Raw genomic sequence first — 72,089 nt, 5'->3', positions numbered from 1 at the left:
AAGATAGGATAGCTTCATCAGAAAACTGAAACAAGACTTATCTGCAGAGTTTGACATGAAAGATCTTGGACTTATGCACTATTGTCTTGGAATTGAGTTCAAGAGAGATTCAGATAGCACATTCACGAGTCAGCTCAAGTATGTTGACAGTCTCTAGAAGAAGTTTCATATGGGAGATTGCAAGATTGCAGCCACTCCCATGGAACAAAGTTTGAAAATTACTAGAGATTCAGAAAAGCCTACAATCAATGACAGATACTACAGGCAGCTCATCGGATCTCTTATATATCTGACAATCACACGGCCAGATATTTGCTATGCAGTAAGCTCACTAGCACAGTTTTAGGCAAATCCGAAACAGTCTCACTGGAATGCAGCCAAAAGAGTCTTGAGATACATCAGAGGTACAAGAAAGTTTGGGATAGAATACAGAGGAACACAACAAGACAAAGCGCCCACAGACGCACACACAGACCCATTTACTGAACTTAAAAACAAACTTACGAGCGTGTCTATTTGCGCGTCTATTTGCACATCTAGAGACCCACGTCTAACAGTGTGTCTATATCGCAGATAGACGTGCGTATAGACACGCATCTAGACACCTAAATAGACACTCTGCTAAAAAATTTTAAAAACAGACAGATGCATCGTTAAATGCATGTATAGACGCATTTATAAATGGTCTTATAGATGCTTTTATAGACACACAAATAGATGCTCCCCGAATAGACAGATGCGTATATAGATGCATTTATAGACACACTAATAGACACGCTGCATAATATTTTTTTTTTAATTTACAAATGCTGTGTATGTTGTGTATGCTATATAGTTATAGGAATCCCATTTCCACATTGTGTAATTCAATTCTTACAGCCAACCACATTTTAATTACAATTCCAAATAAAACATTACAACTCCAAAACACAATAAAATTGAAAGCTCAAAAAGTGCTTGTATGTACATATAGCATGAAGCTAAGCCACGTCATGTGGCTTCAAGTACAAAAAATAAGAGGAGTGTATATACAAGAGGCAGAAGCCAAGCCAGTGGCTTTAGGTACAAAACAGAGTAGCTAGCACTACTTCTACAACTAATCTATGTTCTCCACGTCCTCGCTCCCTTCAATGCTCCCTTCTGCGCTCCCTTCTGTGCTCCCTTCTCTGCCTCCTTCCTCGTCTTCTTGTGCAGGGACCTGTAAACAAGGGACAACATATATCAATGTATGAAAAATCAAATCTTTACTTATAATATTGACATTATTTAATTACTTTCAAATACCTCGGGGGCCACTCCAGTAGCCTGGATATACTGCTCCTCAATAATCAACCCGTCATGATAGAAGTGCTTCCATGTATCTCCTTTGCAATGGTGGCAGTTGTAGGCTGTCTCCACAGGAGTAGTGTATCTGCCCACGATCTCAAGCTGCAAGATGACACAATTTGCAGAGGGGTTAGTACAAAGAAACAACCTCCTAATTAATTACATAAGCAATATAATTTGAGATCGATACTTACAAATTGGGCCTCCCATGATTCAACACCCCCTGCTCCAAAATGCATGCTTTCATATTGCTTCATTTGGATCCTTCGTGCCTCCACGTGCTGTAGACTGGGGTCCTCCCTCGCTGACTTCATTGCTTTCTTCCACTCACGCTTGTGAGCGGTGTGGGGCGGGCCTCTTGGTGGTTGACCTCCCTCGAGCCTGGCAAGCTCTGCTAGTGCCTGCCTCTTAAGCGAAGATCTTTTATTGCCAAGTATCGTAACAATCTTTGACTTGGCCCATTTATCTGTGAACTGACGATTGGGGGGGTTAGGATACCTAGAGCGAACAGCAGCGAGGGTCTCATCAGCCAACCTCTTTGGATGGTCTTTGTAGTGGATAAAGCAATCTTTGTAATTGTTAGCAATTACAGAGCGCATGAAGGCCATGATGTCCTTCCCCCGTGCATCCATCAAGATGCCTCCTGTCTGAGTGATGTCATAGAAGATCGTACCATCACCCGGAGGCAGTCCAAATCATCTGAATCATCATCGTCCCCACCACCACCCCTCCCAAAGCACTGTGCCATGGATCCCCCACTGCTCTCCCTGCTACTATGCCTGCTATCTGTGTCGAGCTAGTACGTTGGCCACTCATAGCTGCAGACTGCACGGGACTACATGCACCACTCGTAGCTAGAGAACTGAGTCTCAACTACACAGGAGTACGCCGACGGCTCTATAAGACAGAAGGACCTCCTGACGGCATGGGGGAAGGGGCATAAGATGGCATGGGGGAAGGGGCATAAGACGGCATGGGGGAAGGATCATAAGACGGCATGGGAGAAGGGCCTCAACTGTGTAGCTGGCTGGGTTGTGTTGACTCTGCGTGGGTAATCTCAGCTAGTGTGGGGTGGTTTGGAGTCTGTAGTGCCAACTCGTGGGGGGTGTTTAGAGTACCCGTCATGTACCCGTATAACTCCACAGGACTGGGAGGGTGCCCTAAAAGGCTATATAAGTCCCTAAAAATAGACTCCCGAAGATCAGGTGAGCCTGAAGAGCTTCCTGGCCACATGATGAACTGGGAAAAAGAAAAAAAGACGATTACTGATGAGCTGAGAAGAAAGGGGAATGGAAGAAAAGATTATTGTCGGAAAAGATTACTGTTGAAGCACGTCTATAGAGGCATTTGAGAAACACGTCTATTTTTGCGTATAACAGCGCATCTATAGATGCAACTGTCTGTGTCTGTAAACAGGCTAGATGCACCTATAGACACGCTTTGAGACGCGTCTATAGACACGCTTCGACAGACGGACTTTTCAAAAAAGTAGAAAGGGACATGCGCCCGACACAAAAACGCTCAGGGGGGTTACTCATTATATGTAACCCTATCACGTGAGTTCAACAGAAGGATGTTTTTAATATCTAAATTTAACAAAAGTTAATTTACATAAGGGAGTATTTAAAACAATTTTCAAAAAAATTTAGAGATTTGTATAGAAAAAGGGTACATTTTATTAATAAAAAATTTACAGATAAGGGATTTTTGAAATATGCCTTGAACACACGTGATATAGAGGGTTTATACATAGTGACCCCCCTGAGCAAAAACGTAACACTGATACTAAAATCATTTGTTTCTTGGATATGACAAAGGACAAATCCAAAGAGAGCAACTTCCAAAAAAGATCAATCGTAAAGAGACTTACCTTGGATAGAGGTATGGAAGCTTCTTCTCCTTCTTCAAAGTTGCTTCTCTTCCCTGTTGACCCTCTTCTCCTATAAGCCTAGAAGTAAGTGTGGGTGCCTTCCTCTTAAGTGTAAGCTTGGAAGTAAGTGTGAGAGGGAGCTCCATCCATAGAGAGGGAGCTCCATTAGAGAGAGAGAGAGCCCACTACATAGAGAAGAGGAGAGGAGTATGTGAAGATTGTGGGAGAGAAGGAAGGAGTCTCACTTGAGGCTTTCTCAAGTTAGTTTTTTCCAATGACAAATTTTTTTAAATTTTCATACATGTTTGAGCTCATAGAGAATAAAAAAATGAGAGCATACATGTATATCAAGCCTTTGAAGCTCATATATTCATGTCCAAGTTTGAGATGAGAAAAATCAAATAAGAGCATTTACATCAACTGTTTCATCTTGAGCCAAGTCTAAGGCGCCAAGCAAGTCTATCTCCAACTCTATACCGAGTTGATCTCCTATATCATCATCGTACTCGAGCATCGTACGTTCACCTAAAAGTATTTGATCATCTTCTTCAATAAAGCTTAAGTGTGGTGATTGATCTTGATGATTGTTGTCTTCTTCGTCAATATCATGATCTCCATCCTCCTCCCGTGCGTCGATGTCATTATGCGCATCTTCTTCTTGGCTCATATGGTGATCTACATCTTCTTCGCTAGATTCATCAATTGGATCCGGCATTGGTAGTGGCATCTCTATATCCACATCTCGATCTTCAAAAATTTGCTCACTTCGTGGTGCAACTTGGATCACGTACCACCATCTTGGATCAGAACGATCCGGATGAAAAACCACCTATATTGAAGATGGGTGCCAAATGTCGTCAATTATATATATCTAAATGGACTTAAAAAATGAAAGCTTCGACTAATTAAATCATTAGTATGCACCTGCTCACAGTGCTCGGGAAGAACAAAAGTATCACCTTCATCAGTCCAATGTTTGGTGGAGTCTATTGCAAAGAGACCGCTACTATCTTTTCTCATTGTCGCATGGGGACCGTTGTAAGTAGTCCTAAACCATTTTACATCAAGAATGAAAATAGTAAATTGTCTGAAATCACATCCAGATGATAACTCCCGCTCGTGCTCGTTTATTGTCTCTCCATCACGTTCGGCTTTACATAGAGCCAGTTGTAGCCAATCAAGTGACATGTGAGTAGGGAGAAGAGCCAGATCTCGTGGATATGGTTGTGATCGCCTGTACATTACTCTGAATCTCATCCTTGCATTTATTCTTTCTGCTTTGGCCACTTCATATCTCTCAATCCACTTCTGCATCTCAGGGTTATTGAGAATACAAAACTTATTGAATTTCTCCATTTGCTCTTCGCTCATCTTTCTTTCAATCCCTTTTCCTTGGGGAACCTCACCAATGATGCGATCATCATCCTTGTTATGCCAAGCTTGCGGCATATCAGGATTCGTGGATGCAAGAAACTTTGTGATATATACTGATGACTCTCGCACAAGCCATCCCTCTGCCATGCTTGCTTCCGGTCTTGCTCTTTGTCTTACAAACCCCTTTAAAGTTTTCATAAACCGCTCGAGAAAAAACATCCATCGATTATGAACGGTACCTTCTATAGCCACCTCATCAACTATGTGCACAAGCAAGTGGACTTGAGTTGTCATAATGCTTGAGGGAAAGTGCTTCTCAAGCAAGCATACGGCTTCGATGGTTTCCACCCTAGCCTTCTCGATGCTCGATATAGAGATCTCTTTTTGAGATATCCACCTATTTCACATGTCCATGCATATGTAAGATATTTGAGATATCCACCTATTTCACATGTCAATTAAGAAAATACATAATGCGATTTGATAGTAAGCATACCTCACAATACCACAGATCTTGAATATAGCATTTCTAACATCTTCTTGTAAGCACCCTTTTATTGTAATTGGGAGGATGAACTATCAAAGCAACAATGAAGTCATGTCAACAATATAACATAATAATAATTACGCTAACGCATCACTATTATCGGTGTTGAGATATCAAGCTCTACCCCCGATACATCTCCTGGATGACTATCATTTATGTCACCGCCTATGTTAGTTGTACTCGTGGTGTAGTTAGACTACCACGTATGTTTTTGGTTTGGGTTCACATATGAACCACGTATTCTAGGTTTGACATATAGGGTATTTCCCTCTTCTATTGTATGGTTGTTGTTGTGTGCAAAAGTGAAGAAAGGCTTCACCCTCCAACCTTGTGTCCTCTCTCTTTTGTGTGTTGTGAAGAAAGCTGAACTTGAGTCTCCTATATCTCTCCCTCATTCTTTACATGGTATCAGAGCCTTGTTCGAGGTAAGGAGCTCAAGAAAGCAAGCCAAGTTTGTGGTGTCCTGGTAAGAGGACCAGTGTTGCTTTCCTATTTCGAGTCTGGGAGCAAATCTTCGCAGGTAGCACAGCCAGAAGTGCAGGAGTGCACTGTTTCAGATTGAGAGGCCCTTCGCGGTGTGGCGAGAGCGCAGTATATGCTGCGGGCGAGGGGGAAGCCCTCGGTGACTTTATTTTTTTGATTTGAGGCCGTTTCGGGGCCCGTTTTGAAGGCGCAAGTTCTTCGCAGGCACTCAGAAAAAGGCCCTGTTTTTGTTGTGTGACCACCGCGCGGCTAGTCGGTGGAAAGGTGCCACAGAAATTGAATCGTATGCCTGTGTGCAGAGATATTGGGAGTTGCAGATTCATGCCTGTTGCCTGTTGATGCAAAATCGTCACTAGGAAGTGACTGTGTGGTGAAATACCACTTTCGTCAGTGTTGCAGATCTGCCCCTGTGAGGCTTTTCGCAGAAGTTTTGCTAGTTGCCCTTGTGAGGCATATGCTGTGTTTACAGGTTGCTGTTGCAATTCGTGATTTGTAAAATGTCTGAGAATCTGTCTACCATTGTCAGTGAGAAGCTTGACAAGAACAACTTCCAAGCATGGAAGTTCAGGATGACAAACTTCCTTATGGGAAAGGGAGTTTGGGATTACATCAGTGGTGAAACTACAGAACCAGTTTTGGGTGCTGCTCCTACTCCTGCTGAATTGAAGGCCTTTAAAGAATGGCATGAAAAAGCCAGAAAATGCCTGTATTGGCTGTCTGTTAGCATTTCAGATTCTATGATTGTGCATATACAGGATGTAGAGACGCCTAAGGAGGCATGGGACACATTGGTGAAGCTGTATAGCACAAATACCAAAGCACGAAAGATGCAGCTAAAGCAGGAGTTGCACAATGTGCAAAGGAAAAATCTGAATATAAATGAGTATTCCTTGAAGGTGAAAGGCCTTGCAGATTCTCTTGCCTCCATTGGAGCACCTGTTGATGATGAGGACTTAGTGTCCGTGACCTTGAATGGTCTTGGGAAAGATTATGCACAGTTTCGGACATCCATTGGAGTCCGTGAAACATTTCCTGATTTTCAGGAACTTATTGCTCTCTTGCTAAGTGAAGAGCAAAGGAATGGTGGTTCAGCCACCTCAACTTCTCAAGAGACTGCCTTCTACTCGAATACAGGTAGAGGCAGGGGTAGAGGAAGAGGCCGTTTTGGTGGCCGTGCAGGAAATCAGAACCAGCAGCAACAACAGGAAAACCAGTCCTATGGAGGGGGACGTGGTAGTTCCAGAGGCAGGGGGAGCCAAAGAGGCCATGGTTCATGGCAAAGGAACCAGCAAGTAAATAGCAACACAGAATGCTATTATTGTGGAAAGCCTGGACACAAGGAGAATACATGCTATAAAAAGCAGAATGACATCAAAAGTGGGAAGTTGCAGCAAAGCAACTATGCATCATCAAGTGGGCATGGTGACGACAGAAATGAGCACCTTTTTGTGATGCAGCATATGGTTAACTCCATGTCAGGAGATGCTGCAGCTTGCAATGATGTTTGGTATGTTGATTCGGGTGCCTCTAACCACATGACCAGTCATGGTGAGTGGTTTCATGATGTTAGAAATTTGGATAAGCCAGGTTATGTTGAAACAGGTGATGATACTGCGCACCCAATTACGCAGGTTGGTAAAGTGCCATTGGCTATGCAGGATGGCAAAACGAAGTACTTGGCAGATGTACTTCATGTTCCAAAAATCACTAAGAACCTGGTTTCAGTAGGCCAGATGGTTGAGCAAGGTCTGCAGGTTAGATTTAATCCTGAAGGATGCTTTGTTGAGGACTTGAAAAATAAGTGCCGCTTGGTTGCAAAAGGCAACAAAAATGGCAGAATGTTCACCTTGGATGTTGATATGCCTGAGGTGAAAGCAGCTATGTTTGCGCATGGGAGAGGTGTCATTGCAGATATTGAGATATGGCACAAGCGCATTGGGCACGTGAATATACAAAGGCTGAAATCTATGCAAACAAAAAACATTGTTGCAGGTTTGCCTAAATTCAGAGTTGAGGGAATGCAAAAGGTATGTGAAGCATGCCAAATGGGTAAGCAGGCCAGACATGCATTTCCCAAAAATGCTAAGGTGAGCAGAAGACCTTTGGAAGTGATCCATTCAGATGTTTGGACAACCAAAGCTGCTTCTATTGGTGGATGCCATTATTATGTGACATTTATTGATGACTACACTAGGAAGGTGTGGATTTATTTTATGAAGCACAAAAGTGAAGTGTTCAGCCATTTCAAGGCTTTTAAGGCCATGGTTGAAAAAGAGAAAGGTGTGCATATTAAAGTGCTAAGATCTGATGGAGGGGGAGAGTACTTTTCAGAAGAATTTTGTGAATATCTGAAAGAACAGGGAATTCAAAGGAAGTACTCATGCAGGTCTACCCCTCAGCAGAATGGGGTTGCAGGAAAGGAAGAACAGGCATATTGCAGAAGTAGGACGGGCGATCCTAAATGAGAAAAACATGCCTGATTATTTTTGGGTTGAAGCAGTAGCAACTGCTGTTTATATTATGAACAGAACCCCCACTGCAGCTGTCCATGGCATGACGCCTGAAGAAATGTATACAGGCCAAAAACCAGATATTTCTCACTTGAAGGTATTTGGTTGCATAGCTTATGTTCATGTTCCTGATGAGAAGAGAACAAAGCTGGATCCAAAGGCAGAAAAATGCATCTTTATTGGATATGCTCAGCACCAGAAAGGGTATCGCTGTTATAACCCTTCCACCCGCAAAATGCAAGTGAGCAGAGATGTTGTTTTTGATGAAATGAGCAGTTGGTATGCACCAACTGTTATGGTAGGAGATGCAGATGCAGGAAATGGGAATGCTGCAATAAATGCAGAGCAGCAATCTCAAGCCTTGAGTGGACCCAGAGAGTCCTCTACTAGTGGATCTAATGCATGGACAGGGAGATTGAGATCTAGTGAATCATGGCAGTCCTGATAGTGTTGTGCAGGTATCACATAAGGGAAAAGAAAAAGTGGACCATGCTCCAGTGTTTGATGTGTCTGCTGGTAGCTCTCATGTTGATGGAGAGTCAAGCGGCTCTGAAATGAGCCTTGATGAGGAACTTGGGATTCCTTCTGTTGTTACACCTGGTGCAAGGAAAAGCAGGCATGATTTAAAGACTCCTGCAACTGATCCAGTTGTACGGAGGTCCACTCGTATTAAGTATCCAGTTGACAGGCTGAGATATGATGGGTATACAGCACATCACTATGCTTATATGGTCAAGGTTCTAGAGGAGCCAGAGCCCACATGTTTTGAGGATGCAGCAGGGCATAAAAATTGGGAAGCAGCTATGGATGAAGAGATGGCTGCCTTGGATGCAAACCACACTTGGGATTTGATGCCTTTGCCTCATGATAAGAAGGCTATTGGCTGCAAGTGGGTTTACAAAGTAAAGCACAATGCTGATGGGTCTGTTAGCAGGTACAAGGCAAGATTGGTTGCCAAAGGTTTTGCGCAGACATATGGAATTGACTATGAGGAAACTTTCAGCCCAGTTGCAAGGATGGCAACCGTGAGAGCAGTAATTGCTATGGCTGCTGCAAAGGGATGGTCTTTGCATCAGATGGATGTGAAAAATGCCTTCTTGCATGGTGATTTGCAGGAAGAGGTTTATATGATGCAGCCGGAAGGTTATGAGGATAATTCACATCCCGATTTTGTATGCAGGTTGCGCAAAGCCTTGTATGGCTTAAAACAGGCGCCGAGGGCATGGTCAGACAAGATAGGGCAATATCTTGTCACTATTGGATTTCAGATTTCCAATTCAGATTTTTCACTTTATGTGAAAAGGACAAACAGAGGGATTGTGCTTATAGTCATCTATGTTGATGACTTGATTATAACAGGTGATAGTGATGCAGACATTAATGAAGTGAAGCTGCTGTTGAAGCAGAAATTTGAGATGAAGGATTTGGGAGAGCTGTGTTACTTCTTGGGCATTGAGGTTATTAGATCCCCGAGTGGGATATGGCTGTTGCAAAGGCAATACGGTTTGGGCATGCTGTCCAAATATGGAATGACAGGCTGTAAGCCTATCTCTGTTCCATTGGAGCAGAATGTGAAGCTCAATGCAGAGACAGGTGAGCTTCTTGAAGATATTACTATGTACAGGCGCATAGTAGGTAGCTTGATTTACATGACTATAACCAGACCAGATTTGAGCTATGCTGTGGGGCTAGTGAGTCAGTTTATGCAGGCACCGAGGAAGCCACATTTGGATGCGGCTAGGCGCATACTGCGGTATGTGAAGTCCACATTGCATTATGGACTGTTTTATGAAGCTGGGTGTGCATTACAGGTACATGGATACACAGATGCTGACTGGGCTGGTAGTGTCTCAGACAGGAGATCTACTAGTGGTTTTATGTTTTCCCTTGGGAGTGGTGCCATCAGTTGGAGCAGCAAGAAGCAGCCAACAGTTGCCTTGTCGAGCACAGAGGCTGAGTACAGGGGTGCAGCAATGGCTGCATGTGAGGTAGCTTGGTTACGGAAGCTACTTGCAGATATGGGACAGTCAATTCATGCAGCAGTTGTCATTCATTGTGACAACATTAGCAGCATCATGCTTGCTAATAACCCAGTTTATCATGCTAGAACGAAGCACATTGAGGTGCATTATCACTTTGTGAGAGAGAAGGTTCTAGCTGGTGAGATTGATCTTGTCTATGTCAGCACTGAGGAGCAGGTGGCTGATATTTTTACGAAGGCATTGGGTACCGAGAAGCTTCGCAGATTTAGGAGCTTGTTTGGTGTACGTGAGATGGATTTGAGCTTGAGGGGGAGTGTTGAGATATCAAGCTCTACCCCCGATACATCTCCTGGATGACTATCATTTATGTCACCGCCTATGTTAGTTGTACTCGTGGTGTAGTTAGACTACCACGTATGTTTTTGGTTTGGGTTCACATATGAACCACGTATTCTAGGTTTGACATATAGGGTATTTCCCTCTTCTATTGTATGGTTGTTGTTGTGTACAAAAGTGAAGAAAGGCTTCACCCTCCAACCTTGTGTCCTCTCTCTTTTGTGTGTTGTGAAGAAAGCTGAACTTGAGTCTCCTATCTCTCTCCCTCATTCTTTACAATCGGTACACTAATTCTACTTAGAATACCTGTAAGACCTTGTGCCAATCATGGGACTTGAGGCCACTAAGCTTATTGTCCTTTGAAAATGCTCCTTTCAAACAATGCATGTACCCTGTCGGTGTTTGAAAAGAGGCAATTTCTGCCTTGACCGTTGCCTCCTCCCTCATAGAGAGGATCCACGTTGCTTTCGGGAGGACAACTTTTCTCGAAGCATGCACTTGGGGCCACAAACGAGACATCCTATTCATAGCACGCAAGTCTTCTCGCACTCCTCTTGAGTCCTTGGAACCAACCAAGTGTGCCCAAATAGTAGCCCCCACATTCTTGAAGATATGCATGGGATCCAAGAGATGATTGATTTGTAACTGACCCCAATAAGGAAGCTCGTGAAAGATCGATAGCCTCTTCATACCAGGAGGAGGTTCCTCTCCATTCGCCCTCCAAGCTTGAATCCAATCACTTGCCTTCAAATATGATGGTGGTGGATCAAGCTGACCTCCACGTGCGAGATGGTCGAGCGGAAGGTATCGAGCATGATCTTCATAAACATTTTTCCTCATATGTTTGGAGTAGCGTGCAAGCGATTTCAGAGCCGGTCCACAAACAGGACAAGCATGGTACCCACTTGTAACAAGTCCTGCACGCGTCATGGAATGTGTTAGTACAAGACATGCATGCAAAAGAGAGTAAAAAAAGCATAATCCCTCATTGTACATGTAAAGACACAACCACGTACCTGTGCACTCTCCATATCCTGGGTAGTCATGCATGGTCCACATCAAGATACCCCTGACCAAAATATCATTGGTATGTCTAGGAGCTCTGGAAATATCAAAGACCTGCACTCCTCTCCATAATATCTGTAACTCCTCTATCAAAGGTGCCATGTACACGTCCATGTTTTTTGCCTTGTACTTTCCTGGCACAAGTAGTGCAAGCATGAGGTATCCCTTTTTTATTGTTAGCCATGGTGGGATATTGTAATTCACCATGACTATGGGCCATGTCGACCAAGATGTCGAGCATAACCCGAAAGGATTCACGGTGTCCATGGCTAGCCCAAGATGTAAGTTGCGTGGCTCCCTCACATAGTCCGGCCACTGATTATCTATGTGCTTCCAAGCTGCACAATCTGCGGGAATCCTCAATGTGTGATTAGTGGACTGATGAGATGCATGCCATGTCATCAACTCCGCTATGGATTTGCATCGAAACATGTGTTGTATTCTTACAATGATGGGAAAGTGTCTTAAGACCTTTACCGGTATCCGCTCACCCTGCAAGTCATCTCTATATCGTTGTTCCCCACACTTTGGACAACTAGCCAAATCTCCATGCTCACGACAAAAGAGAATACAATCATTACAGCAAGCATGGATGGTATCATAATCCATACCCACCGTTGTTAGCATCTTTTTCGCTTCATCTTTTGATGCGGGCATGGTATTTGGTGCAGGCAACATCTTCTGGAGTAACCTATGACAAAGACACTATCCAAATGATGATTCTCAAAACAAACAATATCCAAATAATGAGTCAAATTAATGCAAGGGCTAACCTCATTAAGGCCGAGACACTTGTATCTGACCACCCATATTGTACTTGTAGATTCAAGATTGAGAGACAAGCACGTAGTTTAGACATCCTAGCACCCTCATACAATTGTGTTGATTGCAACTCTCGCATTTTGACCTCAGACTCTGACATCACGTGTACGTGGGATGTAGTGCCCCTAAAAGTGGAATCCATCATGTCGACCATACCCTCATTGTCATCCGGGAGACTATAGTCTTGTTGAAAGTGAGAAGGTATATGTGTACCCTCATCACCCTCCTCATCCTGTTTTAAGATTTAGTGTAAATATAAGATCTTCTATTTTCTGGTATACAATAAGATTGCGAACTTAAATAGCTTTGACTTACCGATGATCCATCAACATGTGCAACACCAACGGGGGGTACTGGTTCCGGCTCCTCCCCATACATCCGCAAGTGGCGCATGATAATACGACGTTGATGTCGTACTTCTCGCTTGCAATGAGTGCAATGACAGTATAACCTCTCCGTAAGCCACTTCGTGCTCCCGGGCGTTGGCGCATCATCGGACGAGCTTCCACTCGTCCCTTCCATCTACACTTATAAAATCACAACATAAGCATGAAGAGGAGATATTGACAATTATAAAATAGCAAATTTGAGCTTCTCTAGATGCCACATCAAAAAAGTGACAGTAAGCGTCGCTATATAGCGATGCTTTCCTCTGTTCCGTCGCTATATAGCAACGTTTTTAATTAAAAACGTCACTATATAGGGACGAATAAGCGTCGCTATATAGCGACGTTGTGGGTTAAAACTCGAAACGCTAAACGCGTGGCGCTTTCTTCAAACTATTCCCTAATCTCTCAAGTAAGCAACCCAAAATCTCCTCCGACCTATTTTCAACGACCTCCCACCTATTCCAAGCAACCTCCCACTCTATTTTCCACTCCTCACCCTTCTCCTACCTCTTGTACTCCCTCTCTATCCTTTTCCCTCTTTGGTTTCTTGAAAGAAAGTTCTTCAAGAGGTGAGTTTGTTTCAACAATGTAGGTTGTTTGTTTGTTAGCTTTAGTTTTGTGATTGTTTCTTCTTGTATTGCTAAACCTGTAAACTAGTTTTCATGATTGTTTTGAAAGGATTGAAACAAAAAAAGAGATTTCAAGAAAGAAAGAAAACTCACCTCTTTTTTCTGTATTTCTCTTCCTTCTCTTTCTCCTTGTCTCCTCAATCTCCTCCTTTCCTTGTCTCCTCAATCTCCTCCCTTCAAGAAGTTGCTTTTGTAATCTCCTCCTTCCACTAACATCTTATTTGAAAAAATGGGTTGTTTTCTCTATCTTGTAGGGCCAGTCCACTACACCGAGCGGGACATACTTTTTCAGGTAAGTGCTTCCTCTTTTTTCCATTTATTATTTTTGTTATTTGCATTGGCCTGCAGCTAGCGCCTTAAGCACTAGCTGCAGTGATGGGTGTAGGAACCCTCTCTTCCCCTCCCACTCTTTCCTTCTTCCCCCTTCTCTTATTCTCCTTTTTCCCCCTTCTCTTTTTTCCCTCTTCTCTTATTCTCTCTTTCCCCCTTCTCTCTTTCCCCCTTATCTCTTTTCCCTTCTCTCTTTCCTTTCCCTCTTATTCTCTATTTCCTTTCCCTCTTATTCTCTTATGCTTATGCTTCTCTCATTCCCCCTTCTCTCTTTCCCCCTTCTCTATTTCCCCCTTCTCTCATTCGCATAAGCTCATGCTCATGCATGAGAATAAGCATGAGCTTATGCTTATGCTAATGCATAAGTATGAGCTTATGCTTAAGTTTCTGCATGAGAAGGAGCTTATGCTTATGCTAATGCATGAGCATGAGCTTATGCTTATGCATAAGCATAAGCTCATGCTTATGCTCATGCATGAGCATGAGCTTATGCATAAGCTCCTTCTCTTTTTCCACATGAGCATAAGCATGAGCTTATGCTTATGCTTATGCTTAAGCATAAGCATAAGCATAAGCTTATGCTTAAGTTTCCGCATAAGCTCATGCTTATGCGTGAGCTTATGTGAAAATAGAGAATGAGAGAAGCTTATGCTTCTCTCATTCTCTATTTCCACGTAAGCTCCTTCTCTTTTTCCACATGAGAATAAGCATGAGCTTATGCTTAAGTTTTCGCATAAGCTTATGCTTATGCATGAGCTTATGCGGAAATAGAGAATGAGAGAAGCTTATGCTTCTCTCATTCTCTATTTCCGCATAAGCTCCTTCTCTTTTTCCGCATGAGCATAAGCATGAGCTTATGCTTATGCTTATGCTTATGCATAAGAATAAGGCTTCTCTCATTCTCTATTTCCGCATAAGCTCACGCATAAGCATAAGCTTATGCAGAAACTTAAGCATAAGCTCATGCTTATGCATAAGAATAAGCATGAGCTCATGCTTATGCTCATGCATGAGCATGAGCTTATGCTTAAGTTTCTGCATAAGCTCATGCTTACGCGTGAGCTTATGCGGAAATAGAGAATGAGAGAAGCTTATGCTTCTCTCATTCTCTAGTTCCGCATAAGCTCCTTCTCTTTTTCCGCATGAGCATGAGCTTATGCTTAAGTTTCCACATAAGCTTATGCTTATGCATGAGCTTATGCGGAAATAGAGAATGAGAGAAGCTTATGCTTCTCTCATTCTCTATTTCCGCATAAGCTCCTTCTCTTTTTCCGCATAAGCTCCTTCTCTTTTTCCGCATGAGCATAAGCATGAGCTTATGCTTATGCTCATGCATGAGCATCAGCTTATGCTTAAGTTTCCGCATAAGCTCATGCTTATGCGTGAGCTTATGCGGAAATAGAGAATGAGAGAAGCTTATGCTTCTCTCATTCTCTATTTCCACATAAGCTCCTTCTCTTTTTCTGCATGAGCATAAGCATGAGCTTATGCTTATGCATAAGCATAAGCATAAGCTCATGCGTATGATGAGCTTATGCTCATGCATGAGCATGAGCTTATGCTTAAGTTTCCACATAAGCTCATGCTTATGCGTGAGCTTATGCGGAAATAGAGAATGAGAGAAGCTTATGCTTCTCTCATTCTCTATTTCCGCATAAGCTCCTTCTCTTTTTCCGCATGAGCATAAGCATGAGCTTATGCTTATGCTTATGCATAAGCATAAGCTTATGCTCATGCATGAGCATGAGCTTATGCTTAAGTTTCCGCATAAGCTTATGCTTATGCATGAGCTTATGCGGAAATAGAGAATGAGATAAGCTTATGCTTCTCTCATTCTCTACTTTTGCATAAGCTCCTTCTCTTTTTCCGCATGAGCAAGAGCTTATGCTTAAGTTTCCGCATAAGCTCATGCTTATGCATGAGCTTATGTGGAAATAGAGAATGAGAGAAGCTTATGCAGAAACTCATTCTCTATTTCCACATAAGCTCCTTCTCTTTTTCTGCACGAGCATAAGCATGAGCTTATGCTTATGCTTATGCTTAAGCATACGCATAAGCTTATGCTTATGCTCATGCATGAGCATGACCTTATGCTTAAGTTTCCCCCTTCTCTCTTTCCCCCTTCTCTATTCCCCCCTTCTCTCATTCCCCCTTCTCTCATTCCCCCTTCTCTATTTCCCCCTTCTCTCATTCGCATAAGCTCATGCTCATGCGGAAATAGAGAATGAGAGAAGCATATGCTCATGCTTATGCTTCTCTCATTCTCTATTTCCGCATAAGGTGTGCCTGACATACACCTTGAGATATCCCAACATTTTTCGCATGATCTTCTGCATGAGCTTATGCTTATGCTTATGCTTATGCATAAGCATGAGCATAAGCATATGCTTATGCTCATGCATGAGCATGAGCATAAGCTTAAGTTTCCGCATAAGCTCATGCTTATGCATGAGCTTATGCGGAAATAGAGAATGAGAGAAGCTTATGCGGAAACTCATTCTCTATTTGTGCATAAGCTCCTTCTCTTTTTCTGCATGAGCATAAGCATGAGCTTATGCTTATGCTTATGCTCATGCATGAGCATGAGCTTATGCTTAAGTTTCCGCATAAGCTCATGCTTATGCATGAGCTTATGCAGAAATAGAGAATGAGAGAAGCTTATGTGGAAACTCATTCTCTATTTCCGCATAAGCTCCTTCTCTATTTCCGACGCCTATGCTTAAGCATAAGCATAAGCATAAGCTCATGCTTATGCTCATGCATGAGCATGAGCTTATGCTTAAGTTTCTGCATAAGCTCATGCTTATGCATGAGCTTATGCGGAAATAGAGAATGAGAGAAGCTTATGCGGAAACTCATTCTCTATTTCTACATAAGCTCCTTCTCTATTTCCGATGCCTATGCTTAAGCATAAGCTCATGCTTATGCTCATGCATGAGCATGAGCTTATGCTTAAGTTTCCGCATAAGCTCATGCTTATGTGTGAGCTTATGCGGAAATAGAGAATGAGAGAAGCATAAGCTCATTCTCTATTTCCGCATAAGCTCATTCTCTATTTCCCACTCTATTTCCCCCTTCTCTCATCTCCCCCTTCTCTCCTTCTCTATTTTTGCATAAGCACATGCTTATGCTTATGCGGAAATAGAGAAGGAGAGAAGCATAATAGAGAATGAGAGAAGCATAAGCATAAGCTTATGCTTCTCTCCTTCTCTATCTCCGCATAAGCTCATTCTCTATTTCCGCATAAGCTTATGCTTATGCTTCTCTCATTCCCCCTCATCTCTTTCCCCTTCTCTATTTCCCCCTTCTCTCATTCTCTATTTCCTCATTCTCATTCTTTTCTTTCCTTTCCATCTTCTTTCCCTCTTTCCTTTCCCTCTTCTTTCCTTTCCCTCTTCTTTCTTCTTGCCTATGCCTATGCCTATGAGAATGCTTATGTTTGTTTTTTTGTTTTCTGTTTTCGTGTTTGTGTCTATGTTAGACATGGGATCACGTCGCTCATCCGATGAGTACGGACAGCCTTGCAGGAGGAGATCTCACGATCTATATGCTCCAGAGGACTTTGATTCCTCTTAGGAGACTACCCCGAGGACTACCCCGACTCCTCTCGGACCTAGCACTATGACTACCCCTAGTCCGACCCCTCTCCCACGTAGCACTATGACTACCCCTCAGGGAACTCCTTTGCTAGCCATGCATGGCTTTGTCAGGAGTCCTGACAAGTTTGTAGCGCAGATGAGCGATGAGGAGGCAGTGAGATTCTTCTCTCTGCTCTCTCAGAGGACCTCCACAATTCCTTCCCCTACACCGATGGGTGGACGTACTGCCCAGCCATCCCCTCACGCCCCTTCGACCGCGAGATCATCACCTGCGCATGCCTCTCGCAAGGGAAGGAAGAGTAGGACGGGCGGCTCATGTTGTGCTGACTCGGGAGATGTAGACGAGTCAGCACACTCACGCTCCTTTAGGTCTCCACTTGGTCCGGAGACACAGTATCAGTCAGGTTCCTTTCCCTCTCCTACTCCCATTGCTACTCCTCGGAAGCGCTCGCACAGCTTCCACTCCTTCAGACTCTGCTACCATCAGTCCCCCTTACTCATCAGGGGATCTCTCCTATCAAATCACATCTGCCGGAGAGATAATAGAAGATAAAAAGGGCAAAGCAGTGATGGCCGCCATGAGGAGGTTGATGAGTCATCACTTCAAGAGTGGCATAAATATCGATTGGCGGTATCAAGATGCCCAAAAGAAGCAGACAGTGATCGATGAGTTAAAACAAAGATACCCTAATCCACCAAATGTGGAGTTTAATGATGATTATATGCGAGAGCACATGGGTTTGGTCCTAAAGCATCGTAGATCAACCTTGCATACTTCCATTACAAAGGGGTTGGCTAAACCCAGCTGGGCAGACAAAGCTGATTGGAAGTACTTCAAGAAGCAACATAGGGACCATCCCGAAATGTTCGAGGGTCAGAGGAGGGCTGCGAAGAGACGGCTAGATGTCGTAGGTACTTCGCACTTTGGTGCAGGTGGATGGTATGCGTTCGAGGCAACCGTGGTAAGTCTACTTCTTCCCATTTAATGTATTGTTCTATTTGTCTTACTTACATATTACATGCACTTTAGCTAACTTCAACTCTCGTAAATTGGATCCACAGCAAGCTGCAATGGGTCGTCTTCCTACAGATGCAGAGACGCGGCACGCATTTTGGATAGGAATAAAGCCGTGGTTCATTGAGCAAGAGGCAATGGGAGTGACAGTGAATTGGGCTAAGGTGGCTGCTCGCACGGTATAAGTTTACTCCTACTTGAAATCTCACTTTTTAATTTAAGTTCCAATCTAATTTTCGATTTATATGGTTCACTCTTAGGGTCAAAGCTCAAGCGTCCCATCATCGGAGGCGAGCGATCAACAGGGCCAAGGATTAGATGCAGGTGGCGAGGACGAGGGAGAAGACGCAGGTGTCGAGGACCAAGGAATAGGCCAACAAGACGAAGATGATTCGGATTCGGATGAGTAGTGGTAGTAGCATTTTGTATATCCGCTCATTTGAGCAATTTTGTATCGCCCTTTCGACAGGGTAATTTTGTTACAAACACTGTTGTATATGTCCGACATGTATATGCATTTGTTACTCATCATTTCACAAGAACAATTTTGTATCACCCTGCAAGCAAGGGAAATTTTGTTATAAAAAACTTTCTTTTGTAATTACAAAAAAAAAAAAAGATTAGTGGGGCTAAACAGGGCCAAAAGGAAGCCCTGTTTAGCCCCACTAACCCTTTTTTTTTACTTCTATTAATCGTCGCTATATAGCGACGTTTACCAGTGTCACTATATAGCGACGATTAACAGTGTCGCTATATAGCAACGTTTGCATCGTCGCTATATAGCGACATTTGCCAGTGTCGCTATATAGCAACACTTTATAGTGACGCTCCTTTTTCGACGCTTTTAGCGACACTTATAGCGACGTTTGCGCCCGTGAAAAAAAAAATTAATGTAAAAAGCGTCGGTATTTCCATCTTAAAATGGCCTATGCCTTGTAGTGGAGGATGATTGGAATGAGTTGGATGCATTAGCAAAGTCTACTATTAGACTTCATCTTGCAGAGTCAGTTTATTTCACAGTAGTAAATGAGCAGACTATTGAAGATTTGTGGAAGAAACTGTGTGCCACTTATGAGAAGGAAACTGCCTCTAATAAAGTTTACCTCATGAAGAGGTTGTTTGAGCTACAGATGAAGGAATGGGTCTCCATTGCTTCTCACTTGAATGAATTCAATATTATTTTCAGCCACAGCTTCAGGCTTAGAAGATGAATTTTGATGCGAAGACTAAGGCAATATTTCTCTTATGTTCATTTCCATCCTCATGGGATACCTTTCGTACAGCTGTCAGTAACTCTGCACCTGGTGGAGTACTGAAATTTGATGATGTTGTGGGTAGCTTGTTGGTCGAGGAGATTAGACGGAAGTCTATGGATGGCAACAATCGGGATGCACCTTAAATGTGCAAAGGGGCAGATCACAGTTCAGGGGGAAGTCCCAAGAAAGAGGGAAGTCTCGTAGCAAATCCAAGGCACGGAACATTGAGTGTTACCATTATGGCAAGAAGGGCCATATGAAAAAGGATTGCTACAAGTTGAAAAGAGAGCAAAAGGATAAGAAAAATAATGCAAATTGGGGTGCAAATCAGAAGGAAGAGAGTCCAAGGGAGGACAAAGGAAAAGTGAAGATCGAGGAGATCAATGCAGTCACACATGATAGTGACAATGACATTCTCTTCATGTCTAGTTTATCTGCAGAGTTGCTTACCACTTCAGATGATGCATATTCCTAGTATTGGATTTTGGATTCTGGTGCTTCATTCCATGTTACTCCCCATAGGGAATGGTTCTCCACTTATGACAGTGGAAAGACAGGTTGTGTGCATCTTGGAAATGACTATGCATGTGACATAGTGGGGGTAGGTGACAAAGTTTTCTTTTGCAAATGGGTCTGAATCTATTTTGAAACATGTGAGACATGTGCCTAAGTTGACCAAGAGTCTTATTTCAATGGGTCAGCTAGATGATGCTGGTTTTCACACCACTTTTGGCTTTCAGAGTTGGAAAATTTCGAAGGGCTCTATGCTTTTGGCCAGGGATGCCAAGTGTGGGACTTTGTATCCCTTACATGTATCAGGGGTATTTGATCATGTTGTTGCAATAATTGAGCAGCCAAGCACTTCTTTATGGCATTGCCGGTTGGCCATATGAGCCAAAATGGGATGAAACTCTTATGCCATTTGGGTTATGTACCGCATTTGAGTTTCTTTGATTTTGAATTTTGTGAGCACTGTCTCTATGGGAAGCAGACTAAATCAGCCCATAAAAGAAGGGGAAAGAAAGAGTTTGAAAAGCTTGATTTGGTGCATTCAGCTATATGTGGTCCCATGCCTACATGATCATTAGGCGGGGCTGAATACTATGTAACATTCATTGATGATGCAACTAGGAAAGTGTGGGCTTATGCTATAGCTCGGAAGAGTGGTGTTCCAGGTATTTCAGAAATTGCTAGCCTTGGTTGAGAATCAGTCAGGTAGAATGCTTAAATGCCTACGGACTGACAATGGTGGAGAGTATCTCTCTAATGACTTTCAACATTTCTATGATACACGTGGGATTAAGAGGGAGCTCACATCCCCTCGTACTCCAGAGCAAAATCCAATTGCAAAAAAGATGAACCGTACCATTCAAGAAAGGTTGCAATGCATGCTTTCCAATGCAAGTCTTTCTGGTGGTTTTTGGGCTGAGGCAATGAAGACTGTAGTGCATGTGATCAATAGATTGTTGGAGGTGCAAATCTCTCATGGACAAAGGGGATAAGAAGAAGGAGAAAGGGTTGAATTATCCCACATACAAAGGTGTGTGGAAGATGAAGGGACATAAATAGTCCAAGTTGCCCCTCCTATCTTCAATTCCCCCAAGCTTGCCTTTTGTGGAGGTTGGAGGGCTGGCTAGGCAAGGGTGCCTTATGGCAGGGGTGGGGACCTGCCATACACACATGCCAGAGCCTCCGTAGTGGCCATGAAGGTTGTGCACTTCTGTGAGGTGCTAGCGGTCTTGGCGGGGGGCACGCTAGGCACATGCTCTTGGATTCTAACATGGTATCAGAGCCCGGGTCTGATCCCCGGCCACCTCTCTCCATGATCGATTGGAGGGGGGTGTTGGAGGTGCAAATCTCTCATGGACAAAGGGGATAAGAAGAAGGAGAAAGGGTTGAATTATCCCACATACAAAGGTGTGTGGAAGATGAAGGGACATAAATAGTCCAAGTTGCCCCTCCTATCTTCAATTCCCCCAAGCTTGCCTTTTGTGGAGGTTGGAGGGCTGGCTAGGCAAGGGTGCCTTATGGCAGACTTGATCATCACAGGAGATCATGAGAAGATGCTGCAACAGTTGAGGGAGTCGTTGAGTTCCGAGTTTGAGATGACAGATTTGGGGCTCATGCACTTTTGCCTCGGCATTGAGGTTTGGCAAAAACCTGGCAGGATTTTCATCTCTCAGCAGAGATATGCTCGCGAGATCTTGAAGGCATTCGATATGACCGAGTGTAAGGACGTGGTCTCTCCCATGGAGGTGAATGGTAAGCTCTCAGTGGAGGATGCATCACCACTTGTCGACATCAAGGAGTATAGGAAACTTGTGGGGAGTCTCATTTTTCTGTGCAACACTAGACCTGATATCAGCTTTGCAGTTGGTGTACTTAGTAGGTTCTCAAATCAACCTCGAGAGAACCATTGGAAAGCAGGGATGCGTGTGCTAAAGTACGTGAAAGGTACACTAGAGTATGGCATTACCTACAGAGCAGGGAAGACCTTGGCGGGTTACTGTGACTCAGATTGGGCGGGAGATTGTGATTCTAGAAAGTCAGTTTCTGGATATTGTTTCTCACTTGGTTCAGGAGTGTTCTCTTGGATTAGCAAGAAGCAACCAACAGTGGCACTATCTTCGACGGAAGCTGAGTACAAGGCAGCATGCATTGCTGCTTGTGAAGCAGTTTGGCTAAGGAGGATCCTGCAAGACATAGGAGTTCCAATCGAAGATGCGACGGTTCTGAAATGCGACAATCAGAGTTGCATGGCCATTGCAAAGAATCCTGTGTTCCATGCTCGTACAAAGCACATAGAGATCCAGTATCACTACGTACGAGAGCTCATCGAGGATGGAGTCATAGAGCTGGAGTATTGTCCCACAGAGGATAATTGCGCAGACATCTTCACGAAGGCTCTTGGGAGTGATTTATTGTTGCGGCATCTACATCGACTCGGCATTGGTCCGATCACATAGTTCATCTTCGGGTGAACATTGAGGGGGGGTGTTAGAGTTAGCTCAAATGTCCACCTCTCATGTAACCCACCAATATTCTGTGTACCCAATGTTGTAAGGCCCCCATATGAGGAGAAGCCATGATGGGTATCAGATATTGGGAGGGATCCCCAGTTTAGACACTGGAAGGGGTCTTAGAGTAGACCAGATGGTTATGAGACAGCTTAGGAGCCAAGAGTAGATACCCGTCTGCACAAAGGGGGGGTTCGGGGGGGCGATAGCCCCCCCGATAGCAGGGGGTCCGAGGGGCGCAGGCCCCCGGTGGGGGTCTGGGGGCAAAGCCCGACGGTATGACCTATGCGCGATCCTTCATCTGCCCGACGGCATGTTTTCTGAAGGGTCGGTGGTCTTCTAGGCCGACTGTCTATTAGGCCGACTGCCTATTACAAGGCCGACCGTCAACCACTTTCACTATATAAGTGGCCACCCCCTATCATCAGATCACCAGTTCTTCACGCTCATAGTCCTCCGTCCAGCATCTGTCTAGATCACCATCGAAGCTCTGTCTGTAGAGCGCACGGGTGGACAGCCAACCATCAGTTGTATCAGCAGTTTGGTTTTGTATTCTCTCCAGCTTTCCATCGTGTACTTGCGTTTTGTTGTTATCTTCCGCTGCATACTATTTTCTTACATGGTATCAGAGCCCGGGTCTGATCCCCGGCCACCTCTCTCCATGATCGATTGGAGGGGGTTGTTGGAGGTGCAAATCTCTCATGGACAAAGGGGATAAGAAGAAGGAGAAAGGGTTGAATTATCCCACATACAAAGGTGTGTGGAAGATGAAGGGACATAAATAGTCCAAGTTGCCCCTCCTATCTTCAATTCCCCCAAGCTTGCCTTTTGTGGAGGTTGGAGGGCTGGCTAGGCAAGGGTGCCTTATGGCAGGGGTGGGGACCTGCCATACACACATGCCAGAGCCTCCGTAGTGGCCATGAAGGTTGTGCACTTCTGTGAGGTGCTAGCGGTCTTGGCGGGGGGCACGCTAGGCACATGCTCTTGGATTCTAACATAGATCACCTAGTAAGAGTTTGGATGGTGGTATTCCTAAAGAGGCATGGAGTGGCAAGAAGCCCTCTTACTCTCATTTGTGTATATTTGGGTGTAAGGCATATGCACATGTGCCAAAAGAGCTTCAAAAGAAGCTAGATCCTAAGTCTAGGAAATGCATCTTTCTGGGTTATGGTGAAAGTGGAGAGATGGGCTATCATCTCTGGGATCCAAAAGCAAAGAAGATCATACACAGCCATGATGTAGTCTTCAATGAGAAGAAGATGCATAAGGCACCCATGAGGGGTGGAAATGAGGAGAATCACTTTCCAAAATGTGAATCCACCTGCATATGTTGATAGACAGCAAGCTGTCCATGCACCAAATGTGCAAGAAATGGTACCACCAAGTACTCCCACAGGTATACAATAAAGGGTACATGATGGATCATCTATTGGTGGAAATGATGAGCCAAATGTGGCTGATATGCAGGTGGTACAGCAAGCTGAAATGCCCTTGAGAAGATCATCTAGAGTGTCTAGACTGCCTGATAGGTTTGTTCCAAGGGTAGACTATGTGATGCTTACTAATAGCGGGGAGCCTTCTTGCTACAGAGAGGCTATCTTGAGGCTATGATGTGCGAGGATCAATGCAAGTGGGAGTATGCTATGCAATCAAAGATGAGTTCACTTATGAAGAATAAGACTTGGGACTTGGTTTCTTTGCTACATGGAAATAAAGTATTGCCATGTAAATGGGTCTACAAGATGAAGGTCACAGGTGATGATGTGCCTAGGTATAAGGCCCGTTTGGTCGCTAAAGGGTTCAAGCAAGAGAAGGGTGTGGACTTTGATGAGATATTCTCTCCAGTTGTAAAGATGACCACACTTAGATGCATGCTTAGACTAGTGGCACCAGAGGATATGGAGCTTATGCAGATGGATGTCAAGACAACTTTCTTGCATGGGGATCTGCATGAGGAAATTTACATGGTGCAGCCAGAAGGCTTTGAAGAAAAGTGCAAAGAGCATTTAGTTTGCAAGCTCAATAAGAGTCTCTATGGTCTTAAGCAAGCACCTAGAGAATGGTATCAGAAGTTTGATGCTTTCATTTGGTCCCAGGGTTTTAGAAGGAGTGAAATTGATCACTAACTCTACACTAAAAGGGCTAAGGATAATAGCCTGATAATCCTGACACTATATGTGGATGATATGCTATTGAAGCAAGAATACTTATGAGCTATATGCATTAAAGGCCAAGTTCCATAAGGCCTTTGATATGAAGGATTTGGGACTTGCAGGTCATATTCTTGATATGTGCATCACGCGTGATCGGAGTAGGAAACTCCTTTGGCTTTCACAGAAGGAGTATGTTACAAAAGTATTGCAGTGTTTCAATATGGAGGGGGGGAAGGCAGTGAGTACTCCATTGCCTCCATATGTGAAACTGAGTCATACAGATAGTCCCAAATTAGATGAGGAGAGCGCCATGATGGCCAAGGTTCCTTATGCATCAGCGGTTGGGAGTCTTATGTATGCTATGATAGCTACGAGACCTGACATTTCATTTGTAAAGGGAGTTGTTAGCCGATATATGGCTAATCTAAGAAAGAGGCATTGGGAGGCAGTTAAGTGCATCATGAGGTACATGAAGGGTACCAAGGAGATGTGTATCTGCTTTGGTAGAGGAGACATGCGTGTACTTGGGTACATAGATTCAGACTTTGCAGGTCATGTGGATAGTAGGAGATCCACCACTTCTGGTTATGTGTTTACCTTTGCAGGTGGTGCAGTGTTGTGGATGTCTCATGCACAAAAGTGTGTTGCTTTATCTACCACAGAGGCTGAGTATGTTACAGCCACAGAGGGTTGCAAGGAGGCTATGTGGCTTGATCAGCTAGTGGGAGATTGGTGGATTCATACAGGTGTACCGACATTGCATAGTGATTCCATGAGTGCTATTCAGCTAGCACAAAATCCGGTCTTTCATGTAAGGACCCAACACATTGAGGTCAGGTACCATTTCATCAGGGAGGTACTTGAGGACAAGCACATAGAGCTTGTCAAGGTCCATACAGATGATAACCTTGCAGATATGCTGACGAAGAGTCTACCTAGTCAGCGGTTTAAGTATTGTCATGTATTGATGGGCATTGGATAGTATGCTCCCTAGTTGTTCTCTGTTAAAGGCACATTGTCCTTTAAGTGGGAGGTTGTGGGGGTTAAAGGTCACTGTTCCTTTACCCCGGTTATATACAATACTCAAACACATATATAAATGAATGAAAAAGAAGATTAGGGTGTTCTGCACCCACCAAAAACTTGTGTGGCTCTCTGTTTCTCTCCCTCCCTCTTCCGTTCCGCTTCCGTTGAGAGCACTCTCATCTAGGCCTTTATACTGTCAGCTCCTTCTCGATGAGCCTATGACAGATGCTACATCCCATGCCGATGGATGTTTAGCTATGCACACATCAGATGACCTCCAGCTCATGATAGTTGAGCATACAGGTTTGACAGGTTTCCATACCTTGTTAGCTTTATGGGCTTCTTATTCAGCAGAGCAACATATCATACTTGCACCTTCAACCCCAGATTTTCAGCCTTTGGATCACTCTATCTACATTCTGCATCATTTCATAGAGATTATTATTCTATTGCAGCATACCTCGCACATCAGTGTTAGTTCTTTTGGGTTGGTGACACTCTCATATGTCACAACCTACCGGATCACATCTCCATTGCTACATCGACTAGCCTCACATCCAAATGCCTCTTCTATAGAGCAGCTGCATAGTCCACAATGACTCATGACATGTTCATTCTTGACCTGTTCAGCACATAGCCATACACACAATTGTTCACGCAGTCATCTTTTGATCGACCAGTCTTTCTGCACATTTCCTTCCTCTTCCTTTCGGCCTATCTTCTGGGTTTTATTCCCAAAGGTGAAGGATGACCCACAACTTAAGAGGGGGAAATCCACATTATGTACAGGATCATAAGTTGTACTCATTATAGATGCTTCTGCTACATAGTCACTATGCTCACATATGCACATACTACTGTGATTTCCTTTCAATTTTGTTTTTTAGTTTTGAATGCTAGCATATGCACCAAACGAAAACCAAAAAAAGGTCTTGTACATGCACCCTCTACTTACCCAGTGCAATTTAAGAGGGGGTATTAAAGATAGTGTAAATCGCACTATCCACATATAGGGCATAGGGGCAGACCCTAACCCTAACCCTAAGGGGTTCACATTTATATCTTCTTGTTCATTGTCAATACACTTAGTGTACATGTAGCTATATCGTGTGCACTCCTCTCTCTCTCTCCCTCCCTCTCTCACTTCCGCTATCAATTTAGGGATGCAGACATGTCCATATATAATGCATAGCCCTCTCATGTAGAAGCTTCCACCTCTAATGCAGGTGAGGACAAAGCTTCTACCTCCCAAATGAAACATCACACAGCACCTGGTTCCATCAACATAATTTTCAAATGAGAAGGGATAGAAGCCGACGACGCTGTAGTGGTAAGTTCAATTGATATTTTGTATTTTGATGCTCTTTTGGTATAATTTTTTTGTTGGTCTTCTAATGTTTGTTGAATTATTCCAGGAGGCATTTGAGGTTGATAAATTCTCATCTTGATGGGGTAATGTTTGTAAGAAAATAATACAACGTCTGTGCTCAACAGATAACAAGATCTCGTACGCAAGAGAGAAAACAAGATAGTATGGAGAATCAAAAATTTGATTACTATAGAACTGATACAATAGATGGTGTTGCCTCCCAACCGTGCGCTCCTGTGAAAGAAGCTTCAATGGCATACTGGAAATAGTAGAAGACGGAGGCTGGATGCTAAGGAATCAGGGTTGTTGTAGCCAGTGATGAAATGGGCTTCATGGTCTTGCTCTTATATAGCCACCAGTCATAGTCGGTTAGGCTCAATTGGGTGACTGACCCAGTCTGCCCAAAACAGTCGACTGGGGTCTCGAAATAGGCCACCGACCATATGATAGAACTGGTGCGCAAAACAGAGCAACTAACCTATGGTCTCCATTCAGTCCAGAGCCATCCGAGATCATTTAAGGCTCCAAATGGGCCTCACAACCCGAGATTGGACTGCCCTGGGAAATGCTCCATCTACCCTCAGTGCGGTCAGTCAAGGGATGCCTTCCCACACTTGCATGTAGCCTAGTTGGTGGTGTGCCAACTCTATCTGAAGCCGTCCAGCCATCAAGCCACACATGGCCCCCATCTGTTGGTGTCCAAACCAAGACCTACCAGATAACCGAGCTACTCAAATGCCTTCTCCTCATATGGGGGGGCTTACAAGTAGAGTTAGCTGGTTCCCGCATAGTTACACGAGAGTGGAGAATTGATATCTAACACCCCCCCTCAATGTCCACCCGCAAGTGAACTTACCTTTTCAGCCCAATGCCGAGTCAATGAAGATGCCTCTCTAGCAAGTCTCTTCCAATAGCCTTCGTGAAGATGTCCGTAGCATTCTCTGTAGTCGGACAGTACACCAAGTCGACCTCTCCATCCATGATGAGCTCGCGTACAAAGTGATATTGAATCTCAATGTGTTTTGTGCAAGCGTGGAACACCGGATTCTTTGCAATCGCCATGCAACTCTGATTGTCACATGATAACTACATAGGCTTGTTCTGCACTGCACCCATGTCCCCCAAAATCCTCCTCAACCACACTGCCTCGCAAGAAGCAAAGCATGCAAATTTGTACTCGGCCTCGGTAGAAGAAAGAGCAACTATGGGTTGCTTCTTGCTGACCCATGACACAACTCCAGATCCAAGTGAGAAATAGTACCCTGTCACTGATCTCCTGCTATCCACGTCTCCTGCCCAATCTGAGTCACAAAATCCGGTCAAGATGTTGCCCTTGGTATAGGTGATGCCATAATCAAGTGTGCCTTTGATGTATTTCAGCACCCGCATCCCTGCCCTCCAATGGTTCTCTTGAGGCTTATTGGAAAAACTGCTAAGTACACCAGTCGCAAAAGTGATGTCCGGCCGTGTGTGCACAGGTAAATCAAGCTGCCCACAAGCCTTCTGTACTTCACTTCATCCACCAGTGGTGATGAATCCTCATTTGAGAGCTTCACATCAACCTCCATAGAGGTACCAACTGTCTTGCACTCAGCCATGCCAAATGCCTTTAGTATCTCTCCAGCATACTTCAGCTATGAAATGAAGATCTGTTTCGGCTCCTGCCAAACTTTGATCCCCAAACAAAAATGCATCAGTACGAGGTCTATCATTTCAAACTCTTTTCCTAGCAAATGCTTTGTCTACAAGATCTTCTCTTCATGGTTTCCTGTTATGACAAGGTTGTCCACATAAAGGACCACGATCATACACCTGCCTCCTTCTCTGAAGATATACAAATTTGCATCATATGGGCTCCTCTTGAACCCGTTTTGCAGAAAGTAGGAATCAATTTGCTGGTACCATGCTCGTGGGGCCTGTTTCAGCCCATAAAGTTCCTTCTTCAGTTTGCAGACTTTACCTTCTAAACCAGGGATCTCAAAACCTAGTGGTTGTTCCACGTATACCTCCTCCTTGATATCTCCATTCAGAAAGGCGGATTTCACATCCATATGAAACACGGGCCAACTTCCCTGGGCAGCTAAAGCCAAAACACTACGAATTGTGGTTAGTCGAGCTGTGGGACCAAAAGTATCTTGATAATCAAAACCATGTACTTATGCAAATCCTTTTGCCATGAGCCGAGCCTTGTACGTATCCAATGTGCCATCAAACTTGTACTTGGTCTTGTACACCCACTTAGTTCCGATTACCTTGCATTTTGGTGGACGATCCACAAGGTCCCAAGTGTTGTTCTTCATTATGGAGCCATACTCTGACTGCATAGCCTCCATCCACCTATCATTGCCATGTGCCTCTTCAAGACACTTGGGTTCATTAGCATGGATCACTTCTTTCATCAAAGCATAGTTGACCAAGTGTTCCTGTGCCCTTCTTTGCTCCTCTAATCTCTTGGGCCGGTGGTGTTTGGATGGTTCCTCCTCAATGGCTGGAGGTTCTCTGCCATCCAAAAGCTGCTTTACCCACTTCGGGAATGGCTGTTGCCATTGTGGTTTTGAAGGCTCTTCTTCATCTTCTTTGTCTTGAATCCTCCCAAGCACCATTAGGGGAGTTCAGTCTGCTATTGGTGGCGGTACTGGATGGATATACTAGTCCTGGTTGTCTGGGAAGGAAGCATCCTCCTCCAATTGATGCGGCTGTTCTGAGAAGACCACATCGCGACTTACAATTACCTTCTTGGTAATAGGGTTATAGAAATGGTAACCCTTCACCCTCGGGGGGGTCAGTCATCATATGTAACCTTGTCACGTGAGTTCAACAGAAGGATATTTTTAATATCTAAATTTTACAGAAATTAATTTACATAAGGGAGTTTTTTAAATGATTTTGGGAAAATTTTACAGATTTATACAGAAAAAGGGTACATTTTATTAATGGAAAAATTACAGATAAGGGATTTTACAAATAGGCCTTGAACGCACGTGATATTGAGGGTTTATACATAGTGACCCCCCCAAGCCTTCGCCTCTTCACTGTAGCCTAAAAAAATACACTTCCGGCTCTTCGGTTCCCATTTAGTCTTGGTAGCATCAGGGACATGCACAAAACAGTCACATCCAAAAACTCTGAAATGTGCAGCTGAAGGTTTCTTATCAGAAAAGGCTTGCAGTGGAGTCATCCCATTCACAGCTTTCGTGTAGCTACGATTCAAGATGTAAACTGTAGTGTTACATGCTTCAGCCCAGAAAGACTTTGGCAAATCTTTCCCTTTCATCATACTCCGGCCCATTTCGCAGATGACATGCATCTTGCGTTCTGCTACTCCATTTTGATGTGATGTATGTGGCGGGGGTTTCTGCCTCTTGATCCCGTGACTTTTGTGGTAACTTTCGAATTCAGTCGATGTGAACTCTCCACCTCTGTCAGATCTCAGCTTCTTCACCTTCCTCCCTGATTCTTTCTCGACCATTACATGCCATTCCTTGAACCTACTGAAAGCCTCCTCTTTCATCTTCAGGAAGTATATCCATATCCTTCTATTGTAGTCATCAATCAACGTCATGAAGTAGTAGGAACCACCCAAAGCTTCCATCTCCATCTTTCCGTAGAGGTCCGTGTGAACGAGCTCTAGAGGAGCCTTTGCCCTACTGGCCTCTTTAGGAAAGGGCTGCCGATGCTGCTTGCCCATCATGCAAGCTTCACATACATCGGGGAGATCTGAAATTTCTGGCAGGTCTACAATCATTCCACTTTTATGGATCTCCTTCAAAGAACTAAGGTTTAGATGACCAAACCTCTCATGCCACAGCTTAGTGTTCTTCACATCCGCTCGAGCACTAAAAGCTGAGAGTTCATAAATGTTGTTGCGTCGTGTACCTTTACCAATGACCTTCCCTTGAAGATCCATAATCTGTGCACCATTCTTATCGAATTGAACTTTGAGTCTCGATCCGTGATCGCAGAAACGGACAAGTTCCTCTTGATATCTGGCACATAAAGAACATTGGACAACTGTTTTACAACTCCATCTGACTTCAAAGCAATCGTACCTTTTCCTTTTGCTGGACATTTTGCATCATTGCCGACTGCTACCAGAAGTCTCGGTGCCATCGCTGTGAAATGTGAAAGCAAAGCTAGGGCCATCGCTCGGGGCCAAGGCTGCGATCTTCCCATCCGCCCCTTTACGGAGCAGGAAGATACTGATGTCGAGACAAGCAGGGAAGGTCCCAAGGTGCCACATCCAAGTAGTCCCAGGGACCAGATCTGTAGAAGTCGCGAGGAAGCTCTCTCTCCTGAAGCTGAGGCCCGCCAGAGTCTGCAACTGAGGGGGTCGGGCTAGCAGACAGGGAAGACTGCTCAAGGGGTGGTGTAGACTCGGGGTGTCCTACCTGGGGTGGGGAAGGGGGAGGAGGCTGAGGGGTAGGCAACTCCGACTCCACGGAAGCGACTAGCGGGGGGGCGAAGGAAGGGGAGTGGGGGCTGCCCGCGGCTGAGGAACCATCGGTGTAGCTAACACTGCAGGAGAGCTGAGAGGGGCGGGGGGAGAGGGATGGGGCTGAAACTGGGACTCGGGCTGAGTAGGAAGAGGAGGGGGTTGAAGAGGAAGAGGCGGGGGCTGGTGCTGCGGGTCAAGAAGAGGGGGGTGCGACTAGGGAAGGGGCTGGGGCTGAGTGGAAGGGGGCTGGGGAGTGGAAGAGAGGGGGACCTGAGGCTATGAAGGGCGGGCTACAGTCGAAGAAGAAGCTCTCCCAGGACCCTGGGGCGGCTGCCTGTCAGGTCTCTGAGGCACTACTGCAGGTTGGGTAACCTCTGCCTCCTTGCCTTTTTCACAAATCTTCTTATTCTTTCCTCTTTTCCTTTTGACCTCGGTCCAACCGCCAGCCATCTCTGGACCGGCTGCCTCTGCTCCTCCTGACGTGGCTGCCCGGAGGGGGGGGGGCGGGGGGGGCCGAGAGGAGCTGGAGAATCGTGGACAAATAGCAGCCAGGTGCCCAAAGCTGTGACATCTCAGGCACTGGCCTGGCTGTCCTGTGACTACCATGCTCTGAGTAATGCTGCCAGCATCTGTCACGATCTCAATCACTGCAGGGAGAGTCGCAAGGTCTGCCACAGCCACACGGACTCGGGGGGCTCCTGCCACAGTAATTGCGTCGACGAAAGTGTCATGCATTACCCAGCCAAAGTGGGAGCCCAGGTCCCTGACTATCGGCCGCAACTCAGCAGCAAGGCCTGGAAAAACTAGCGTCACTGGGTGGTGAGGTATGCGAAAACGAGCATCAAAATCTACTGTGCTGAATCCACGGTACCAAGGGACTATCATGATGATCTTTCCATCCACAGATGTGGGGGAACCAGCAATCAGGTTGCTCGTAGCTTTCACAATGGAGAGTTTAAGCCAGAAGATGCCCCTTCCCATAAGGGCCACCTCCTCGATGTGGCTGTCCTCTAGCATGAGAGTGTGGACTAGAGCTAGTCCCTGATGGCTGATCTAGAGGGAGAGTGTCCAATGACTGTGCCATAGACGGAAGTAAGGGCAAAGTCATTGGCAACCTCTTGTACCCGAGACAACTGTTGCTCTGTCAAGATAACGCGGTAGGCATCTAGAGAGGGAGGGTCCAGCTGGGCCTCCGGTTCCGAGCAGGGAGCCACCATACCGCCAAGACAAACTGTGAGACCTCCGATGAAGAAGAGGCTACCACCAAAAAAAGGGGGGAGATAGACGAGGGGGTGGAGCCTGGGTGGGACGGAGAAGGGTGAGGCGAGACGAATCGAGGCGGGTGGGGGAAGCGGAAGGCGGAAGGGGTGGAGGGTGGATGGCGGAGGCGAGAGCGGAGGCGGAGGTCGAAGGCGAGGGGGAGGGACGACGGTGGAAGCGAGGGCGAGGGGCGGAGGGGGAGGGGCGAGGGCGAGGGGCAGGGGCAGAGGTCGGGGGGTGGAGGGGGGTGAAGGGCGAGGGCGGAGGGCGGGGGGGGTGAAAGGCGAGGGGGCGGGGCAGAAGGGCGGAGGGGCAAGGGGCAGGCGAGCGGAGAGCGAGGCGAGGGGCGGGGGCGTAGCGAGGGGCGAGGTGAGGTGGAGGGGCGAGGCAGGGGGCGGGCGGAGGGGCGCGGCGAGGGGTGAGGCGAGGGGTGGGGGGGTAAAGACGAGGGGCGAGGCGAGAGGTGAGGCGAGGGTCGAGGGGCGGAGGAGCGAGTGGGTGAGGACGTGGAGGTGGGATGAGGCGGGGGTGTGCAGCGAGGGCGAGGCGGGTAAGGCGAGAGCGAGGGGGTCGAGGGCGAGGGAGAGAGGCGAAGGAGGGTAGGGAGGTAGAGGCTACGGGAGGGAGGGAGAGGGGCTCGCAGGAGCAGTTCTACAAACTTGATCCTATAGCTTATATACCATGAATATATGGTATTCATCTTGAACTTCTAGAGTGGATAGTTAGAGCCGTCCAACTTTCCGCTTTCGCCGAATAGTGGGATTCGCAGTCTTGCGGGCTTGGCCATCTCTCACAATCTGCTCGCAAACAGAAACACACTAACAAATCTTCTTGCTAGAGTCTGGGCTCTGATACCATGTAAGAAAATAATACAACGTCTATGCTCAACAGATAACAGGATCTCGTATGCAAGAGAGAAAAAAAGATAGTATGGAGAATCAAGAATTTGATTACTATAGAACTGAAACAATAGATGGCGCTGCCTCCCAACCGTGTGCTCCTGTGAAAGAAGCTTCGATGGCATGCTGGAAACAATAGAAGACGGAGGCTGGATGCTAACAAATTAGGGTTGCTGTAGCCAGTGATGAAATGGGCTTCACGGTCTTGCTCTTATATAGCCACCAGTCGTAGTCAGTTAGGCTCAATTAGGTGATCGACCCAGTCTGCCCAAAACATCGACTGGGGGTCGGTCTCGAAAAAGGCCACCGACCATATGATAGAACCGGTGCGCAAAACAAAGAAACTAACCTACGGTCTCTATTCGGCCCAGAGCCATCCGGATCATCTGAGGCTCCAAACGAGCCCTGCAACCTGAGAGTGGGCTGCCCCGAGAAATGCTTTGTCTACCCTCAGTGCAGTCAGTCAAGGGATGCCTTCTCGCACTTGCATATAGACTAGTTGGCGGTGTGCCAACTCTATCTAAAGTTGTCTAGCCATTAGGCCACACATGGCCCCCATCTGGTGTCCAAACCAGGTTCTACCAGATAACCGAGCTACTCAAATGCCTTCTCCTCATTTCACTGGATACATGACTTTAATGACTACATGTCTAAAGTAACATTGAAATGAACAGTAACTTCAATCATAAACATGGAGAATTCACACAACAATGTGATAGTGTACGCCGGTAGTATCACAAGCTGCAAGCATCTCGTTTGCGCCCACAATGTCCTTAAAGTCCTTCATCACCTCTTCAACAACTTGCACATGTAGGTGCTTGTGGCTTGGGTCCCTTAATATCCCAATGACATTACTTGACGTCAATAAACTAGCTAGACATCCCCATTTGTTCTTCCCATCACATCTTCGATGAAGTTCTGAGGAAGTTCCTTAAGAAGAACACAATCAAAACTTAGTCACAAACAATGTAGCACAAAAGAGTGAGTCACAAACAGTGTAGCACAAAAGAGTGTAATTTCATTGAAACATTTGATAGCCAACCTTGTAGCCCATATTCTCCTGTTTCTAGCACCACCAATGGGTGCCAATCCATATATGTTATGTAAATACCTTCTTTTCCTATCCTTCAATCCCAAAGGTGTTTCTTTTATCTTTTGCACTCGTTCTTCTGCCTTCTCTCATTCCTTCTCTATGGATCATTGAACTTGATTGTATATAGATCTTTCCAAGCCTTTTTTGGTTTCAACTAGCTTATAGAGTGTCTCTTGTAATTTTTGTCGCTCCAAGTCCCATGCATTTCGCTCCAAATCCAATGCTTTGGCTTTATCATGAAGATCCTTTTTTTGCCTTTGAAGCTCTTGCATTGAGTTATGCATTGCAACAATGGTGCTATTTCCTAAATGTGCTAGCTGCTCTGCTTGGGCTCTCCACATCTTGCTTCCTTGTGTAGCCATTGTCTAGGCATTGTTTAACCGATTGCAATAACCAAGCAACCCCGCATGTCCATTTCCAACAAACTGAACTAGCTCATGCATTGTATGAAAAGGAGGGCTCTTTTGGTTGGAAGGATATAAATGATATAAGGATCCTTCTACCCAAAGTTCGAGATGCTTCTTTCCTTGTGAATGAAGACTGTGGATTTTGGAAGCTGCCCTCAATCCCAGACTACGTGTGCTTGCATATTCAGCCTCCAACTATAAGTGGACCTGGTACTTGTTAGAGACATCCTCAAATGGCACCATGAGTAAAGGAGTGTAGAGAAGGAGAAGGTGTGGAGAAGCAGACTTGGAGTAGCATGTAGGAAGGGGGAGGGCGAGGAGGAGGAGGGATGGGGAAGGGAGGACCAACAGTTAAAGAGGAGGGATGGAGAGGGAGGACCAATAGGCATGAAGGAGGAGGGAAGGGGGGAGGACCAGCAGGTGTGGAGGGTGAGGAGGAGTAGGCGTGGAGGAGGGAGGGAGGAGGGAGGAGCATGAGGGAGGGGGGAGGAGGATCACGTGTGGAGGAGGAGGGGGGGGAGGGGAGGAGGAGCAGGCATGGAGGAGGGAGGGAGGGGGAGGAGGAGGGAGAGAGAGGAGGGAGTGAGAAGGGGGAGGGGGAGGGATGGAGGAAGGAGAGAGAAGGAATTCAAATTTTGAATTTTGAATTTACTGGTTCCCACCTAGGAGTAAGAGTTGTGTAAGAGGCGTAAGAGGTGTAAGAGGTTGGGTTACTTGTGGGCTTAACCCACCTAGGTGAGGGGGGGCTAGGACTTTTTGGACCCTACCATGGCCCTTTCATTAGGACTAATCCATTCCTTAAGAGACCCTTTTGGGACCCCATTTCTCCCCTCATGTCAAAATTATTAATATTCGCTCTGATTTTATCCATTTTGCGAGCTCGAATTTTAGACCTATCACACCTAGCCTGCATTAGGAATTTTTGGGTTTCTTTTACTACCTCTAGCCAGGAGACCTTATGGCTTAGTGAAGTAGGAATCCGTAATGTTTGTAATCCTTTCCTGAACACTTTTAAGGCAGAACGTTTAGGACCACCTTTAAACCATGAAGAGGAATGTCTCTCCATCCCAAAATTGCATTGTAGGGAGACATGCTTATGGTCTGAAACAAAAGACGAGGATGAGTCCATTCATTAATAGAGCAGACACCTCACTCAACAAATCCGAAGATAAGTAGATTATGTCTAGTCTTCCTTCTCTTCTATTGAGGCCTTTTGACCATTGCACCATGTTAAAATGCCCTCTTTGCCCATGTCAACCAAATGCAATCGCTCTCTCAAGTTGTCCCAGGCATCTCTTTTTGAACCTTTAAAAATTGACCCTTTTTCCATCAACCTATCCTTGACTATTTCCACCGTGTTGAATGTGAAAATAGTGGGAGAGAGGGAAGGAGTCTCACTTGCGGCTTTCTCACATACACAATGGGGGAATACACACAAAGGTGGAGGCTGAAAACAGTTTTCCTCTTCTTAGTTTGAAAGCCAAAAGAATTCTGGTACAAAGAAATAGAAGAACCCTATATGTGGGTCTCAAACCAAACTCAGCTAACTAAGGTGGCATACTAACTGAGCCACGAACTAGAGTAGATAAGGATAGCTATCATGCAGCTATTATTCATGGGCGGTGTACCAACCGCATCTGTAGCTAACAAGTCGGTGACATAAATGCACAACGGTCACCCTGGCATATCACGAGTGGAGCTCGATATCTCAACACTCCCCCTCGAGCTCAATCCCAATTCCTGCACACCAAGCAGGTCTCTGCTGAACTTGTGCAGCTTCTCTGTGCCCAATGCCTTCATGAATATGTCAGCTACCTGATCCTCTGTGCTGACATGAACTAGATCAATAAGACCTAGTAAAACCTTCTCCCGCACATAGTGATAATGCACCTCAATGTGCTTTGTTCTAGCATGATAGACTGGTTATTTGCCAAGTGTATACTGCTCATGTTGTCACAATAAATGACAATTGTCCCATCTATAGACTGATGCATATCATAGAGTAGCTTATGCAACCAAGCTACCTCACATGCAGCCATTGTTGCACCCCTATACTCAGCCTCTGTGCTCGACAAGGCAACTGTAGGCTGTTTCTTGCTGCTCCAAGTGATTGCACCACTCCCAAAAGAGAACACATATCCACTAGTAGATCGTCTATTAGAAATACTACCAGCCCAATTAGCATCAGTGTATCCATGCAACTGTATCTAAACCCCAGCCTCATAAAATAGTCCATACTGCAATGTGGACTTCACATACCTAAGTATGCATCTAGCCGCATCCAAATGTGGTTTCCTTGGAGCCTACATAAACTAACTTATCAATCCAACAGCATAGCTCAAATCTGGCCTGGTAATAGTCATATAAATCAAACTTCCTACTATGCGTCTATACATAGTAGGGTCTTCCAGAAGCTCACCTGCATCTGTGCACAGCTTCACATTCTGCTCCAAAGGAACTGAAATAGTCTTATAGCTTGTCATCCTTTGGACAGCATGTCCAATCCATACTGCCTCTGCAAGAGCCGTATCCCACTTGGTGATCTAATCACCTCAATGCCCAAGAAATAACGAAGCTCTCCCAAATCCTTCATCTCAAACTTCTGCTTCAATAGCATTTTCACATGAAGGATATCTTCATCACTATCACCTGTGATGATCAAATCATCAACATAAATGACAAGCAGCATAATACCTTTCTCTGTTTTTCTCACATAAAGTGAGAAATCTGCCTTGGAAATCTGAAAGCCAATAGTGACAAGATACTGTCCTATCTTGCCAGACCATGCTCTAGGTGCTTGCTTCAAGCCATACAAGGCTTTCTTCAACCTGCAAACAAACTCAGGATGAACAGCATGAACATAACCTTGTGGCTACTCCATAAACACCTCTTCTTGCAAATCACCATGCAAGAAGGCATTCTTTACATCCATCTGATGTAAAGACCATCCCTTTGATGCAACCATAGCAATGACTGCTCTTACAGTTGCCATCCTTGCAACCGGACTAAATGTTTCTTCATAATCAATGCCATATGTCTGTGCATACCCCTTGACAACTAATCTTGCCTTGTATCTGTTCACAGAACCATCTGCATTGTGCTTGACCTTATAAACCCACTTACAGCCAATTGTATTCTTGTCTTTAGGTAAAGGCACCAATTCCCATGTAGCATTTGCTTCCAAGGCATCCATTTCTTCATCCATGGCTTTCTCCCATTTTTCTTTTCCCATGCCTTGCTCAAAAGAAGTGGGTTCTGGTTCCTGTATCACTTTGACCATATAGGCATAGTGAATGGCTGTAAATCCATCATATTTCAGCCTATACACAGGATATCTAGCTCTGGTAGACCTGCGCAAAATAGGCTCACTTCTAGGTGCTCTCAAAACATCCCTGGTCTTCCTTACTCTAGGTGTAACAAGAGAAGGAATACCCAACTCATCATCAATGCTCTGTTTTGAGCCACTGGATTCACCATCCACATAAGAGTGACCTGCATTCACATCAAACATGCGCTGATCTACCTTCTCTTTTCCTTTTCGTGATACCTGCATACCACTATCTGCATTTCTTTGAGAAGATTTTCCTGATCTCAATCTGCCTGTCCATGCGAAGTATGTGAACCACTGTTAGAGGACACTGTAGGTCCACTAATATTTTGTGATTGCTGCTGTGAATTCTGTGCAGCATTACCATTTTTTGCATCTACATCATCAATCACATTTACAGGTTTATACCAACTGCTCATCTCATCAAAAACAACATCTCTGCTCACTGTAAACTTACAAGTAGAAGGGTTATAGCATCTATACCCTTTCTGCTGCAGAGAATAACCAATAAAGATGCACTTCTCAGCTTTTGGATCCAGCTTGGACCTCAACTCATCTGGCACATGAACATAGGCAATGCAACCAAAAATTTTCAAATGATAAATATCTAGTTTCCTACCAGTATACATCTCCTCTGGCATCATGCCATGTATTCCTACAGTGGGAGTCATGTTCATTATGTAAAGTGCTGTAGCAACTGCTTCAGCCCAATAATAATCTGGTAGGTCTTTTTCATTAAGCATGGCCCGAGATACCTCTCCAATATGCCTGTTTTTCCTTTCTGCAAGTCCATTTTGCTGTGGGGTATGACTGCATGAATATTGCTGCTTTATGCCATGCTCCTGCAGGAACCTTGCAAACTCATTTGAGAGGTACTCTCCCCCTCCATCTGACCTTAGGCATTTTATTTGCAAGCCTATTTCTTTTTCAACCATAACTTTAAAAGCTTTGAAGTGCCCAAACACTTCACTTTTCTTTTTCATAAAATACACCCAAACTTTTCTGCTGTAGTCATCAATAAAAGTGACAAATAATGACAGCCTCCAATAGATGCAGCTTTAGTAGTCCACACATCAGAGTGGATTAATTCCAATGGCTTCTTACTCTCTTGAACATGCCTAGGAAATGGTTTCCTTGCCTGTTTTCCAAATTGACAGGCTTCACATACCTTATGCATTTCTGCAACCTTGAATTTAGGCAATCCTACAATAATATTTTGGGCCTGCATTGATTTAAGTCACTGTACATTAACATGACCAATGCATTTATGCCAGATATCAATATCTACAACTACACCGGTCCCATGTGCAAACATTGCTGCACTCAATTCAGGCATGTCCGCATCCAACGTAAACATCCTGCCCTTCTTCTTTCCTTTTGCTATCAAGCGACCGTTATTTTTCATATCCTCAACAAAGTATCGATGAGGATTAAATCTGACCTGCAAGCCTTGCTCAACCATTTGACCAACAAGTGTCGGTATTTTCGTCAAAAAAGGGCCTATGCCTTGTAGTGATCGAATCTTCAATGAGGTCAAATGTGGATTTTTGTATGTTGGGCATACACATGAGGATATCGATCAGGTTTTTAGCACAGTCTCAAGAGAGCTTAAATGCAAGGATGTGGAGACAATAGATGACTTGGTAAGAAGATGTGGCAGGCAAGTTGGTGGTCGTAAGGAAAGTACAGTATGTGAGAGGCTCGAAAGAATGTATGATTGGAAGAGCTTCATTCTACCTTTCATACAAACGGGTGGTGATGCATTGACAGGTCATACCAATCCACACTACTTTCAATTTTTTTTTTAAGATGAAAAACCCATAATGCAATGGCAACAATATTCTCATGATACAAAATGGGAACCTGAAGAACCTTACAGTCTCTTAACTTCAATTCCCAGCAAGGAAAGGTATCCAACATGGGCTCCTATACAAGAATTGAATGAGAGGTCTAACTATGAAATAGAAGGATTAAAAGCATTTATTACATACAAAGAGGAAATGCTCCGAAGATATCCTGATTCGAAGCCTACTTGGAGAGAACACACTACCACTATAATTAACAAGACACGAAAATTAATAAAGGACCTTGAGAGAATGCGAGGCTCAAAGGATGTCAAGGAAGAATGCAATATATTTTGGCCAAATGTTCTACTCCCACATCCATATTGTGGACCGAAGAAGAGAGAGTTTATGCCACAAGTAGATATAGAGGTCGATTGTTTTGTTGTGGTTCGGCCATCGGATGATGAATATGAGAATGTGAAGTTTTGGGTTGCAAAAGTAGTTGATGTGCAAAGAGATGATCAAGGGAGGGCTACAACATTTACAGTGGTATGGTATGAGCCAAAGGGCAAGAAGGAGAATATCGATAACAACACATTGTATACTAATTGTATAATGAAGGAGTGGGTCCCAAATGATGAAGCGGTCTCACAAGTCTCGACGGACACAATCATAGTGTCTTGGCATTCAAGGGCAAAGAAATCAAAGAAGCGCATGGGATATGAGGTAGAACGAAAAATAAAAATACCACAGCAAAGTATTTTGCATATACATGAATTTTTAAGGATGCTCGCCATGGAGGAAGTAGAAGGAGACAACGCAAATGAAGAATGTCAATGATTAAAGCTTTGTATTGAAGTCCATTGAAGGATTTTATTTGGGTACTAGGCAAGAAGCCAATTGACAATTATAATCATATATTATTAGACTAGTAAGTGCAACTATACTGAGTCATCACCTCCTATGTCGAATGAGAGTCAAAATATGCACTGGATGTCACCCAAGGGTCAAGGCTTGGCAAGACAATAGGGAGTTAATGTAGATGGCACGTGGCAAGGGCTATCACATTGAGCAATAAGACAATGGGGAGTCAATGCACCCAAGGGGCAAGGCTTGGCAAGACAAGTGGGAGTTAATATAGATGGCACCTAGCAAGGGACTGTCACATTGAGCAATAAGACAATGGGGAGTCAAATTATGTAGATGGTATGAATTGAGGCTCTTTAAGAGCAACAATTTAAATTGTAAACATATGTTCAATCTATATCATTTTATACAAAGACTCCAGCTGAGAGCAACGTCTCTTAATGTGAACATATAATGATAGCTATAATTGCTATTATAATTCTTTGGTTCAATACAAAACTTGGGCGACTATGGGCCATGTCAACCAAGATGTCGAGCGTAACCCGAAAGGAAATCCCCATGCAAGAAAGCTGTCTTGACATCCATCTGCATAAGCTCCATATCCTCTATTGCCACTAGTCCAAGCATGCATCTAAGTGTGGTCATGGCATCATGTCTTTTTTCTATTTATTAAAACTTTTAAAAATTTTGTGCATATTACGAGTGACAATGTTATTTACATGAAATATTTAAGTCTCCTTTCATGGATTTATAAATTTATCATGTCAAGGAAAAATACTAAAAATAATTAAATTAACAAATAACTTAGGTATAGCTAGAATTTCTAAAATAGGATTATTTCAAATTCTTGCATGTTGGTGCAAAAGTATAGATTGAAAAAACAAGATTGTGAATATGATAGTGCCATAAAGTGAACTTTTAATTTGGGAAGAATATTTTTAGGAAGTAAAATTTTGATTTGGGAAGGATATTTTCACAAAGTAAACTTTTCATTTGGGAAGGATTTTTGGGCTTTGTCCAAAAACAACAAAAAAAGTCCAAAATTAATGAAATAGGTGTTCATGGCCATTGACTATCAATGTTTTCCCTTCCTCTTGCCTTTAGATCATCGATGGGATTATTGTTCTATCTGGAACCCACTTCAATGTCTCATGGCACTCTTTCAGAGTCTCAAATGCTGCAAGCCACCATATATCTTTCTTTGATTGCACTAAAAAATCTTGCTCTACTTCTTTCTTCCCTTGAACAAAGGCTAAGGCTTTCTTCATAATGCAGATGCTCACTCTCTCTAACTTGTGTTCTTTCACCAATTGAGGTTCATCCATTTTGATGACAAATATGAGCTTTCCATTGCAATCTGTACAACAAAAGAGAGAAATTGTAAGGATAAACATGATATAGGAAATGAACTAAGTAAAGTCCAATGCTATAATGGATTTCGTCTTACCATCTTCTCTCATGCCATAGAATTTGACCATTGCTTGTTGCAGTTTCTCAACATCTAAGTAGACATTGTTGAAAGCATTCATCTCAAAGGTTTGCAAGCCAGATTTCTTTTTGCTCTTCCAAGTCATTGTGCCCCTTACGCAATGGTACCCTCCAAGCATTTCTCTTGCACACTACATTTGTTTCTTGCCATGCACGTCTCACAGACCAAGGTGTGGGTAGGGGCACTGTAGACTTCTTATACTTTCCCAAAATAATAGACTTGAAAATTTGGAAAATAGATGTGTAAGATTCACGACTTACACCGACAGTATCACAAGCTACAAGCATCTCCTTTGCATCCACAACATCCTTGAAGTCCTTCATCACCTCTTCAGCACTTGCACACGTAGGCTCTTGTGTCTTGGGTCCCTTAGTATCCCAATGACATCGCTTGACTTCAATAAACTAGCTAGAGCATACGGACAGTCAATATCATACCTGTCCATTCTTCCCATCACATCTTCCATGAAGTTCCTAAAGAAGAACACAATATAAACTTAGTCACAAACACTGTAGCACAAAAGAGTGTAATTTCATTGGAACATTTCATAACCAACCTTGTAGCTCAGAATCTCCTCTTTTTAACACCACTAGTAGGTGCCAATGCATCCATGTTATGTAAGTACCTTCTTTTCCTCTCCTTTAATCCAAAGGTGTTTCTTTCATCTTTTGCACTCATTCTTCTACCTTCTCTTGTTCCTTCTCTACAGCTCATCGAACTTAATTATATATAGATCTTTTCGAGCCTTTTTTGGTCTCAACTAGCTTACAGAGTGACTCTTCTAATTTATGTCACTCCAAGTCCAGCTTTGGCTTTATCATGAAGATCCTAGTTCTTCCTTTGAAGATCTTGCATAGAGTTATGCATTGCAACAATGGTGCTATTTCCTAAATGTGCTAGCATCTCTGCTTGGGCTCTGTGCATCTCGCTTGCTTGAACACCCATTGACTGAGCATTGTTTAACCGATTTTAATAACCAAGCAACCCCGCATGTCCGTCTTCAACAAACCGAACTAGCTCATGCATTGTATGGAAAGGAGGGCTCTTTTGGTTGGCAAGATCTAAAGGATACAAGGATCCTTCTACCCAAAGACCTGTCGAGATGCTTCTTTCCTTGCAAATGAAGATTATGGATTTTGGAAGCTCCCCTCAATCCCAGACTACATGTGCTTGCATATTCAGCCTCCAACTCTAAGTGAACCTGGTACTTGTTGGAGATGTCCTCGAATGGTGCCATGAGTAAAGGAGTGTAGATAAGGAGAAGGTGTGGAGATGCAGGCTTGAAGGAGCAGCACACAGGAAGAGGGAGGGCGAGGAGGAGGAGGGATGGGGGAGGGAGGACCAGTATTTGAAGAGGAGGAAAGGGGGGCATACCAACAAGTGTGGAGGGTGAGGAGGAGTAGGCGTGGAGGATGGAGGGAGGAGGGAGAAGCAGGAGGGAGGGGGGAGGAGGAGCAACAGTGGAGGAGGAGGGAGGGGGAGGGGAGGAGGAGTAGGCATGGAGGAGGGAGGGAGGGGGAGGGCAGCAGGAGCAGGCATGGAGGAGGGAGGGAGGGGGAGGAGGAGGAAGGGGGACGAGGGAGTGAGGAGGGGGAGGGAGAGGAGGGGGAGGGGGGAGGGGGAGGGAGAGGAGTGAGGAGGGGGAGGGGGAAGAGGAGGGAGGGGGAGGAGGGAGTGAGGAGGGGGAGTAAGGAGGGGGAGGGAGGGAGGGAGGAGAGAGAAGGAGGGAGGGAATTCAAAATTCGAATTTTGAATTTTGATTATTTTGGTTCCCACCTAGGAGTAAGAGCTGTGTAAGAGGTGTAAGAGGTGGGGTCACTTTTGGGATTAACCCACCTAGGTGAGGGGGGGTTGGGACTTTTTGGGACCTACCTTGGCCCTTTCATTAGGACTAATCCATTTCTTAATTCATTCCTTATGAGGCCTTTTTGAGACTCCAATTCTTCCCTAATGGATGCCAGAGTACGATGATGATATAGGAGATCAACTCATTATAGAGTTGGAGATAGACTTGTTTGGCGCACTGGACTTGGCTCAAGATGAAGCCGTTAATGTAAATGCTCTTGATTGATTTTTTTCATCTCAAACTTGGACATGAATATATGAGCTTCAAACTTGATGTACATGCTCTTATATTTTATTCTTTCAAAGGATCAAACATGTATGAAAAGAAAAAAAATTTGTCATTGGAAAAAACCATCTTTAAATGTCGGTATGGGAAAAAAAACTCTTTGTAAAATGTCGGTATAGGAAAGTGTCTCAGAGTTGTTATATAACAACCTTTTACAAGTCTATTAAAGGTTGTTATATACCCACCATTTAAAAGTTTGGTAAAGGTCAGTATATACCCACCTTTTTAAACCTACCTTACGTATCCATGATTAGCACACTGCGAATGCTAAACATCAATGCTTTACCATCGAAACAAGGCCCGTGTGTAGTAGTGTATTAACTACCATTATTTTATTCACTGCTATTTCTCTCCATAGGAGCTTAACTATGATTCCTCATATTTTTCAGCATATAAATAGCTCTTTTGGTTGGATGCTTGACTCTACCACTCTCTCTTTATATATCACTTCACTTTCCCTTATCTACCATTCTTCCATGTGCACATGGTTGAGTGTATGCACAAGTGTGTGCACATTCATGCATGAGTACATGCATACATGAACCATGGAGAAGTGGGGTTATAGAAAGAAAGTGAATACGTTTTGTTCTGTTGGTTTTCATTGATTACAAGAAGTTGAATGAGCTTTGCATGTCCACTTAATCATTTATTATAGGCTTTGATGGCAAGTAAAGAAGGACAATAATGCAAACAAAAGTGCTTGGCTTCTATCACAAAAGGCTAGCCTTCCTACCAATTTGTTTATATATGTATGATTTAAGATCACTTTGTTTTCTTTCAATTGCATGTGATCTAGCTTTACACACCTCCAAATCATCTAGTGCCCAACTTTCTCATTCATGATAATGAAAGTAAAGAAGGACAATAATGCAAACAAAAGCGCTTGGCTTCTATCACAAAAGGCTAGCCTTCCTACTAATATGTTTATATATGTATGATTTAAGATTGCTTTTTTTTCTTTCAATTGCATGTGATCTAGCTTTACATACCTCCAAATTATTGGTGCCCAACTTTCTCATTCATGATAATGAAAGTATATTCCAATCCTTGTCAACAAGATTAAGATATTAAGATAGAGCATCTCGTGAAATAAATGTTTATCAATAATGGGAGTTTGGCTGAATTTTGATAATGCTTTATTGGACCTTTCTCCATATTTCATTGCATATGACAAGTTCTTATTTTATCACACATTAATGTTGTCTTACATATTGATTTTTACATCATTATATTTAATAAGGAATTAGAAATATTACTTTTTCAGCGTTAGGAGTATTTTTATTCGCTTACTTTTGGCTATGACGGGATCTTTTTCGTACTTGGATATAGTAGAATTCATAGTTTTAAAAGGTCTCCATCCATCGTTTAATTTGATAATATATGAAAATTTATCTCCTTTCTTTGAATACCACAAGGCCTGACCACAGTCTGACTAAAGAAGGTAAAGAAGGTATAGATTATTTATTTTGTAAGTGCAAATATCATATTGTGGCATAAAGCAAAGCTACCATTATTGTTAGTTGTAGTACACATACCAAGACCTAATTGTGTTAACTTTGCAATATCAACTCAAATGACAAGGGTATTCACTTGCTTGATTGGCTGCAAGCATTTGATTCCCCATTGGGATTTCCTATGTGTTTGTAGGGCTATGCCCACCACTTGTGTGAGTATGATGTCATAAGTTTGGGTGTATGAGTGTGAAAAGGAAAAAATCATAATGTTATACCTTTCTTCTACCTTTAATAATTGCTATGATTGCTTTCATAACAAGAGTTTAAAAGACACAATTCTCTATAATATGAAAATTTGTCAAGTCCCATATTCCCCATTTGATATATGTAAAACTATTGCTCTCAATGCATTTTACATAGTTTGTACGAAATCCAATGTTTTATTATTAGGCAAATGTTAGAAAATCAGGTGCTCATTTGCATTGGGCAAAAAGTTGGATGACCATAATATTCATTTTTTTTTTGTGAAAAATCTATATCAATAGCCAAAAACAAACAAACTTTGACAACCTATGAAAATCCATGTAGCATATCAAATCAAATTGTAAGACATATTTTAGATAATTATCAAGCTTTTTGCACCTTTTAGTAAGGTCACATGCAGCATTTTATGAAATTATGACTAATTTTCTCCACCAAGTTCAGAGCGCAATGACTATCATTTCTTAAGGGTGAGGATGCTAGGATCATGGAATGGCCACTTAGGCACTCCTGTTCAAGATGTGTCTCCAAAAGAAAACAACGTTGACCACATCATCTATTTTTTCCAAAATGAATAGATGAATCCCTCCTGTATGCAAAACTTCCTAACTAAGAACCCCACTATATACTAGCGTTACATATATTTTAGTGTGAACACATAGGCTTGTAAAGCTTGTTCTAATTAAGATGTCATTGAAAAAACTCAACTTACTATAGGTTATTCAAATTCTAGTGGATTGTGATGTTCAAGCATAAATTGCAAATGTTTGTCCTCAAATGTCACCTTGATTTTCAAAAAAGGGCCTTTTTGCTCCCTTTTTGTAGGACGAATTGCATTGACCACAATTGTTTCATCACCAAATTCATGAATTCTTGGCGTAGTTGAATTCAAACACCCATTCATATAATTGAAACCAAGTTTTGTTTAAAAACTAAGAAAAAATAATATTTATTAGAGGGGTGCTTAAGACCCAACCACATTACATCTAGATCAACACCGATTTAAACCATTGAAGCAAGTCTTTTTTAAAAAGAGTAATAATAATAATTGATTTAAACAATTGAAGCAAGTCTTTTAAAAAGAGTAATAATAATAATTTTATCGTGAGGGTTGCTTTGGACTAATGCTTGTGACTAATCCACATTACTTTTTGAAAGGAATGCCATAGATAGGAGGATGCAAGGTTGTCCCTTAACATCTAAGTTCTTCCCAATTCAAGAGATTTTTTGAGAAATTCTACTTTCAAACCCCTTACAAGAAGTCATCCGTTTAAAGAATACACTCTATATATGCAATCAATGATGTTTAAACATTTCTTATTTAAAGAATACACTATGTAAGCAATCAATGATCCTTAAACACTATATCATATATACAATCAATGATGTTTAAACATTTCTTAAATTTTAAGGAATACAATATATATGCAATCAATGATATGTTTAAACATTCCTTGTAAAGACATTATCATAGCTTGCGTTCAATATACTATTTTCCATTCCAATTTACCAAAATCATATGGTCAAACTTTGGCTAAAATTTTTTTGAGGCTGCTTATGACCTAGAACAATATGGGAAATAGTTTCTTTACAATTCCTTTAAAGGAAGTCATAGTGGATAACTTATGATTTTGGGGGTGCTATTTTCAGTAATAAGCCAAAGTTTGATATTCTTATCAAAAGTGTCCGAATCCAAAAGAATAAGTCATACCCAAAAGAATAAGTCATACCCAAAAATGATTTTGGGGGTGCTATTTTCGATAATAAGCCAAAGTTATTTAAGGAATACAATATATATGCAATCAATGATATGTTTAAACATTCCTTGTAAAGACATTATCATAGCTTGCGTTCAATATACTATTTTCCATTCCAATTTACCAAAATCATATGGTCAAACTTTGGCTAAAATTTTTTTGAGGCTGCTTATAACCTAGAACAATATGGGAAATAGTTTCTTTACAATTCCTTTAAAGGAAGTCATAGTGGATAACTTATGATTTTGGGGGTGCTATTTTCAGTAATAAGCCAAAGTTTGATATTCTTATCAAAAGTGCCCGAATCCAAAAGAATAAGTCATACCCAAAAGAATAAGTCATACCCAAAAATGATTTTGGGGGTGCTATTTTCGATAATAAGCCAAAGTTTGATATTCCTATCAAAAGTGTCCGAATCCAAAAGAATAAGTCATACCCAAAAATAAAAGTATGTTCTAGGTGTTCCTAGAACATTCACCTAGATAATTAAACTTTCAATCTAAAATTTGCCAAGGTCTACCTCTATTTTGCCAACTCTACACGAAGAAAACATATACATAATATTATAGTGCATGTTGTCCATCCTATATAAGTTTAAAAAAATTGCCACAAACTCCCCCAATATTTATATACATTATATATAATCAATGATGTTTAATCATTTCTTGTAACAAGCTCGAACAATATAAATCACATTAAGCCATTTCAAAGTCTCAACCAAGACACTTGATTAGCACCAATCACATTAAAGCCACATATCAAAGTCTCAACCAAGGCACATGATTAGTGCCGCACCTTGATATAAGAGGGAAACAAGGCAAACTATATACATGGTATCTTAATTAAGGGTGGACAATGTATATGCATACTAAGCCACAAGGAAACTCACTTGAGCCACACCTTCGTCCAACAATCTATGGTGTTGCTACATCCAAGTTAATCCTATTTTTTAAAATTAAATTAGCCATTCTAAAATTTTCGAATCCAAAGGAAAGGAACCCTAAAGAGCTCTAGGATCCTATTTTTTAATCTAAATTGGCCATTCTAAAATTTTCAGATCCAAAAGAAAAAGAACCCTAAAGAGCCTAGAGCTGCTACATCCAAGTTAATCCTAGTTTTTAAAATTAAATTGGCCATTCTAAAATTTTCAGATTCAAAAGAAAACACTAAAGAGCCTAGAACAACTAATACATGCATGTGTAGGAAAATGTAGGTACTTTAACAATAGATTGAATGATTAACATTAATCTCAAGTGGTTGAGATGGCACAAAATGTTGAATGATGCCAAACTAAACTCCCATCCAAAGGATTCTTTGGATTGTCAAGCTATTAAGGCTGTACTAAGAGCTCTACGCTTCTATTTTACATAAAAGCTAAATCACCCATCTTGTTTCTCTTCAAAAACATCAATGCTGTACCATTGCCAAAAGATGTTTTAGAAATTCAAAAGACGTTCCAAGTTCACATATTTAGAGATTTTGTTAAAACATAAATTTGCAGATTCTTTTGCTGGCAAAACAGAACTAGGATGGCACAAAATTTGGAGCCTCTTATTCAATGTAAAGCAATTCTTTAACTTAAGACTCTTCGTCGAAGACTCAGCCCAAAGGGTGATTAAAGGGAAGATGGTAGCACTAGACAAACCCCCTGATTTTACAATCAAGTTAGCATATTGTAAAGTGGAAAACTGACAAGCCCGGTGATTGGAGTCATTGGACCAATCATCAGTCTTTCTTCAGCTCAGTAAATAGTCAAGCATTGCACCCTGAAAGCGATGCTGCTGTTCTAACTAACGATTCCTCATTGCACACATGCCTTTTCGTCTTGTTGAAGCATTAGACAACTATGCACATCTACAATCGTGTCGTACTTCTTTCAACTACTGATCATGGAAGCATGTTTCAACTACTGATCATGCAAGCATGTTTCAAGAATCAGTGACAGGTCACCGTAAAATGATCACTACTCTTCAAGCTGGAAGCGATCGTTAGCTGAATAACTTTTATTAGGTGACAACTTTTCGATTATACATCCGGCAATAGACACACTAAAGATCTAGAATCGACTCATGCATCTGTTTTACGTACCGCAATCATACATGGCTGATCAAAATATACCAAATATAAAGGATCTATGCTTCCACACTACCAGTAATATCTCGATGTTTCTTCGGCTATACGATTTGATCTCTCTACTCCGCAGATTCAGCATCCTTTTCAACCACAGGGGCGGTTTCCTCTGCCGTACCACAGGCAACAGGTTCATCGGCTTTTGTTTCCTCAACTTCAGGAGCTTCAGTGGTCTCAACTTCAGCCGCCTCTGCTTCCAAGGCTGGTGGCAGCGCAGCCGCTTCGACAGATGGTACAGCCTCCTCAGCAGTCAAGGCCGACTCCTCCGTCGATGTGGTTTCTGATTCCAGAGCAGGCTCCTCAACAGTTTCATCCTTAACAGGTGGATCCTCAGGTGCTTCTTCTGCTGCTGGCTCTTCGACTGCTGCTTCGACCGCTTTGTCTTCACAGAGTTCAACCTCTGGATCTTCGACTGCTGTTTCCTCGATAGGCTTCTCCTCCGAAAGCTCGACTGCTGGCACTTCAACAGCTGGAGTCTCAGTCTCAGGGACATAAGATTTCTCAGGTGCAATGATGGTTACGGGTGCCTGAAAGAGGGATTTCCGATCGTTAGTCAGCGGGTTTTGATACGATCACAAAACACCCATCTCCTAGCTAATCTACTGGAACAAAAGCAACAGCAAACAGCATCGATGCATGTGGTGATCCGAGTTCCAGACGATCCGATCCGCGATCTGATGCAAGAGTATGAAGCAAAACGTGCATGGAAGCAAAGATACTGATGCGGATCGCACCGCAACGGAGGTGGCCATGTTGAAAGAAGCGAGGAGGACGTAGAAGATGAGGCCGGAAAGCAAGGATGCGCGGGCTGAAGGTGAGGACGGGAGGCAGGGGATGGATGAGGTGAGGGAGAGTGGCCGAGGGGTGGGGGGTTTAAGGCGGGAAGGGAAGTGAGGCTACTACGATAGCTGCGGCGGGGAAGGAGAGATGCTATAGAGTGGGCCACAAGAGTACAAATTTATACTTGGGGAGGAAGGGAAGCAAGAGCTGAGAGCTTGAGGAGGCTGGCGATGGAGGGCGTTTTCCGAGGCAGAAAAGGCTTGTTGGCCGCCGGGATGTCATGTGAGTATCGGATTTTCCAGCGCTGGTGGGAGGCAAAGGTGAGGGGTGGAGCTCACAGAATGTGCACTGTGTAGGGATCGCGGGGACACAGGTTTGCCTTTTTCTGCTAGTGGGTTGTATGTGTGCTTCCATTGATAATCAGTTTATTGCAAGCATTACGGTGCTAGAGTGCTGAGAGCTTCCATACGTAATGCGTCTCATTCCAGCATTCGATTTACGCTTAGTTGGAGCTAACTTGCTAGAAGCTTGGATTTCATGATCCATGACTGTTGAGCATCCTTAGCTTTTCAAATTAATCATTCCCTTTCATAATCTCTCCCCCACGTACTCATTCCTTTTTCTGCTTTTTTCGACAAGGAATCACTTGCTTTTTTTCTAGCAAGTAATCACTTTCTGTGCTTAATGGCTGCGGGTACATAATCACTTTTGATTTCGATCACTATACCCGAGCTCTTTTTATTTTGGTAGAGATTTAATTAATCATGAATCATGGATCTTGAGCGCTGCTATCAATCATACAGATTCATGAGAGTCGAGACTCTCTCGATCGAGCTACAACCAATTAGCCAAATCGGAAGCCTTATGTGCTGGTTGCTAGCTAGAATGCATTGTGGTGTAGCTGGAATCGCTCATGAATCTTCAGCCTTTCTCACACAATCTTGACATTGGAGCTGTTGATCGAATTTAATATTGTCAGCTCAGTAGTTCGCTCCAACCTCCAAATAGATGCTAATCCCGTCTTTGTCAGCAATTTTGGGTCGAGACGACGGCTTCCTTACGAAACCCGCTACATAATCCATGCGCAAGGACAATCAGCAATCCTCCGTGCCGATCGTGGAGCCCAAAGTGGCTGCCATTGATGTTGGGTTTTTCTTGGAAGCCAAGTCAGGAACAGTGGCGTGCCTGGGATTAATCTCACCAAAAATTGACACTACGATGAGATGAACGAGCGGGTTTACTAATAAAATTTCGTAAAGCAAAAGGCAAGTTGGCCTATGTCGCCATAGCCAGCTGGGAAAGGACCCCAGTGTCGAAAGCTTTAGCTCCCAAACACAACACTCCCACCATGGAAGCTCTGATTCGCGAGATTTTCCCGAGGCAAATGTCCCATTTCCAGCACAGTCTAGAGAGAGAATTGCTGCAAATGATAAATAATGGTATGATCAGATGCAGGACTGTTGTTCGGTGGAATCTGTCAGCAAATAATGGCCAGATGGACGCGGATAATTTAACCAGAAAGGAGATTCCTGGCTGACTGGATCATCATCCTCACAATTTATAACGGAAATGGAATCGAAGGCGTTCCAATAGATCTGGTAAGACCGTCAAGCAAATAATGGCCAGATGGATGCGGATAATTTAACCAGAAAGGAGATTCCTGGCTGACTGGATCATCATCCTCACAATTTATAACGGAAATGGAATCGGAGTTGTTCCAATAGATCTGGTAAGACCGTCAAGCAAGCCATTGCCACCAAAATTACATCCAAAACACGCCAATCATTATAAATCTTTCTTCATGTAATGTCTTGGGAATCTGAATGATCCAAATTCTGAAGCGCATAGCTCAAATGTGCAGGTAGTTCTTCTCTCTTATGTCTGGCAATAGGAAATATCATGTCCCGAAAAAATTACCTTTGACCTTTTCTTTTCTAGTTGTAGATCCCTCAAGCCCATTAGCAAGGGAACCTCATACCCTTACTTAGGTTGCTCCAAGCATCAAGGTGCATCATGTATGTAACTTGGAAGGTCTCAAATCCCTCTCGAGTTTCCTTTTCATAAAATTTAAGTCATCTCAATTATACTTCTGTCTTAGAATCACATTTGGACTCTAGAATATAAAAAGGAGAATTTTGCAAAATCACTTCAAGGCACTAAAGCACATTGAACCTTGCTTGGAATATTGTTTAAGTTTTATAGGAAACCTAATAATCTATACTATTCTATATGGATGCTAATACCATACCAACCACGTGGCTGGGATTGGGAGGTTGGGGAAGCATTCTAGAGGTTCGAGGAAGAGAAGGGAGGTTCGAGGAGAGGAGGAGGACGTCCAAGGAGGGAAAAAGACCACGTGGAACGATCTACGGTAATGGACAAATGGACACGTGGCGACTATGGACGGGGATGAGAAAAGACAATGCGAAAATGTGGCAGCACCGCGGTGGGACTCAGAGACAAAGAGAGGTAAGTAAATGCGTGTGGCAGATGGCAGCCATCAAGAAGGCAGGTAGTAGGTCAATTGCTAGTGGTGGTAGCCCATCAAGGGAGTAATGATGGCGCAAAAGGGAGAAGACGATAAATGCTAGCACGGCGGACAGCACCAAAGACGGCGCAGGCAGAGAGGCAGGGAACGATGTGGCACCAGCAGAGAGGCACAAAGAGCAAATCATGGACAACACGGGTAGCAAGGGCACACAGTCTGTCGTGGCCACGTGGTATCGTGCACTAAGAGATGGTGGTTGGCATGGGGCAGAAGGCATAGTGACGACTGACGTGGGCATAGCTCGGAGCAGGTGGCGTAACGAACACTCGTCGACGTTGACAAGGCTTCACTCGTGGCTCCTTATATTGCATCGCCATGTGTGAATCCCATTTGCCACATGTGGTTCTTGCCATGCATAGCTGGTGGACAGCACGGGTCAGCTGAATCTGCCAGGGGCTCATGACCGAAGGCACAAGAGAGAGAGAGAGAGAGAGTCTATATATATATATATATACATTTTATATTTATATATTTTTAATATATATATCTAATTTTTTACTTATAAATATATGAATGTATTTTTTTATATTTATTTATATAAACAAATATATATTTATGGATATATTTCTTGTATACATACACTTTTATATTTATATAAACAGAAATTAATATACATGTATATATAATATGCTCAGAGAGAGAGAGAGAGAGATTATTTTTAAAAAACATATACATATATATTTATAAATATAAATATAAATAAATAAATAAAGATACACACACACACACAGGTGTAGGGCAAAGGAGCAGCATAGTTGCAGAATCATCCTTGTTGCCTGTTGATGCAAAATCGTCACTAAGAAGTGACTATGTGGTCAAATACCACTTTCCTCAGTTTTGCAGATCTGCCCGTGTGAGGCAAAAGTTGTGTTTTTTGCAGTGACAGAATATTTTACAGTGTTATGTAATGGCATCTGATTCTCTTTCACAGATTGTCACTGAAAAGCTTGACAAGAACAATTTCCAGGCATGGAAGTTTAGAATGACGAATTTCCTAATGGGAAAAGGCTTGCTATTGGGAAGTCATGTATGTTTGAATTGTCATAGGTTGCTCTAGAAGATGTTGCCTGTACCAAATACCATGCCCGCATCAAGAGATGAAGCGAAAAAGATGCTAACAACGGTGGGTATGGATTATGATACCATCCATGCTTGCCGTATGGAAAAGGCTTGCTATTGGGAAGTCATGTATGTTTGAATTGTCATAGGTTGCTCTAGAAGATGTTGCCTGCACCAAATACCATGCCCGCATCAAGAGATGAAGCGAAAAAGATGCTAACAACGGTGGGTATGGATTATGATACCATCCATGCTTGCCGTAATGATTGTATTCTCTTTTGTCATGAGCATGGACATTTGGCTAGTTGTCCAAAGTGTAGGGAACAATGATATAGAGATGACTTGCAGGGTGAGCGGATACCAGTAAAGATCTTGAGACACTTTCCCATCATTGCAAGAATACAACACATGTTCCGATGCAAATCCATAGCGGAGTTGATGACATGGCATGCATCTCATCAATCCACTGATGACACATTGAGGATTCCGACAGATTGTGCAGCTTGGAAGCACATAGATAATCAGTGGCCAGACTTTGCGAGGGAGCCACGCAACTTACATCTTGGGCTTGCCATAGACGGCGTGAATCCTTTCGGGTTACGCTCGACATCTTGGTCGACATGGCCCATAGTCGTGGTGAATTACAATATCCCACCATGGCTAACAATAAAAACGAGATACCTCATGCTTGCACTACTTGTGCCAGGAAAGTACAAGGCAAAAAATATGGACATGTACATGGCACCTTTGATAGAGGAGTTACAGATATTATGGAGAGGAGTGCAGGTCTTTGATATTTCCAGAGCTCCTAGACATACCAATGATATTTTGGTCAGGGGTATCTTGATGTGGACCATGCATGACTACCCAGGATATGGAGAGTGCGCAGGTACGTGGTTGTGTCTTTACATGTATAATGAGGGATTATGCTTTTATGACTCTCTTTCGCACGCATGTCTTGTACTAACACATTCATGCACGCGTGGAGAACTTGTTACAAGTGGGTACCATGCTTGTCCCGGCTTTGAAATCGCTTGCACGCTACTCCAAACATATGAGGAAAAATGTTTATGAAGGTCATGCTCGATACCTTCCGCTCGACCATCTCGCACGTGGAGGTCAGCTTGATCCACCACCATCATATTTGAAGGCAAGTGACTGGATTCAAGCTTGGAGGGTGAATGGAGAGGAACCTCCTCCTGGTATGAAGAGGCTATCGATCTTTCACGAGCTTCCTTATTGGGGTCAGTTACAAATCAATCATCTCTTGGATCTCATGCATATCTTCAAGAATGTGGGGGCTACTATTTGGACACACTTAGTTGGTTCCAAAGACTCGAGAGGAGTGCGAGAAGACTTTCGTGCTATGAATAGGATGTCTCGTTTGTGGCCCCAAGTGCATGCTTCGGGAAAAGTTGTCCTCCTGAAAGCAATGTGGATCCTCTCTACGAGGGAAGAGGCAGCGGTCAAGGCAGACATTGCTTCTTTTCAAACACCGATAGGATACATGCGTTCCTTGAAAGGAGCATTTTCAAAGGACAATAAGCTTAGTGGGCTCAAGTCCCATGATTGGCACAAGGTCTTATAGGTATTCTAAGTAGAATTAGTCTACCGATAATCGTGATGCATTAGCGTAATTATGATTATGTTATATTGTTGACATGACTTCTTTGTTGCTTTGATAGTTCATCCTCCCAATTACAATAAAAGGGTGCTTACAAGAAGATGTTAGAAATGCTATATTCAAGATTTGTGGTATTGTGAGGTATGCTTGCTATCAAATTGCATTGATTGCATTTTCTTCAATTTAACCTGATTAATTTGTAGACTGATTATGAAAATATTACATGGACATGTGAAATAGGTAGATATCTCAAAAAGAGATCTCCATATCGAGCATCGAGAAGGCTAGGGTGGAATCCATCGAAGCCGTATGCTTGCTTGAGAAGCACTTTCCCTCGAGCATTATGACAACTCAAGTCCACTTGCTTGTGCACATAGTTGATGAGGTGGCTATAGCAGGTACCGTTCATAGTCGATGGATGTTTTTTCTCGAGCCGTTTATGAAAACTTTAAAGGGATTTGTAAGACAAAGAGCAAGACCAAAAGCAAGCATGGCAGAGGGATGGCTTGTGCAAGAGTCATTAGTATATATCACAGAGTTTCTTGCATCCACGGATCTCGATATGCCGCAAGCTTGGCATAACAAGAATGATGATCGCATCGTTGGCGAGGTTCCCCAAGGAAAAGGGATTGAAAGAAAGATGAGCGAAGAGCAAATGGAGAAATTCAATAAGTTTTGTATCCTCAATAGCCCTGAGATGCAGAAGTGGATTGAGAGATATGAAGTGGCCAAAGCAGAAAGAATAAATGCAAGGACGAGATTCATAGTAATGTACAGGCGATCGCAACCATATCCACGGGATCTGGCTCTTCTCCCTACTCACATGTCACTTGATTGGCTACAACTGGCTCTACGTAAAGCCGAACGTGATGGAGAGACAATAAACGAGCGCGAGTGAGAGTTATCATCTGGATGTATGGTGCATGTAAGTTTCTTACCTCTTGATGTAATTAAATAATTTTTTGTGGCAATATACGCTATAAAATAGATGCATCTTCATTGTTTTAATGATGCTCTTTTACAGTACAAAAAGTACAGTGCATTATGGTCATATGGACGACATTTTCACGTGGAACGCATCGATTCAAAGAGAGTCACATATGATTGTGGAGTCATGGCTAACTTCATACAAAATAGCCGAGCAAGTGCTTTGGATACCAATCTTCTCTCCTCATAGTTGGATTATTGTGGAACCATATGCGACATCTATGAAGTTGATTTCAGATGATTTAGTATTTTCATTCTTGATGTAAAATGGTTTAGAACTATTTACAACGGTCCCCATGCGACAGTGAGAAAAGATAGTAGCGATTTCTTTGCAATAGACTCCACCAAACATTGGACCGATGAAAGTGATACTTTTGTTCTTCCCGAGCACTGTGAGCATGTGCATACTAATGATTTAATTAATCGAAGCTTTCGTTTTTAAAGATCCATTGATACATGTACTTGAGCATAATTTCATATATATAATTGATGACATTTGGCACCCATCTTCAATATAGGTGGTTTTTTATCCAGATCGTTCTGATCCAAGATGGTGGTACGTGATCCAAGTTGCACCACGAAGTAAGCAAATTTTTGAAGATAGAGATGTGGATATGGAGATGCCACTACCAATGCCGGATCCAATTGATGAATCTAGCGAAAAAGATGTAGATCACTATATGAGCCAAGAGGAAGATGCGCATATTAATGACATCGCATGGGAGGAAGATGGAGATCACGATATTGAGGAAGAAGACAACGATCATCAAGAATCACCACACTTTATTGAAGAAGATGATCAAATACTTTTAGGTGAACGTACGATGCTAGATTACGATGATGATATAGGAGATCAACTCGGTATAGAGTTGGAGATAGACTTGTTTGGCGCCTTAGACTTGGCTCAAGATGAAACAGTTGATGTAAATGCTCTTAATTGATTTTTTTTATCTCAAACTTGGACATGGATATATGAGCTTCAAAGGCTTGATGTACATGCTCTCATATTTTTATTCTCTATGAGATCAAACATGTATGAAAATTTAAAAAATTTTGTCATTGGAAAAAACTAACTTTTAAGGCCTATATGGAAAAAAAAACCTCTCTGGAAAACGTCACTATAAAATAGTATATCAATGTCGCTAGATATATAGCAACATTTAAAAGTCGCTATATAGCAACCTTTATAAAAGTCGCTATATAGTGACTTTTGGCAAGCGTCGCTATATAGCGACGCTTTACGGAACTCGCTTTTCATACCAATGATTAATGCCACATGGGCGCTAAACGTCGGTATGTAAACGTCGCAATAGGATCCGTGTGTAATAGTGGATGAGCAACTAGCATGGAGCAAAATGCAAACATGAGTACATTCTTATTTTCTCGCCAGCAATTATCAGCTTGTATTCTCAAAGTCGGTGGTAGGTGACCTTTTTCTGCATGTACATCACGAATTGCCTTCATAATAGATGTGAGATAGATGTTACAACTTGATTTCTATCATGTAGATGCAAGGAATCAATCCATATATCTGCAAAGAACTTAATTCCATGCACTAACACTCCACATAGATGTGTCTTTAGAAAGTGCTTTCCTTGTAATTTAGGTGGAGTGGCAACAAAACGAGGCAATGTTGTTGGATTTTGATCCATGCCATCTACAATAAGGCACATGTAGTCATCCAGACGCGAAATAGCTTGCTCCTTCCAAAATGCATATTTTTGTCTGGAATGTCGAATAAGGTCATGATGAGATTTTCGGTTTTTTTTGTATAATTCCCTTTGATTTGGACATGTTGCACTCTCAATCGCTCGCTTTAAATCATCATAGACATTGCACTTTGACATTTTTTCCCGCCTTGGGATTTTAACATATCCAAAGTTCTTCTTCCAAAGAGTATACAAAGTATGAGAAGAAACTACAGCATCCCCTCTTTGCCTTTGCTTTTCTGCAATAGAGTCAAATACTTTGAGCTTTGTCAAGCCCATTGGAAGGTGCATGTCAGTGATTGCGTCACCGTTAGGGAGTTTGGTAGATATATGGGGTTGAGGTAAAGCATTTTCATGTATAAAGTCTTGCAAAATTGCTGCTGCCCTGACAGTTGAGATTCTTGATTTGGACCTTCCTCTATTACCATGAATGCTATTGTTGCCGCCCTTTGCCTTGGTGACTAAAGCCCAATATGTACCATGGGATAATCCAGCAATATTCCGATATGCCTTATTGCAAATCTTTTTTCCATTTACGAGAGGTTTTACCTTTTGTCTTGAACTTAGCCTTTTCTTGCCATTCTGAAGAAAGCAAGAGAGACTTGTGAGAAGGTATTCATTTCTTTCGCTTCCTCTTCTTTGCCACACGTGTCCTCTACATTCCTTGATGTTTGCAAGATCAATGAAGTGCATATATCTTCGCTTGCAATATAGATATCCCAATGCATTTAACATGTTCTCCTCCTTCATTACTCTCTTCCTCTTTGGTTGCTTTTGTGGATCCCGAGTCTTCGAAAGTAGCAAACTGAACTGGGATCACTATCATGGATTGTAGCAAATGGAACTACTTCTCTTTTGCTACATAAAATCACATCCATCCCTGGAACAAAATCTATGGCAATCTCCTTTGTGAGAGTCCTTTGCAAGCAAGCTGTAGTAGCAACAATTACATAAATATTAGGGGTGGTAGCAAGCTAAGGGTGTCCACTTCCGGACCACTTTCGGGTGAGTGTGACACCCGCTCGAGTGAAAATACAAAGGTTTTGCTTCGGTCTCCAATACCTCGATCGAGGTATTAGCTCCAATGAAAATCACACACGAGGACAACCGAGCCAAGCCAGTACCTCGATCGAGGTACTGGGCTTTTTTCACCGGACCGAGCCTCTACCTCGATCGAGGTTTGCTGGCAAGCCACCTATACATGCCACATCTACCTCGTTCGAGGTATTCTGGCAATCCAGCTCAACCTCGATCGAGGTAAGGTGGCATGTCCAGCATACCTCGATCGAGGTATGTGCCATCCGACAGGGCAGATGACATACCTCGATCGAGGTATGCTGGATCGATGACTTGGCATCCGGCTGCTGCCGACATATCTCGATCGAGGTATCGTGGCATGTCAAAACCTCCATCGACGTGGATGTACCGAGATGTATGGGCATGTCACAATACCTCGATCGAGGTATCGTGGCATGTCAATACCTCCATCGACGTGGATGTACTGAGATATATGGGCATGTCACAATACCTCGATCGAGGTATCGTGGCATGTCAATACCTCGATCGAGGTAGATGTACCGAGATGTATGGGCATGTCACAATACCTCGATCGAGGTATCGTGGCATGCATGCAGAATACCTCGATCGAGGTAGCTAAACCCTAATTTTTCTTATAAAAGGAGAGCGATCCCCCTCATTCCGCATACCTCGATCGAGCTCCTCCTCATGCACCGATTTCGGATTTGTGGGACTTCGACAGAATTGCACGAGCGACGGAGAGCCACCAACGGACATCGACGGAGATGGACGGAGCTGGAGCGGGAGAGTCCAGGTAGGGTTTTTTTTATGTAGCATTTTCTTTTTGGTAAAATTTGATTAAATTTTAGTTTATAAGAAAAATTATAAAAAATTTCTAAATTTCAAATGCATTTTAATGTTTTTTTGAAATTTATGAATTACGATATTTTTTATTTGAAATGTGAAAATGAAATTTTTTTTTTTTAAATAGAGCTATTTTTATTAAATAAAAAAACATTCATAGGAATAATTGTAAAATATTTATAAATTTGAAATGCATTTGTAAATTTTTTTTACATTTTTGAATTACGACATTTATAATTTAAAATGTGAAAATTTTAAATTTAAAAAACGTTAAATGAGGCATTTTTTATTTAAAATGTGAAAATGTTCTATATTTCTATTTTTTTTATGTAGCATTTTCTTTTTGGTAGAATTTAATTAAACTTTAGTTTATAAGAAAAATTATAAAAAATTTCTAAATTTCAAATGCATTTAATGTTTTTTTGAAATTTATGAATTACGACATTTTTATTTAAAATGTGAAAATGAATTTTTTTTTTTAATAGAGCTATTTTTATTAAATAAAAAAACGTTCATAGGAATAATTATAAAATATTTATAAATTTAAAATGCATTTGTAAATTTTTTTTAAATTTTTGAATTACGACATTTATAATTTAAAATGTGAAAATTTTAAATTTAAAAAACGTTTAATGAGGCATTTTTTATTCAAAATATGAAAATGTTCTATATATTTCTGTTTTTTTAATGTAGCATTTTCTTTTTGGTAGAATTTAATTAAATTTTAGTTTATAAGAAAAATTATAAAAATTTTCTAAATTTCAAATGCATTTTAATGTTTTTTTAAAATTTATGAATTATGACATTTTTTATTTAAAATGTGAAAATGAAATTTTTTTTTAAAATAGAGCTATTTTTATTAAATTAAAAAACGTTCATAGGAATAAGTATAAAATATTTATAAATTTGAAATGCATTTGTAAATTTTTTTTAAAATTTTGAATTACGACATTTATAATTTAAAATGTGAAATTTTTAAATTTAAAAAACGTTTAATGAGGCATTTTTTATTCAAAATGTGAAAATGTAAAAATTAGGTTTTTAAAAATCATCTTTGAAAAAAAAGAGATTAAAGTTATTTTTTTAAATTAGAGCTATTTTTATTGAAATAAAAAACATTTAAATCTTAGTTTATAGGAATAATTATAAAATATTTTTAAAATTGAAATGCATTTGAAAGTTTTTTTAAATTATTTTTGGAATTACGTAATTATTTATTTAAAATGTGAAAATGTAAATATTTTGTTTTTAAAATCATCTTTAAAAAAAAGGAGATTAAAGTTTAAATTAGTGCTATTTTTATTAATATAAAGAAATGTTTAAATTTTAGTTTATAGGAATAATTATAAAATATTTCTAAATTTGAAATGCATTTTAAAGTTTTTTTAATTATTTTTGGAATTACGTAATTTTTTATTTAAAGCCTGAAAATGTATATATTTTGTTTTTTGAAATCATCTTTTAAAAAAAAGAGATTAAAGATATTTTTTTTATTAGTGTTATTTATATTTAAATAAAAAAACGTTTAAATTTTATTTTTAAAAATGATCTTTTAAAAAAAAGAAAATAAGAGTTTAAGTTAGTATGTAAATGTCAAAAAGTATATAATTCGTTTTTTAAAATAATATATTTAAAAAATTTTATAAGTGAAGTTTACAAATTACTGAAGTTTTGAATTTAATATAACGTTTAAATTTTGTTTTTAGAAATCATGTATTAAGAACAAGAAAATAAGAATTTTGTTAAAATAAGAAAATCATGTATTAAAAACAAGAAAACAAGAAAACAAGAACAAGAAAAAGAGAGATTAAAGTAGGTTCTATGCTATCTTTGAAATTGGTGCTATTTTTATTTAAATAAAAAAACGTTTAAATTTTAGTCTTCAAAACCATCTTTTAAAAAATCATCATTTATGTGGAATATTATAGATTATATAGTTGGTTAAGAGTTGTTTCATAATTTAGGTAGAGTAAGTAGGCTGTATAAAACACCACATGGGCATTATCCCTAAAACACCACACCACATGGGCAAAGACCCCAACACTAGAGTGGTTAGATGCATAAGCATATGGCTAATTAAATCTTGTAAATGCACCAGCGCATCGAAAACACATACGTAATTTATGATTGTCCAAAGGTCTCCTCTCTCCCCAAGCATGGGAACCAAGTGATGATCTATAGGAATGGCCACTAGTTGAGGTGGATTGCCCAACCAAAATAGATAATATTGAAAAGGCTTAATTATTTTCTCAAAGTTCTCGCTTTAAAAGGTCTGTAGTGTGAACCCGCTCTCTTTTTTAATGTGTAGTCCGAGAAATACTAGATGCGCCTTGCTTGTGTATCGTTCAAAGTAATGTATTATCTCCTCCATATCTATTGCAAACCCAAGGCAGTAAAGCATTCAAAGAAGGTCTTATTAACCAAACCTCTCCACTATCTGTCCTTAGTATAGGGGCCATAAGTGGACAATGTGGTCCTTACACCACATGTGGAAAAGTTTCATATTGGATAAAAAGTGAAAAAAGGGAAACATATAAGGAAAAAATATTTGAGACATCTAAGTTTAAAAATGCAACAACTAGAGTTTGAAAAAATTCTAATCAAAAGTAAGAATTATTAATAATATTGATTAATATTGAGCCACACATTTGGCCCATCTACCGGTAGGTGCATAGCATGATCCCAACGACATCCTACCTCATCAAGGAGTATGTACAAATAGTTTTCATTACGTAAATAGATTATAAGTCATATTGAATAGAATATTATTTTCATTACCCAAATAGAATATTAATTTCCATGTGTTTTTTTTGTGCATGCGCCAGCCAGTGCACAGGTTCTAGCACCACTATTTGTATGCAGATAGAGATGCTGAGAGCTTAGATGAGGGCACTGCAGGATGCTAGGGCACCCCCTCACTTGGTTGTGAGTCTGGATTCAGTTATTGAGGCTCTGGGTCGATTGGACACAGTTGAGGACGTTGTGGATAGCTTTCAGGCACAGGCTGAGGCGGAGATTACTAGTGGTGGCTTGGATTAGTAGACAGCCATTCGACAGTTGTTTGAGCGTGAGTCACCTCACATGCAGGCCTTGGAGGATATGTTTTGGGATGGTCACACCGAGGCGATGCGACCACGATCAAGGCTCCCCTTGCATATTTTACGTTGTAGGCACCCCATCATAGCAGCACACATTTATCCGAGATATCTCGCTGCGAATGGTGGTCGATTGCCTCACAACCGTCAGATAGCCAAGTCGTTTGCCATGCAGCTATACGCTGAGTTTGTGCTTGGTCATCGGGTGGACTACCTTAGTACTCGTCCAGGATCAGGAGCGGGACGTGGTAGGATGGGGCGTCAGGAGCATCAGATCGGCGTCGACGCGAGGCACCAGAGTTGCACACACCATCCCTGCACCGGCATTGCGAGCTGTGGGAGGACAGATTAGGAGGGATGTTCATTCAGTGGCATCATCCTTGCAGCACATGGTCTCTGCCCTATCGAGATCTATTGCGATTCCACCTCCCCCACCTCGATCATCGATGGAGCCTCCCACATCCACACCACCTCCCACATCTACGCCGCCTCAGCACGAGTTGAAGGCTCGAGACACACGGATTGCAGAGTTGGAGGCATTGTTGGCCGAGTCTAGGGACGAGGTTAGTTATTTTGATCATGTTAGTTTATTTTTTTGTAGCGTGTTTTGAACTGAAGTTTTTTGGTTAATTCTCACCATGTACGCGACATGTTTGCATTGCAGGCACATCTATCGTCAGGAGATGGAGTCTCGCGTACGACTGTTGCAGACAGATTTGGAGGAGCAGAGGATTTGGACACACATAGCATACCATCGTGCAGAGCACTATATTTTGCAGTTGAGGCATATTAGTCGTGATCCATCTCGCCATAGGAACGACCCCAGCGTGGCCCTATACCCTGCTCCTCCCTGTAGATGTGCCGACTAGGACACCCATAGACGCAGCAGTCATAGCCAGGCTTCCTACTGCCACTTGTGTCCTTTGCCACGAGGAGTTTGACACCGTAGGGTGGTTTGGACTAGGGTGCGGCCACATCGCACATCTCCATTGCATGACCCGCCACATGGTGGCACGATCAGTGTGCCCTGTATGCTTTGCTGACATTGATGTGGCGACATACAGAGGACTAGGCATGGATGATCTATATCCTGGTCATCGTCAGGCCGTTGATCCATTCGCCCGTGTAGTCTTGACAGAGCACTACAGGGAGGAGGCACAGAGAGCGTTGCTGATGCAGGAGGGTGCTGATACATCGGTGGTTGCAGCATGCGTTCCACGATGCTTTTCGTATGGTGATTTCATGCCAGGTGACGAGGCACGAGCGGAGGAGGCACGCCGGATTGAGCGAGAGACAGAGCTGCAGACATCTTTGCAGCAGTGGGTGGAGCAGCAGCTAGGGCGGCGGGGGCCGAGACCAGCATGTAAAATTACTCGCGTTGGATTTGAGGCACGAGTATTCACAGATGCACGGCTATGGAAGTTGAGACGCGCATACATAGAGGAGGCGAGGGAGGTAGAGATGGCAGCGGTGGCGCGTGCAGCATGCCCTCCTCTTCATCAGGATGAGGCTGGCCCTTCTCATGCAGGTGATGAGGCTGGCCCATCTGAGCCGGCTTTGCCTGAGGGCACACAGCGCGGACGGTTGGGCAGCGGGTCATACAGGAGCCACGTCAGCGTTCCACTAGAGGATCATATGTAGAGCTATTAGATTCAGATTCAGATTGATTGTTTAGGCTTCACACATTTCTTGTATAGGGATGCACTTTTGCAGCATGATGATGATGATGTACAGATTCATTTTGGTACTTTCATGATATTGTTCCCACTTTTATGATGTATGAGCATTTTCGTACTTTCATGATGTTCTTCACACTTTGTTTATCTCAGTTTATCTAGTTTATAGTTTGTTTAAATGTAACATAAACATTTAAAATTAGGAGTATGATTTTGAATTTCGAATATCTCAATTCACACATCTAATACATAAGGTATTTAAAAAAGAATGCCATGTGAAGTAATTGTAAACATTAAGCATTGAAAAAGTGTTCAAGTTCCAACTTTATTATTTTGAATATCATATTGAATTTCATATATATCAATGCTTGCAATTATTACACTAAACCTAAGAGCCGTGCGAAGTTTCATCCCCATGTGCGTATTTAAAATTAAGAGTATGATTTTGAATTTCAAATATCTCAATTCACACATCTAATACATAATGTATTTTAAAAATAATGCCGTGTGTCGTAATTGTAAACATTAAGCATTGAAAAGGTGCTTGCAAAAATGTATGCATTATACCTTCCACGTGGCGCAAACCAGATCAGTTGGAGACCAAATCTTGCGTGGATGTACGTCTAGGGTAGCCTAAGAGGCGTGTGAAGTTTCGTCCCCAACAGGGTTTAGGATTTAGGGTTCAGGGTTTAGGGTTTAGGGTTTAGTTGTGCTAGTAGGGATTGCTTCTACGTGGCGCAAACCAAATCAGTTGGAGACCAAATCTTGCGTGGATGTACGTCTAGGGTAGCCTAAGAGGTGTGTGAAGTTTCATCCCCAACAGGGTTTAGGATTTAGGGTTCAGGGTTTAGGGTTTAGGGTTTAGGGTTTAGTCGTGCTAGTAGGGATTCCTTCTACGTGGCGCAAACCAAATCAGTTGGAGACCAAATCTTGCGTGGATGTACGTCTAGGGTAGCCTAAGAGGCGTGTGAAGTTTCGTCCCCAATAGGGTTTAGGATTTAGGGTTCAGGGTTTAGGGTTTAGGGTTTAGTCGTGCTAGTAGGGATTGCTTCTACGTGGCACAAACCAAATCAGTTGGAGACCAAATCTTGCGTGTATGTACGTCTAGGGTAGCCTAAGAGGCGTGTGAAGTTTTGTCCCCAACAGGGTTTAGGATTTAGGGTTTAGGGTTTAGGGTTTAGGGTTTAGGGTTTAGTCGTGCTAGTAGGGATTCCTTCTACGTGGCGCAAACCAAATCAGTTGGAGACCAAATCTTGCGTGGATGTACTTCTAGGGTAGCCTAAGAGGCGTGTGAAGTTTTGTCCCCAACAGGGTTTAGGATTTAGGGTTCAGGGTTTAGGGTTTAGGGTTTAGGGTTTAGGGTTTAGTCATGCTAGTAGGGATTGCTTCTACGTGGCGCAAACCAAATCAGTTGGAGAAATGATGAGGTGGCACATGTGGCAGCACGTGTGGCAATGTAAGGTGACATGGCAAGGAGTGATGTCACATCTCTTTGATGAGATGACACCACGTGGTCTAACAATGTGGCATGGTTTTGATGACTCAGCCTTCCACATGGGTAGCATGCAGACTCCAAAGGCTTGCCACTAGGGTCGGTGATGCTCCTAGCCTACCTCACCAAGCCTAATACCAAGCCTACCTTGTCTTGGTATTAGGCTTGGGTGGCCCTTTTTCCCCCACAAAAGGGAGATTTAATTGTTGGAGGCCATATCGTACGTTTCCCTTACTCAAATTTAACCAAATTTTTTTCCTCTTATTCATCATGCAGAGGACTAAAAATATTGACATTTTTGAAATGTTTGGTTATGTTTGAGAATTACTAGATTTATTTTTAATATTCTTTGTTGATCCTCTAAGGAGTAAAAGTAAAAATTAAACTTCAATCTTCCTAAATCTAACTGTTGGATTTGGGATTTGATGATTCAACCACACACCCTTATGTGCCTACTAACCTTCCACCGAATTGGATTTGCTTAATTATTCAAAATACTAAAAAAAATGGTGTGCTACTAAAATGCATGTATTTTATGACTTTATTTATTATAAATAATTATTTATAATTAGATAAATCATTCAAAAAATTACCAATAAATCAAGTTAAGCTCTACATAATGCAAAGAGACCACTTACAAAGTTTCAATAACACTCTCTGTTTGTGACAAACGTGTGACATGCCGTGTGACACAAAGAAATTTTTTGTGTGTGCATCGAATTTTCGATCGGACTATACGATTGTGTGCACAATAGCAAGTGTGATGTTGTGTCAGAAGACTTCAAAGACTAGATCCATAGGAAAGTAGGTGAGATTTGCATTTTTGTGTGCTAAAAAGCTTGTTTTTCCACCTCCTAAGGATTGGGGAGTATTTGCATTTTTGTGTGCTAAAAAGCTTGTTTTTCCACCTCCTAAGGATTGGGGAGTGAACAAAAAGTGGACACCCTTAGCTTGCTACTTCCCTTAGTCTCTTTTTAATAATCTACTCATTTATTATAATTTTTAATTAGTACTTAATTTATTGGTGGGAGAAGTTATCCGATCAAGTACTCATCAAATGGACACGCCACTTTGCATGCAACTCAATAACACCTACATTGAGGTGCGTGCAAAGTATTGTGCCCATCGGCTATGCTTTGCATGGTATATCATGCATTAAACACTGTTTGTGCCTCAGTGTCATACACAACCATAAAAAACACGGTCCTAGGTGTGTTGTTCAAACATGTACTTATCGGATGAGGGCTCCACTTTGCACACAAGTCAAGTTTAACTAGGTTGAGGTGTGTGCAAAGTATTTGGATATGCGTTGCATGGTCGATCACACATTATACACCGTTTTTCCCCTAGTGATATGCACATCTGTAAAAAAACATGGCCTTAGGTGCGTTATACAACCAAGTACTTATCATATGGGTGTGCCTCTTTGCAAACAAGTTAATACCACCTAGGTTGAGGTGCAAGTAAAGTGTTTTGACCATTGGATATGCATTGCATGGTCAATTGAGCTTTAAATATTGTTTTTGCCTTAGTGTCAAGCACATTTGTTTAAAAACACGCTCCTGGGTGTGTTATCCGATCAAGTACTTATCGAATGAACACGCCACTTTGCATGCAACTCAATAACACCTAGGTTGAGGTGTGTGCAAATTATTGTGCCCATCGGATATGCTTTGTGTGGTATATCATGCATTAAACACCGTTTGTGCCTCAACGTCATGCACAACCATAAAAAAATACGCTTTTAGGCGTGTTATCCAACCAAGTGCTTATTGGATGGTGTAGGACTTTGCATGTAACTCAATACCACCAATTTTGAGGCTCATGCAAAGTATTGTGCCCATTGGATATGCTTTGCATGGTCGAGGGAGAATTAAATACCGTTTTTGCCTTAGTGTCATGCACAACCGTTAAAAAACACGGTCCTAGAAGAGTTATTCGAACAAATGCTTATCGGATTGGGGCACCTCTTTGCACACAAATCAATACTACCTAGGTTGAGGTGTGTGCAAAGTATTATGCCCATCGGATATGATTTACATTGTCAATCACGCATTATACAACATTTTCATCCTTGTGATATGCACTACCGTCAAAAAACACGCTCCTAGGTGTGTTATCCGAACAAGTACTTATGGTATGGGAGCATCACTTTGCATGAAACTCAACACCACATAGGTTGAGGCACATGCAAACTATTTTTTCCATTAGATATGCTTTGCATAGGCAATCACGCATTATACACCGTTTTTGCCTTAGTGTCATGCGCAACTGTAAAACACAAGGTCCTAGATGTGTTATTTGAACAAGTACTTATGGGATGGGCGCACCACTTTGCATGTAAGTCAATTCCACCTAGTTTCAGGTGTGTGCAAAGTATTGTTCCCATCCGATATGCTTTGCATTGTCGATCAAGCATAAAACACCATTTTTTGCCTTAGTGTCATGCACAACCATAAGAAAACATGGTCCTAAGTGTGTTATTCAAACACGTACTTCTCAAATGGGAGCTCCACTTTGCATGCAAGTCCATTTCAACTAGGTTGAGGTGCATGCAAAGTATTGTGACTATTAGATATACTTTGCATGGTCGATCATGCATTATACTCCATTTTCCCCCTAATGATATGCACATCCGTAAAAAAACACGCCCTTAGGTGTGTTATTTGACCAAGTACTTATCGGATGGGTGTGCCTCTTTGAAAACAAGTCAATACCACCTAGATTAAGGTGTACGAAAAGTATTGTGCCCATCGGATATGTTTTGCATGGTCGATCGAGCATTAAATACCATTTTTGCCTTAGTGTCATGCACATCCGTAAAAAAACATGCTCTTAGGTATGTTATCCGATCAAGTACTTATGGGATGGGCATGCCACTTTGCATGTAAGTTGATTCCACCTAGTTTAAGGTGTGTGCAAAGTATTGTACCCATCGCATATGCTTTGCATTGTCGATCAAGCATAAAACACTGTTTTTGCCTTAGTGTCATGCACAACCATAAAAAAACACGGTCCTAGGTGTGTTATTCAAACAAGTACTTCTCAGATGGGGGCTCCACTTTGCACGCAAGTCCATTTCAACTAGGTTGAGGTGTGTGCAGAGTATTGTGACCATCGGATATGCTTTGCATGGTCGATCATGCATTATACACCGTTTTTCCCCTTGTGATATGCACATCCGTAAAAAAGCATGCCCTTAGGTGTGTTATCTGATCAAGTACTTATCGGATGGGTGTGCCTCTTTGAGAACATGTCAATACCACCTAGATTGAGGCATAGGAAAAGTATTGTGCCCATCGGATATCCTTTGCATTGTCGATCGAGCATTAAATACCATTTCTGCTCTAGTATCATGCACATCCGTAAAAAAACACGCTGCTAGGTATGTTATCTCATTAAGTACTTATGGGATGGGTGCGCCATTTTGCATGTAAGTTAATTCCACCTACTTGAAGGTGTATGCAAAGTATTGTGCCCATAGGATATGCTTTGCATTGTCGATCAAGCATAAAACACCGTTTTTGCCTTAGTGTCATGCACAACCATAAAAAACCATGGTCCTAGGTGTGTTTTTCAAACAAGTACTTCTCAGATGGGGGCTCCACTTTGCACGCAAGTCCATTTCAACTAGGTTGAGGTGCCTCCAAAGTATTGTGACCATCGGATATGCTTTGCATGGTCGATCACGCATTATCCACCGTTTTTCCCATAGTGATATGCACATCCGCAAAAAAACACGCCCTTAGGTATGTTATCTGACCAAGTACTTATCCGATGGGTGTGCCTCTTTGAAAACATTTCAATACCACCTAGGTTGAGGCATAGGACAAGTATTGTGCCCATCGGATATCCTTTGCATGGTCGATCTAGCATTAAATACTATTTTTGCTCTAGTGTCATGCACATCCGTAAAAAAACATGCTGCTAGGTATGTTATCTGATCAAGTACTTATGGGATGGGCGTGCCACTTTGCATGTAAGTCAATTCCACCTATTTAAATGTGTGTATAAAGTATTGTGCCCATCGGATATGCTTTGCATTGTCGATCAAGCATGAAACACCGTTTTTGCCTTAGTGTCATGCACAACCATAAAAAAACATGGTCCTAGATGTGTTATTCAAAAAAGTACTTATCGGATGGGGGCTCCACTTTGCACGTAAGTCCATTTCAACTAGGTTGAGGTGCATGCAAAGTATTGTGACCATCGGATATGCTTTTCATGGTGGATCACGCATTATACAACGTTTTTCCTGTAGTGATATGCACATCCACAAAAAAACACGCCCTTAGGTATGTTATCTAACCAAGTACTTATCGGATGGGTGTGCCTCTTTGAAAACATGTCAATACCACCTAGGTTAAGGTGTAGGAAAAGCACTGTGCCGATCGGATATGCTTTGCATGGTTGATCAAGCATTAATTACCATTTTTGCCTTAGTGTCATGCACATCCGTTAAAAAACACACTACTAGGTATGTTATCTGATCAAGTACTTATGAAATGGGAATGCCACTTTGCATGTAAGTCAATTACACCTATTTTAAGGTGTGTGCAAAGTGTTATGCCCACCGGATATGCTTTGCATTGTCGATCAAGCATAAAACACCGTTTTTGCCTTAGTGTAATGCACAACCATAAAAGAACCTGGTCCTAGGTGTGTTATTCCAACAAGTACTTATCGGATGGGGGCTCCACTTCAGCGAGTCTATTTCAACTAGATTGAGGTGCGAGCAAAGTATTGTGACCATCGGTTATGATTTGCATGGTCGATCACAAAATATACACTATTTTTCCTGTAGTGATATGTAAATTCGTAAAAAAACACGACCTTAGGTGTGTT

General features: G+C 42.3%; 1 protein-coding gene across 1 annotated transcript; it reads right to left on the bottom strand.

Annotated features, from left to right (window-relative positions):
* Positions 1–50,251: 50,251 nt before the first annotated feature.
* Positions 50,252–51,458, bottom strand: LOC147896393 (uncharacterized). The gene is made up of 2 exons (XM_087382973.1): positions 51,128–51,458; positions 50,252–50,920 (listed from the first exon to the last, which is right to left on the bottom strand). The coding sequence occupies exons 1-2, from the start codon at positions 51,143–51,145 to the stop codon at positions 50,456–50,458; spliced, it is 483 nt and encodes a 160-aa protein (XP_087239099.1). The 5' UTR covers positions 51,146–51,458; the 3' UTR covers positions 50,252–50,455.
* Between the last annotated feature and the right edge of the window lie 20,631 nt (positions 51,459–72,089).

The sequence above is a fragment of the Dipteris shenzhenensis genome, chromosome 12 (genome assembly GCF_047967505.1).
Source record: "Dipteris shenzhenensis isolate YYH24624 ecotype China chromosome 12, Dip_SZ_1.0, whole genome shotgun sequence".
Classification (NCBI taxonomy): domain Eukaryota; kingdom Viridiplantae; phylum Streptophyta; class Polypodiopsida; order Gleicheniales; family Dipteridaceae; genus Dipteris; species Dipteris shenzhenensis.
This window is presented reverse-complemented; position numbering and strand designations above follow the sequence as displayed.